General features: G+C 39.6%; 4 protein-coding genes across 9 annotated transcripts; 2 read left to right on the top strand and 2 right to left on the bottom strand.

Moving 5' to 3' along the window:
• The first annotated feature begins 10,347 nt into the window (after nt 1–10,347).
• On the top strand, nt 10,348–11,224 carry LOC137007128 (protein FAM181A-like). The gene has a single exon (XM_067368441.1). The coding sequence runs from the start codon at nt 10,405–10,407 to the stop codon at nt 11,134–11,136; it is 732 nt and encodes a 243-aa protein (XP_067224542.1). The 5' UTR covers nt 10,348–10,404; the 3' UTR covers nt 11,137–11,224.
• A 1,593-nt stretch (nt 11,225–12,817) lies between these two features.
• Nucleotides 12,818–23,385, bottom strand: asb2b (ankyrin repeat and SOCS box containing 2b). Its single transcript, XM_067366874.1, has 8 exons — nt 23,106–23,385; nt 22,184–22,320; nt 21,785–21,940; nt 20,008–20,253; nt 18,640–18,811; nt 15,880–16,411; nt 13,743–13,896; nt 12,818–13,083 (listed from the first exon to the last, which is right to left on the bottom strand). The coding sequence occupies exons 1-8, from the start codon at nt 23,228–23,230 to the stop codon at nt 12,887–12,889; spliced, it is 1,719 nt and encodes a 572-aa protein (XP_067222975.1). The 5' UTR covers nt 23,231–23,385; the 3' UTR covers nt 12,818–12,886.
• Nucleotides 23,386–23,387: 2 nt separating this feature from the next.
• On the top strand, nt 23,388–40,653 carry si:ch1073-416d2.4 (coiled-coil domain-containing protein 42 homolog). Of its 6 annotated transcripts, none has more exons than XM_067366876.1 (12): nt 23,388–23,622; nt 28,135–28,389; nt 32,928–33,036; nt 33,106–33,181; nt 34,547–34,723; nt 36,455–36,612; nt 36,732–36,814; nt 37,149–37,308; nt 37,405–37,519; nt 39,493–39,567; nt 39,689–39,805; nt 39,891–40,653. In XM_067366876.1, exons 2-12 carry the CDS (start codon nt 28,335–28,337, stop codon nt 40,035–40,037), a joined length of 1,272 nt encoding a protein of 423 aa, XP_067222977.1. In that variant the 5' UTR covers nt 23,388–23,622; nt 28,135–28,334; the 3' UTR covers nt 40,038–40,653. The 6 variants fall into 6 exon arrangements, with proteins under 6 accessions (XP_067222977.1, XP_067222976.1, XP_067222978.1 ...); XM_067366875.1 differs by having other exon boundaries at nt 23,391–23,622; nt 37,149–37,318; nt 37,409–37,519; XM_067366877.1 differs by having other exon boundaries at nt 23,393–23,622; nt 33,136–33,181; nt 37,149–37,318; nt 37,409–37,519.
• Nucleotides 40,654–40,846: 193 nt separating this feature from the next.
• Nucleotides 40,847–53,990, bottom strand: ddx24 (DEAD (Asp-Glu-Ala-Asp) box helicase 24). The gene is made up of 9 exons (XM_067366873.1): nt 53,857–53,990; nt 52,346–53,081; nt 49,743–50,147; nt 47,499–47,652; nt 46,378–46,890; nt 45,362–45,437; nt 45,101–45,289; nt 42,204–42,333; nt 40,847–42,117 (listed from the first exon to the last, which is right to left on the bottom strand). The coding sequence occupies exons 1-9, from the start codon at nt 53,899–53,901 to the stop codon at nt 41,891–41,893; spliced, it is 2,475 nt and encodes an 824-aa protein (XP_067222974.1). The 5' UTR covers nt 53,902–53,990; the 3' UTR covers nt 40,847–41,890.
• Nucleotides 53,991–56,148: the final 2,158 nt, after the last annotated feature.

The following is a 56,148-nucleotide window of genomic DNA, read 5'->3' as shown; positions in this document are numbered from 1 at the left end:
GAATTTTCGAATAAAACAGTTTAAGCAAAAAATAAATAAATAAGGTCTAGGTTTACTAAAACAGGGCAAATCTCAAAAAGTGCAGATGGCTGTGAAACTTTCTGCGGGTGATTTACTGACACATAGAACACAACACAGAAATCAACTTTCCTTTGAGCTTTTGATATATAATGGTTCATCGCACTATAAGAATATCCTGTAAGTTTCAGAACTGAAAACTTCCTTGTTAGTCTAATAAAATTTTATTGACTCCAGAACCAGAGAACGACTGATCCTGGAATGTGTCTATAGATGGTGAAACTCCGCCTCCACAGAAGAAATCAACGCCCACTTCATCATTGCAGCGTTAGCCCCGCCCACTGGTGTGTTAGTGAGATGAGGAGGAGAGAAGAGCGATACAGGACTAAAATAACATCACCTTTCAAAGGATCCTAATGCAGGAATATGGTTATTTATTTTCAACAATATGAATGTCTCAGTTGAGCTTTATTTATTTGTATTCGGTTCATTTCACTGTGGATTCTTTGGTAAATCAATCACATTTCAGCGCAAACAGACTTTTACGATATGGACTCGACAGTAATGCAACAACATGTCAGTAACTGTGTTCATTCTAATGCCTGATCTGATATTAATGATTCATGTACAGTCACATGATCTTTGTCTGAGTGTCAGTAAATCAAACCAGTGACTAAACGCTCAACTTCACCTCGATTCTCTTAGTAGGATGAAAATAATCTGTTATTTAAACTGTGATTAAATTATATAAAGAAGTTATCAAAGAATGCTCCCTTTACAATCTCTGGAGCTGTCAATCAAACAGAGTGAGTTTATCAGTGACTGAGTTCTGGACTCATGCCAAAAAACTCCCGTTTTATTCAACAAATCTCTTAGTTACATTGAGTTTGCACTGTTAGTTATGATGAAAGCATTCGTTAGTGTGCAGAAATTGAGTTGCAGTGACTACAATGACCATCAATGACTACAATGTTCATCACTGCAACCTTTCATGCCATTATCTAAATATAATACCATAGATCTAAATGTAATGCAACACTTTTCATAATTAGTCAACCTTGAGAGCTATAATAGTAAAATCATGCTAAAGGTTTTTGAGAGAGTAATAATTAGGTATTTCATATGCAAAGATGTCAGCCAATCACAGCAGTGGGCATTTACACTGAAGTTTCACAGGAGACACGCCCCTTAAAACAGAGCGTTTAAATCAGAGGATAAAATCGACACACAAAATCACACAAAAACACGCCATAAAGTCAGTATCATATGCACGCGAAAACTCATTTTGGCGTATATATTCTACGAGATTACAAACTCGTACTATTGATGCGTATTCTCATGTGATCGTGTTGATAAAATCAGGGTTGAAAAATGTCTTTTATTTCTAACTTATAACCATTTTGGATGTAAAAAGCATTCTAACATTATAAGTGCATCCCAGGAAACATTATAAAACAATGAAGTTCATGACCCCTTTAAGACATGCTTTTTCTGGGCATTAAATAATGGTGCAAATCTGACCCCAAGACTCCATGCATGGACACATTAACCATACGGACAACTGCGCATCACACAAGGTATGTAATGCGTTCTCAAATATCTTTCTAGCGACAATCTGATATCAGTGGATGTTCACTCTATCTTTCCACACAATATGAATAACACATTATTTTTTTTCCCTTTTACACTAACAGAGAGCTAACCCTTACCCCAAAAGAGCCACAGAGTTTAGTTCCAACCCTGCTCCAAAACACATACCTGCCATTTTCAAATAAGCCTGAAGGACTTGATTAGTTGGGTCAGGTGTGTTTAATTAGAGTTGATGTTGATCTCTGCAGGACTGTGGATCTCCATTAACAGAGTTTCACTGAGGTGAAAATGCTTCGCTCATGAATGTGTAAGAACTGCACTTTCATGTACTTTGCAGCAGGTGGCACACACAAACAGGGCAGTGTGTGGACGAGTGAGGTCTGCTTTACATTCAAAACCCTTACAAAATTATGTAGACAATAATAGTGTTTATTGGAAAAAAGTGTAACACTTTAGTTTATGGTCCAATTCTTACTATTTTACATCAGCTATTTATTAATAATTGTAAATACCATAGTAATGTCTTATTCTGTATCTCCTAATACCCAATACCTAACCTAACCCCTTAACAACTACCTACTAACCATTAATAAACAGTAATTAGGAGTTTGAGGCAAAGTCATACTTAATAATGAGGATTGGACCCTATTCTAAAGTGTGACCTCTTGTTGTCCTGTATCAAATAAATAAATGAATAAATAAGACGAGTGAATAAAGTGAAAATACGAGTGAAGCAGCTGAAAATAACAACTCAAAAAAAAAAAAAAAAAGGACCCACTTTATATTAAGTGGCCTTAACTACTATGTAATTACATTTAAATGTATAATTTGATACAATGCACTTATTGTGTACATGCATGTTTTTACATTGTACTTATATTTTAAAAACAACTGCATGTAATTAAATATGTAATTAATTTCTGTAATTACATTTATAGTTACACTGTTGAACCATCCCTTAACCCTTACCCCTTAATCCTAACCATACCACCAAACCTGTCCCTAACCTTACCCGTACCCCACCTCAATAGCAGCAAATGTGTTTTGCAATTCAATATGAACCCAATAAGTACATTGTACTTATTTTTTGATGCAAGTACATAGTAGTTAAGGCCACTTAATATAAAGTGGGACCATAAAATTTTCTGACTTTGAAGTTGTTAATGGTTTGGATTTATAGGATGTCAATAATCTGATAGCATTGCAATATCAAACTTGATGAAAGAAACCTATTAGTGGATAGTTATTTGTGATTGGCTATTTTAGTGAATTGCAAGTGCCAACAGAGGCATTACATACAAAAAAAAAAAAAAAAAAAAACGTTTTTGACCAGTCATATTTCAGGACAGTCATTGTTGAAGCATTTCAGTCAGTTGAAAATCTTTGGTGTTTTAAGCTCAAAACACTGTTTGGCTTTACAGTACATGACTATGTCATACATGATTTGTATGCATTGTAACATATGTCATTTTCACAGATTACAATGAAGAGGATTGATGCACAGACCTCAAAACCTAGTATGTTTGTTGACACTTCAGCATGGGGAAAACATATTCACTATTAATTATGACTTTTGCCTCAAGAAACTGCTCATTACTGCTTATTAATAGTTAGTAAGGTAGTAAAGTTTAGGTATGGGTTAGGATTAAGAGATGTAGAATAAGGCATTATTGTGTGCTTTTTGCTTTATATGTACTAATAAACAGACAATATGCAAGCTAATAAACAATTAGTTAAAAGTATGAGAATCTTCGAAGAAGTGTGCTATTTTGAGAACCCATGAATGTGGTGCTCTTGAACCTATCTAGTGTGTTCAAGTGGTAACTAAATACTTTTTTTTAAATACAAAAATAGTATATTAAAAGCACATTTTAGTTCATATTCATGGGGTCTCAAAATAGCACAGTTGAGTACACTTAGATGTTCTTAAGATTGTCTTAAGAAGTACTAAAAAAGAATTTTAGTATATTAAGTACAAAATTAGTGTGTGAAAAGAGAGCACTTTAAGTACATTATGGAAGCATACTTTTTTTTTCATCTCCAGGCTGCATTGGTCCTGCTTTATATGTTCTATTAACTTTAGATATTGAATACATTTAAATCTGTCTTGTAACAAAAAACGGAAAAAAAGGAAAATGTTTGTGGTTAGCACTGGTAGACTTCACACACATTTGATTAAATCCTAATGAATCTACACATTGTAAAGCATTCAACACTGATGTAATCATTAAACCATCATATTGTTTTATGTCCAATCCTGTGATAAGACCTGCTTTCACATCTATAAAAGTCCATAACCACTGTAGTCTCCAAATATCTGTCTGTTCTGCTGTTCTTACTGCAGTGTGCTGTTCTCAGTTTTAAAACACTTGATTTCAAATAGGATAAAAATTAACTCAAATGCTATAAAGTAAATTTGTTCTTGCCTACCTGTTTTTATTTTCAAGGTCTAAGTTTGTCTGAGGTGATTGTGATGTCTGCTGGAGGAAGATCCTTTAGCTGCAGCTGCTTTACTGAACAGAAAGAAGCTGCTGCAAAGCTTTTATATTGCAACATTTTCAATATCACTTTCAGGATGACTGTTAATTAGAAACTGAAACTGATTTAGTTCACAAGAAGAAATTTGATTTTGCACATTCCTGCCCCTTACTGTTCATGACAAGAACTGTATATAAATAGATATCCAGTATAAAAGATGACGCTTCCAGCACAGCTCATGCACATTCTTACTCGCTGATAAACTGTAACTGGCCTGTGCAGGGGCAAAGAAGTGCAAACACCTGTTACAAGAACATACAGAGTTTTTCAGTAACTGAAAGTGAAAGTAAGTAAACATCTTCTGTAATTCTAGGGGGAGCGGGGACCAAGATCGTCCTCATGACCCAAAAACATACCTGATATTTCTGCAGCAAAACTCTAAACTGACCCTGCTCTGAACTGGACAAAACCAGTAAATCAAGGGACTCCCTCCACACTATGGGACTGGACTGTGGAAACTACTGACTTATCTTCAACGACTCCTGCCGGCAAACTGACTATATGAACCTTCTTTAAATTACCCACCATAGTTGTAGGGTGAACGTCACATCCACTGTGCCAACGTTCACCACAAGAACATAAATTACCTAGAATTACACTTACCAAAGCACAACTTTGAAGATGATCCTGACACCATGATTCAAAATGTTGAAAGCAACTGCTGACACCACTGAACCTGTATCCACTAAGCAGGACAACCACGTGGACATGAGGAGATCAAAAGGGAAACTGAGCTATGTGCGCCTACCTTACTTGAGTCAATTTCTTCCCCACTCAGGCTGTGACTCCACAACCTGGTGGGAACTAGTTTTCTGATGGAACTTTTGTTGATGTCACAGCATTTCTCTCAATTCGCCCAACTCTGACTGCTGTGACGACCTAGCAATTCCCTAGTACTTAATATTAAATGCCATATGCTAGTGGATCTGACTGACTATGTCCACCCCCATCCCCCCCAGGCATCCCCTCTTGTTCTCATCAAACTGCTTCACCATGAACCTCTAATAATGTAGCAGTAGGCTGGCCACAAACCAACTGCACTCAAGGCACTATCAGCATGATGCTCGACAAATTGGTCCCGGAACAAGGTTTCTGCATTAGGGTTAACATACGGTGCCCAGTTCATAACCATTTCCAAAAGGCCCAGAAGTGCAAGAGAGTCTCAGGTGGCACCTTGAAGCGACCTTGAATAACATGATATTTAGCCCCTGGAATGCGAATTTTACCAGGGAAAACCAAAAACACAGATTTTACTGCCCGGAACACAATTTTTACTGGGGGACCCCTCTGAAATGTGATTGGGTTAGTTTTGAGAAGCAATTGGGTGGGTTTTGTTGTGAAAACCTGGCAACCCTTACTATAACGTTACAAGCCCTTGTAAAATCTATAGATGAAATTCAAACATAATCTTTATACAGTAATTACACTATATTGCCAAAAGTATTGGGACACTCCTCCAAATCATTGAATTCAGGTGTTTCAATCACTTCCATGGCCACAGGTGTATAAAATCAAGCACGTAGGCATGCAGACTGCTTCTACAAACATTTGTGAACTAATGGGACACTCTCAGAAGCTCAGTGAATTCAAACTTACTGCAAAGTCAATAGCTACAGACCTCCAAACTTTGTGTGGCTTTCAGATTAGCTCAAGAACATTACGTAGAGAGCTTCATGGAATGGGTTTCCATTCCCGAGCAGCTGCATCCAAGCCTTACATCATCAAGTGCAATGCAAAGCGTCGGATGCAGTGGTGTAAAGCACACTGACACTGGACTCTAGAGAGGAGACGTGTTCTCTGGAGTGACGAATCACGCTTCTCTGTCTGGCAATCTGATGGATGAGTCTGGATTTGGCGGTTGCCTGACTGCATTGTGCCAAGTGTAAAGTTTGGTGGAGGGGGATTATGGTGTGGGGTTGTTTTTCGGGGGTTGGGCTTGACCCCTTATTTCCAATGAAAGGAACTCTTAATGCTTCAGCATACCAAGACATTTTGGACAATTTCATGCTCTCAACTTTATGGGAACAGTTTGGGGATGGCCCCTTCCTGTTCCAACATGACTGCGCACCAGTGCACAAAGCAAGGTCCATAAAGACATGAATGAGTGAGTTTGGTGTAATAATAATAATAATTCCTTACATTTATATAGCACTTTTCTGGGCACTCAAAGCGCTTTACATATCGAAAGGGGAATCTCCTCAACCACCACCAATGTGCAGCATCCACCTGGATAATGCGACAGCAGCCATATTGCGCCAGAACGCCCACCACACCCCAGATTATTGCTGGAGAGGAGACAGAGTGATGAAGCCAATCAGTAAATGGGGATGATTAGGAGGCCATGATGGACAGAGGCCAGTGGGCAAATTGGGCCAGGATGTCAGGGTTACACCCCTACTCTTTTCGAAGGACATCCTGGGATTTTTAACGACCACAGAGAGTCAGGACCTCGGTTTAACGTCTCATCCGAAGGACGGTGCTTTTTGACAGTATAGTGTCCCCATCAGTATACTGGGGCGTTAGGACCCACACAGACCACAGGGTGAGCACCCCCTGCTGGCCTCACTAACACCTCTTCCAGCAGCAACCTAGGTTTTCCCAGGTCTCCCATCCAGGTACTAACCAGGCTTAGCCCTGCTTAGCTTCAGTGGGCAACCGGTCTTGGGCTACAGGGTGATATGGCTGCTGTGGAGGAACTTGACTGTCCTGCACAGAGTCCTGACCTCAACCCGATAGAAAACCTTTGGGATGAATTAGAGCGGAGACTGTGAGCCAGGCCTTCTCACCAACATCACTGCCTGATCTCACAAATGTGCTTCTAGAAGAATGGTCAAAAATTCCCATAAACACACTCCTAAACCTTGTGGAAAGCCTTCCCAGAAGAGTTGAAGCTGTTATAGCTGCAAGGGGTGGGCCAACTCCATATTAAACCCTACGGATTAAGAATGGGATGTCATTAAAGTTCATGTGCACGTAAAGGCAGGCGTCCCAAAACTTTTGGCAATATAGTATAAATGTACACAACTTACGGCATATAAGAAAACAGATATTTAGCTATAATGAAAACATAATACAGAAATCCTATCTTCTGATCTATTGTGAAAGATTGTAATTTGTAAATGCTGTTTTTTTCCACCACAAGCAGATGACACTTTACATATTTGTTTGTTTGTTTTTGTACAGTTTTAGATGAAGACTGCTCTGTGAGTGTGGCCAAACATGCAGCACTCATAGGAATTAATAAAAAACCTAGACAAATATATCATAAAAGAATTAAACTCCTTCTACATGACAGTGTTTAAAGTAAGCGTATCCATGCAGTAGCACAATATCTTAAAGCAGTGTTTCCTGTAAAATGAGCTCATGTGCCTGTTGTCAGTCCATCAGTTCAGTCATCCATCTTTTTCAGGCTGTCAGAGAGACGTTTGTGAGGCCGTGCTCTTCATCTCTCCTTTCACAGGCACTTCAAAAGAACACAGCTATTGTTTCACTGGGCTTTTCAGATGGACCTTAGAGAAATAGAAGAAAAGCAGCGTTCGAGGAAGAGGAGCAGACAAAACTAACAGCAGGTCCTGACTTCATTCTCCACAACAATGGACTTTTCCAGTCATTCCTGATCTACTTCAATCTAAGGATTAAAGACCGGGATTTTACTCACAATTTCTAACTTATAAAAAATGAATTCATTATAAAATGACCATGGGGCTTCAGTAAAGGGTCTGTTCAGCCAAAAAGTAATCATGAAAAAATTATTTCATTCCAAACCTCTATGATTTTCGTTCATCTGCTGAACATAAGCGAAGATATTTTGATGAATGTTGGTAAACAAACAGTTTTGGATCCCATTGACTCCCATTATGTGGACAAAAAAGTATAATGGATATCAAATGGGAAATGAAACTGTTTTATTACCAACATTCTTCAAAATATCTTTTATGTTAAAAAGAAAGTCAAACAGGTTTGGAACGACAGGGGAGTAAATGATGACAGAATGATCAGTTTTGGGTGAACAGACCCTTTAATTTACATGACAATTAGGCTTCCTCATTTACCCAAGGGTCTTCCAGTCAGTGATGAACAATGACACTATTGTCTTTCTAGAGCTGCTTTACAGCAGAACTGAATTCTGTTTACAGCATTGATCATTATTTTCCTGTTTATTACTGTGAATCTCCTTTGAAACAATCTGTACTGAATAAAGTGATCCTGAGACCCCGGTTATAAAAGGCACAAATTATCAGATTTAATCCTAAATTCAATGGAGTTCATCCTACATCAAAAGTGAGGAACAAATTGGGATTCATAAAGGCAAAAACTAGCATGAAAATGAAATGTTTTTATGTCTATGGCAACTGAAGAGAATGCGTACAAACTTTTTTGCGCTTATATATACCAATAATGAATGAATTTATTTGTTGAATGATCTGAATGATGAATAATTTGATTATTATTGTTGTCTCTAGTAATTATGTGTTTGATTTTTAATTTCCAACATATTTTGGGTTCATTTTAAGCCAATTTAAATAAAACTTTTTACAAACATTTAACCCAACTGCTGGGTTAAAACTTGGTTTGTTTTTAACGCAGCATTTTTTTAGAGTGTATATATATATATATATATATATATATATATTATATATATATATATATATATACTTCTACCTCTGAACCATAAGGTATTTGTATTTGTAGGTTTAGTTGGTGCACTTGTTAACATTGTGCTTGAATCTAAGATGAACTGTGAGTTATAAAGTTATAAAGTGGGATGCATTTTAAAATGTTTAATTTGTTCATAGAAACATTACGGAAATTGTTATACGTTCACATTTACGATCATTCTATGCATGTCTTTATAAATCAGGCCATGGTTTCTTAAAAAAAAAATACAAAGTAAGACTTTTAAGTTGTTTTATATCTTAATGCTTGTTTTGTCTTATTTTAAATCATGTAAAATGCCTTAAGTTGGCTGGGAAACCACTGATCCACAGGTTTTGAGGATTGTTGTCATGACAGTTACTCTCGGCCTGACAGATGTTGAAGTGCACACTTATGACCGTCATAGGATCTAATCATCATAGCCCTGCACAGGACAGATGTCATTCTCAGGCCGTGGCTGACATGGGAATGTTTGGCGGATGCCACTCAATCCCTGCGACCAGAGCGAGATTTGGGTTCGACGGCTCTCCCGTCTGAAGGTCCTCTGACGGGACAGGACGTGTCTCGACAGGACAGGATAGGTAGCCTTGCTCTCTTTCCCCCTCTCAATGAGGGACGGAGCTCAATTAGCATTTCACAAGCCCCTTTTTCCTTTTCTATTGCGGCCTTCCCCGCGGTGCCCGTGCTTTTTGCGGGGATTGTCCTGTTTCTGGCCCTTGTTGCCGTTGGCAGGGTGACAGTATTCGAGTGTGCAAACTTGTGCTATTGTCCCCGAGCCAGAAGGAGCCATGGAGACCCCACTAATATGACACAGGAAAATGTTTGCTGATGGCAATTCTATGGGCTTTGTCTACCTCTTTCTCTTTCATGACGACTCGATTTAAGTCTCCGAATGTTTGACTACAAATGCGAGAGTGCTATCCGGCTCCTCTGCCTTTGTCCCGTGAGGTTTGAATGAGTAATTCAGCTTTTGTGTGGCTCGATTGAGGGGGCAAACAGAAAGACAAGATTCTTGAGCGCTCAAGCCCCCTTTCCATGGTTATGCGCACATCTCTTTAGTGCTGCTCCCCCGAGCCCGCGGCTCCCGACATCAGTCTAAGGTAAAGACGGCGGCTTCGGATCAGGACGGTTAAAAGTGAGCCGAGCCGAGCTTCAGCGGCGGAGCGTGGCGCGACACCCTCGCTTGACCGTCTCTTTAGAAACTCTGTCAAATCAAAAACAGATTGCGCCTGAGGGGAATCCACTGACCGTTTCTACGGCGAAATATTGCATCTGCTTGCTATTTTCCCTTGGGGATTTCCATGACAACAATTTGGGGTGGCAAAGAATCCGACACCGGGGATCTCGGTGGCTCATTGTGAGGAAAGTGAGGTCGCTGATTGGCTCGAGGGAAGCACCATAACTACACCGAGTCTATAGTCATTGAGCTTCTTTGAGTGCTCGGGCTATTATAGAGGCCAGGCGAGCTGGACATCACTTCAGCAGCTTTTGTGTGCAAGCATGGAAAAGGGTTGATGCAAAACACCTTGGATTCATTATTTGGACTGTTTCCCTCTAGGAATGTAACAGGAGTGAGGATGTAGAGCGCTGAGGTCCTGCTGAATGAGCGCGATGGCGAACTCTGACAGCGAGGTGAAGACGCTTCTGAACTTTGTCAACCTGGCGTCGAGCGACATCAAGGCGGCGCTGGACAGATCTGCGCCCTGCAGACGCTCCGTGGACCACCGCAAATACCTGCAGAAGCAGCTGAAGCGCTTCTCGCACAGATACTCCAAGGTTCCCCGCTGCCATTCGCACAGAACAAGCGACCCCACGTGTGCTAAAGCAGGCATGTTCGCGCGCGACGGCCCGAGCGGAAACGGGACAGAAGCGCGTCTAGCGACGGATCTGAGCCCGAATTCCGAGGACGACGCGCGGGCGGGCCACGTGCCCATGCGCAAGCGGCAGCTTCCGGCGTCCTTCTGGAAGGAGCCGCAGTGCTCCTCGGGCAGCCGAGAGTGTCTGGAGCACTTCCTTAAAAACAACGCGAACGGGAATGTAAATGTCAGATCTCATGGCGAGAGAAGGAAGATGATTCATGATAACCCGCTGGTCTCGAGTAACGCGGAGCCGCCGAGGAGGAGCGCAGCGTGCGCGTGCTGCCCTCTTCAGTATCACGCGCTGCACAGCCGCTTCCTGCTCCCGCACGCGGACGCGGCGTACAGGAACAAAACGACTGAGACGCACAACTTCATCGACGGACTTCACAGTAACAGCTCACATGTGGTTATCAAGCCGATTCCCACGAAGCCAGCGATCTCCTCCTCCATTTTCAGCGTGTTCGGCTTTATTTAGTGTAGAGGACTACTAACCTTCAGGACTACTTCACTTCAGGTTCATGTTTTAACCGATTAATGACACGTTATGCACATGAACGAGCAGTTTTAAGCACTTAAAAGTACAGATGTAGCAAGAATAACACACACATGCATCTTTTATTGGCTTTTGTGAAGGACATCGAGATGGACAGTTTCTGTATGATCTCAGCATTTCAACAAATCATTCTGTTCTCTTGACAGCAGGTGACTTTATTTTGTGTTTTCATTTAACAGTCTAAATCACGCCATTTCTCTGTTCCACAGCATGATTTCACTGTGATGTAGAGATCAGTATTTATTATTATCTTTTAGTTGAGATGTTGTTCTGTCACACTAATTAATTAAGCCTGGTCATAATCCAGGTCTTGTGCTAAATTAGCTCATTAAAGCTCTCGACTGCTTTACTCTCTGCTCATTAAAGACACTGACTCACATGAAGTACGGAGAGCACTTTATTCTGTGCTCATACTCTGTTTTTAGATAGTAAAACTGCATAAAAATGTGTATCAAACACACACACTTATAAAATAAAACATAAAATTGTGTATCAAACACACACTTCAAGATCATAAATTAAAAGTTATAAATAATCAACCTGAAGACAAAACACTCAATCCACAATAGAACAATTAATCTCACATCACTTGTCATTAAAGGGTTAGTTCACCTAAAAATGAAATTTCTGTCATTTATTACTCACCCTCATGTCATTCCACACCCGTAAGACCTTCGTTCATCTTCAGAACACAAAGATATTTTTGATGAAATCCGAGAGGTAGCTATCCCAGCAAACATTGGTGCGACGACAATAGTCTGGCCAAAAATAGTCACGGTAGGACAACATAAATTGGTAAAAAATATGTAACATTTCCTAAAAATGCATTCAGATATAGCAGGTTAGCATTTATAATTGTTACTTTGACTTTTAGCTACATCTAGTTCAATATATAATTTATTAATTAATAAGATAACGTCAAACACGTCCTTTCAAATTTAATTTTGGAAGTATTTTTCAACCATGACGGGACATGTCAGAGGTTCGTCTTTTCAACATCCAAATGTTTATAATCAACTTTCAAGGTCCAGAAAGGTACTAAATACATAATTAAAACAGTCATGTGACTGCAGCGGTTCAACCTTAATGTTATGAAGAGACGAGAACACTTTCTGTGTGCAAAAACAAAAATAACGTCTTTATTCAACAATCTCTTCTGTGTCATTCTCATACATTGTTTACGTTCAGCCCTTCCAAGTTCTGTGTCAGACTCATTGTTGGCTGGCTCCTGCGTCACTATCACATGCAAGCATCGTGCTGATCACATGATCAGTTTTGGCCAGTACTGAGCCGGCATTCGGATGTAAACATGGAAGCCTTCACTATGCTTACTGTGTAAGGATAAGGACAGGGAAGAGAAGATATTGATGAATAAAGTTATTTTTGAGCATTCTCATCTCTTCATAACATTAAGGTTGATCCACTGCAGTCACATGACTGTTTTAATGATGTCTTTAGTACCTTTCTGGACCTTGAAAGTGTTGATTATATTGCTGTGTATGGACGAGTCATATACCTCTCGCATTTCATCAAAAATATCTTAATTTGTGTTCTGAAGATTAATGAAGGTCTTACGGGTGTGGAACGACATGAGGGTGAGTAATTATTGACTGAAATTTAATTTTGGGATGAACTAACCCTTTAAATACCCAGCAGAAATCTTATTTCATCATTAATGATTGGCAGAAAGCAGTGTGTGTGCGTGAGAGCACAGGTGAGGTGTTGTGTTGTGGTCGGAGCCGGTTCTGGAGCTCAGGTATCGCAGCATCGGCGCTGGCAGCGGCAGGGAGTCCACAGACCGCGGTCTCCGCGTCCGAAGCTGCTCTCGCACCTTCAGCCGGCACAGGTGCATCAGGGACCGAGGAGACGCTGGAAAGAAAGTGATTAGTTCAGAAACAGCCTTGTGCAACTCAACATCGTTCACACTATAACTGACCGTGTCAGATCACCAAAAGCCAAATAGATCAGATGAAAACTTGAACTCATGATTCCTAACTGAAATTGTCTTCTATGTAAGGAAAGCATGAAAGACAAACATAATTTATCCTATAGATAACACTTTAATGTTTAACAAATGAGACCTTATTGTAATGTATTAACTAGCATGAACTAACCATGAGCAATACATGTGTTACTGTATTAATTAATCTTTGTTAACATTAAAGGAAAATACAGTTGTTCATTGTTTGTTCATGTTAGTTCACAGTGCATTAACTAATGTTAACAAGATTTTAATAATGTATTAGTAAATGTTGAAATTAACATTAACAAAGAATAATAAATGCTGCGTAAGTGCAGTTCATTATTAGTTCATGTTAACTAATGAACCTTATTGTAAAGTGTTACCGATATTATAAAAGTGTCACTGTCTCTTTAAATATTTGTGGTTGAACTGCTCCCTCAGGCAAATAGTTACAGGTGAGAGAAAGAAATATGTGTGCATGTGTGTCATTCTACTGCTTGTAGTTTTACTGGCAAATGTGTTGAGGTTCAAAATGCAAATCAATCTGAAGTCGCGCTGCACTCACATGTTTTCTCCTTGATGCTCGGCCACTCCGGTGTGTCCCGGAGGAGCTCCGTGATTCTGCTGCACAGCTGAACGTTTCCCACACGGTCCAGCAGCAAATCAATGACACGAGCGGCTGAATGTCTCCAGCAGGAGGACGAGATCCAGTCGCAGAACTGACAATGAACAGAAGTTAGAAGCTTAAACACAATATTTCATAGAAGACTGACAGGAATAAACAGGAAAATAACCGAATCAATAGGACTGTCATGACTGATTAATCGTCTTTTGTGTGGTTATTCGTTCAAAACACTTTTAGATTTTAGATAACTGCATTTATTGTGCCTTTCAGTCACATTTTGCCATCCAAATCAGGGAAATTTAAGTGCTTAAAGAAATGCCATCAAACACGCAATATTTCGTGTCTCCATTTCCAGTGTGGGAGAAGCAGGAGTCATAATCTGACGTGGAGTAAAGAATATTACAAAAATTATTATAAAAATATAAATTTTCACAGCAATAACGTAAATCTTGTAAATTTCTATAATTATTTTACTCTTTTTTTATTAGTATATACGATTCCAAATTATTTGTATGACAATTAATAGTCAGCATAAAATTCATGATGGCAGGCCTAAGAAGTTTTGTTCTCATCTGATGACAAACTATAATCAGGTGTAAAGATAATGATTATTGCCAATAATTGGTCTACAATATCTATGGAAGTTTGTTTCCGCCACAAAATAAAAAAGTTAATTGCGACTTTTTATCTGACTTTATAACTCATAATTGCGAATTTAACGTTACTCTGAGAAAAAAAGTCATAAGTGTGAGATTTAAACTCGCAATTGCGAGACATACAGTCAGAATTGTGTTATATAATATAACACCGATCAGGCAGTACATTATGAGCACCTTCTTAATATTGGTCCGCTTTTGCTGCCAAAACAGCCCTGACCCGTCGAGGCATGGACTCCTCTAGACCCCTGAAGGTGTGCTGTGGGATCTGCACCAAGATGTTAGCAGCAGATCCTTTAAGTGCTGTAAGTTGTGAGGTGGATCCTCCATGGATTGGACTTGTTTGTTCAGCACATCCCACAGATACTCGATTGGATTGAGATCTGGGGAATTTGGAAGCCAAGTCAACACCTCAAACTCGTTGTTGTTCTCCTCAAACCATTTCTGAACCATTTGTGCTTTGTGTCAGGAGCATTATCCTGCTGAAAGAGCCCACAGCCACCAGGGTAACATGCACATGGATGGCAGGACCCATAGTGCATCCTGGTGCCATGTGTTCCCCAGGTAAGAGACGCACACGCACCCGGCCATCCACGTGATGTAAAAGAAAACGTGATTCATCAGACCAGGCCACCTTCTTCCATTGCTCCGTGGTCCAGTTCTGATGCTCACGTGTCACTGTTGGCTCTTTCGGTGGACAGGGGTCTGCATGGGCACCCTGACTGATCTGAAGCTCCATACACAACAAACTGTGATGCTCTGTGTATTCTGACACCTTTCTATCAGAACCAGCATTAACTTCTTGAGCAATCTGAGCTACAGGAGCTCGTCTGTTGGATCGGACCACATGGACCAGCCTTCACTCCCCATGTGCATCAATGAGTCTTGACCGCCCATGACCCTGTCACCGGTTCTCCACTGTTCCTTCCCTGGAGCACTTTTAATAGATACTGACCACTGCAGACCAGGAACACCCCACAAGAGCTGCAGTTTTGGAGATGCTCTGACCCAGTCGTCTAGCCATCACAATCTGGTCCTTGTCAAACTCACTCAAATCCTTATGCTTGCCCATTTTTCCTGCTTCTAAATCAACTTTGAGGACAAAATGTTCACTTGCTGCCTAATATATCCACCCACTAACAGGTGCCGTGATGAAGAGATGATCAGCGTTATTCACTTCACCTGTCAGTGCTCATAATGTCATGCCTGATTGGTGTATGTATATATGTGTGTGTGTGTAATTCTGAGTTTTTAATCACAAAATTCTGACTTACGAGAATTGCAAGATAAAAAGTCAGAAATGCGAGATATAAACTGACTTTTTTTTTCCGCAGAATTGTGAGTTTATATCTCAAAAAAGTTTTTTTATTTTTATTCAGTGGCGGAAACAAGCGTCCATATACCTGAGACTGGAGCAGTACCTGTAAATCTGGTTTGGCGAGGCTCGTGTTGAAGTGTGTGTCCTCTTCACACTGATGTCTGTGGCATGTGAAGCAGGCCTGAGCGTCACAGCCGTGGTCCAGCAGACACCGCAGGATGTCCAAGTGATGTGTGTACATCAGCACTGCGGGGAAGCCGACGGTGAGGCCCGGTGGGCGAGCGTCCACACGGGCTCCGTGCTCCAGCAGCAGCACCACGCTCTTCACACAGCCCTGATGCGCCGCCAACAGCAGCGGGGCGAACGGGTCTATGTTGGGATCGGCTCCGGCGTTCAGCAGGACCTCAACAGCCTGTGCGTTCCTGGCAGCGACGGCGCAGTACAGAGCCGTGACGCGGCGGTCCTGGAACGCGGACGAGCGCTGCTGCGAGAGTCTGCTGTTGACGTCACACCCGGCCTCGATCAGCAGACGCATGATGTTCTGATGGTTGTGCTCCGCGGCCAGATGGAGCGGTGAGATGCCGCTCTGCCGTAACCGCATCCGGCTGCTGATCGGCAGCAATAGGGAAACAATCCTATAGAAAAGACATGGAACACACTGATTTTAAAGCTTAATCCAACAAACAGTCATTCTTTAAATCATCAAGACTAGACATGTGCCGATATTCAGTAATACGATATATCACGATAATAAATATGCACAATATTGTAACCATGGGCACCTCAAAATACCGTGAATAATTATTTATTAAGGATTTAATATATTACTAATTCATTTATTATTTTAAAATTTTTATATTACATTTTAAGAATACCAACCGTATAAAATCCACAACACCGTGCCCAATGTGCACAAACCCAACGTGCACTAGAAGCATATGGTGGAACGAGTTAAGCAGACGCGCTGAATGAAAGTGTGCGTTCACTCTCTGACAGCAGAGGGCGCTGATGGAACTGCAGAAATGCAGCGGTTACCCCGGAAACCCGTAAACAGCTGCAGTACTGCAGTATTTAAAATGCCTCAAACAGCTATTCAGGTTTTTTTTTTTTGTATTTGCAATGTTGTTCATCACAGCACCAAATACTTAATACTTAAAGACTTAATAGGCTATTTATTTTCAAACTTAAACATTTTTATATTTTAATCTGGACTACAACATGCCCTAATGATTAGAAATGTTCTAATTATTGTTCAGTCATACTTGATGACCTTCATTAACTTCATTACTTAACATGTTAATTCATTATTACCAAACTGACAATGAAAAAAATACTTTTATTATAGCATTTATTAGCATTTAAAACAGCATTTATTAATCTTAGTTAATGTTAATTTCTAGTTAATGTGTATTAACATTACTAAAATCAAAAGGTGTAATTATTATTTAATGGACCAAAAACTAACAATGGTCAGTTGTATTTTTAACTAATATTAACAACAACAAAAAATACCTTCTGTAACAAATGTAACAAATTCTTAATCTTAGTTAATGCAAATAATAAGACCATATATAGTGTAACCTGTTGTTCTTTATAATTCTTTTACACATTAATCTGTTTGAAACATTTTACTTTATAATTTGTGTACTGCGTTATTGTATTTAAATGTTCAGAGTTATTTTTGTTATAAGAAAAATAATTCTTAAACCTACAACAAAACTTTTTCAATATCGTGATAATACCGTATACCGTGATAAAAGCTTAAGCAATTATCGCAACATGAAAACTTTATATTGTCACATGCCTAAGACACTATTAAGCTTCTTAATTTTGTGTTCTGGTCATTTTGATTTTCTTTTTACTGAAAATGCTAGTTGAAGTTAGGATACTTCACCCAAAAATGAAAATTATCCCAAGATTTACTCACCCTCAAGCCACCCTATGACTTTCTTTTTTTAGCCAAACACAATCAGAGTTATATTAAATATATCCTGGCTCGTTTAAGATTTGAAGCCCAAAAAAAGTGCATCATCCATCATAAAAATAATCCATGTCTCCGGGGGATTAATAAAGGCCTTCTGAAGCGAATCGATGCATTTGTGTAAGACAAATATCCATTTTTAAAACTTTATAATGTCATTGTGCACTAGGTCACGGAAGTTAACGCTTTTTGGACGTACGTCAAATGTGTATGGCTATCACACCGGAAGCTCCTTATTTTACTTAAAATAAGGATATTTGTCTTAAACAAAAGCATTGATTTGCTTCAGAAGGCCTTTATTAACCCCCCGGAGCTGTGTAGAGTATGTTTATGATCGATGGATGCACTTTTTTGGATTTCAAAACCGCATCCTCCATTCACTCCCATTATAAAGCTTGGAAGAGCCAGGATATTTTTAACATAACTCTGATTGTGTTTGGCTGAAAGAAGAAAGTCATATACACCTAGGATGGCTTGAGGGTGAGTAAATCATGGGATAATTTTTGGGTGAACTATCCCTTTTAAGGTTAAAACTCACAGACTTTGCTCACACTGGGTAATTACTTCCCAAATTTTCCCCACCTTGTTACACTTGTGGTGTTTCTCAGTCAAAAATGACCAGCCTACAAAAAAACTGACTATAACTCTGAAAAAAAAAAAGCTGGTCATTTTTGATCCAGGAACACCAAATTAGGTGAAGGATTTTGAGTGCAAAGCTGTGATGAATGACAGTAAGCGGGTGGTTCGCTGTGTTTGTCTCAGCTGTTGTCAGCCGCAGCTGTTGAGCAGCACATGAGGCAGCTGTTGAGGCGTTTGCTGCAGGACACTGATCATTTGTGTAGTTTTCTAGGCCTGTATCTGTTGATTAGACTGAATTCTCACTCCTCGTGTCCATGCTGGCTGGCGATGTGCAGTGGCAGAAGGCCGGCGTTAGAGGCTTTGTTGGCATCGGCGTGATGTTGGAGCAGAAGCTTCACGGTTTCTCCGTGACCGTGTCTGCTGGCTTCGGTTAGAGCCGTGTTTCCATCACACGTCTGGAGGTTCACACCAGCACCTGACGGGACACAACCCAGAAGCCATGCTTTAATATCTTGAAATAAATGTCTTATGAACATGAATGATTTTCTGTGAATCAGTTTACCCTGGCGATAATTAAAGTACTATCCTGTCCTGTTATTATTTTGTGATTATTCTGAGTTTTTGTTTTAGTTAGCTATCATATTCATTCGTTAATTCATGTCATGGTAGAATATTAATTTTAAAATCTTCAGGCATATTCACAGATCAGATGGATCAGAACCACAGCAATCCTCACATCTGAAGAAATCACACTCACGACTCTATCTGGCATATTTGATGGAGTATTTTGAGATTTATTAAATGTTTGCTCTCTGCTTATAAAATTTCACTTTTTATGAAGAGATTATAAAACAGCCAAAATAATCTTAAACTTCATGAGGTCAAAATAATTATTATATAAGCTGTTATAAATATATAATTTTATCGTGTTTGCCATTTTTGGGATACGCCAAAAAGTATGGTGAATATTTAGCCTATATTAAGCTGTAATTAAGTAAGTGTGAACTGTGATGTTATTGATAAATTTACAATTACCTTAAATTAAAGAAAAATATTAGTTGGATATTAACTAACTGTCTACTACTATTCTCTTTAACAGATGATTTTTATAGGGTTAGTTCACCCAAAAAATAAAATCCTGTCATTAATTACTCACCCTCATGTCATTCTACACCCTTAAGACCTTCGTTCATCAAATTAAGATATTTTAATTAAATCCAATGGCTCAGTGAGGCCTCCATTGACAGCAGTGACATTTCCTCTCTCAAGATCCATAAAGGTACTAAAAAATATTTAAATCAGTTCATGTGAGTACATTGGTTCAATATTAATATTATAAAGTGACGAGAATATTTTTTGTTCGCCAAAAAAACAAAAAATTCATAAAGCTCCGAAGCAGTGTTTTGAAATCGGCCATCACTATATTGTTGAAAATACAAAAGTATTCTCATTGATTTAAATATGTTTTTAGTACATTAATGGATCTTGAGAGAGGAAATGTCAGTGCAGGCTATGCAGGCCTCACTGAGCCATTGGATTTCATCAAAAATATCTTAATTTGTGTTCTAAAGATGAACGAAGGTCTTACGGGTGTGGAACGGCATTTTTGGGTGAACTAACCCTTTAAGTCACTGGATTTTAGAGAGAATCCAAACACATAACGTTCAGTACCGTTCTGGATCAGGAAAGCAAGCGCTTCTGTCCTTCCGTGTCGTGCGGCTTCTATTGTGGGTGTGACGTCGTCAGTGTTACGGGCGTCTATGGCGGCTCTGGCCTTCAGGAGCATCTGGCAGAGCTGGACGTTGTCCCGTCTCGCGGCTTCATGCAGTGCGGTCCAGCCGCGGTGACAGCGCTGATTCACTGCCGCTCCAGACGCCAGCAGCAGCTTCACCGCGCCGATGCTCTCCTGCTCACACGCTGAACATGACCACACATGACGGACAAACATTCAGACACATTTACACCAGTGCTGGTCTGACAGGAGGAAAATCCCACATTTGTTTCTATTGTTTTTAATGTGAAGTTCAAAAACATGTTCCAGTTACACTTAATGTTGACATTTTTCAGGTTAAATAATGAGGAAATGAGGAAAGTGAACAAAGAAAGGAAGAGAGGAAGGAAGAATGAGGAAAGAAAAGGAGGAAAGGAAGGAAGAAAAGAAAGCATGCAAAGGAAGACAAGAAAGGAAGAAAGGAAAGGAAGCAAGGAAAAGAAGCATGGAAAGGAAAAGAGGAGAGGAAGCAAAGGAAGACTGGAAAGGAAACGAGGAAAGGAAGAGAAGAAAGAAAGTGATGAAAAGAAGAGAAGAAAAGAAGTGAGGAAAGAAAGAGAAGAAATGAAGCAAGGAAAGGAAACAAAAGGAAGAGAGGAAAGAAAGCAATAAAAGAAAGAAAGGAAAGGAAGTGAGGTAAGGAAGTGAGGAAAAAAGAGTAAAGGAAGAGAGGAAGAGAAATGAAAGGAAGCAAGAAAACAAAATTCAGCAAAACAAAAGCAAGCGAGGAAAGAAAGGAAAGGAAGCAAGGAAAGGAAGCGAGGAAAGAAAGGAAAGGAAGCAAGGAAAGGAAGCGAGGAAAGAAAGGATATAAAGTGATGAAAAGAAGAGATGAAAGGAAGTGAGAAAAGGAAGAGAGGAAAGAAAGTGAGGAAAGGAAACAATAGGAAAAGGAAAGGAAAGGAAGTGAGTAAAGGAAGACAGGAAAGAAAGTGAGGAAAGGAAACAATAGGAAAAGGAAATGAAAGGAAGTGAGTAAAGGAAGAGAGGAAAGGAAGCAAAGAAAGAAAGTGCAAAGGAAGACAGGTAAGGAAACAAGGAAAGGAAGAGAAGATAAAAAAGTGATAAAAACAAGAGAAGAAAAGAAGTGTGGAAAGGAAGAGAGGAAAGAAAAAGGGGAAAGAAAGAAAAAAGGAAGCGAGGGAAAAAAGAGGATAAAAAGCAATGAAAAGAAGAGAGGAAAGGAAGTAAGAAAATGAAGAGAGGAAAGGAAGGAAGGAAGCAAGGAAAGGAAAGGAAAGGAAGAGAGAAAGAAAGTGAGGAAAGGAAATGAAAGGAAGTGGAAAAAGAAAGAGGAAATTAAGAGAGAAAAGGAAATGAAAGGAAGTGAGGAAAGGAAACAAGGAAAGAAAACAAAAGGAAATAAAATGAAAGGAAGTGAGGAAAGGAAGATAGAAAAGAAAGAGAGGAAAGGAAAAGAAAAGAAAAAAGCGAGAAAAGGAAGAGAGGAAAGGAAATGAAAGGAAGCAAGGAAACAAAACAAAAGGAAACAAAATGAAGCAAGCAAAAAAAGAGGGAAGGAAGTGAGTAAAGGAAGAGAGGAAAGGAAGCAAAGAAAGGAAACTTGGAAAGGAATAGAGGAAAGGAAGCAAGGATGGACAAATAAGAAACAAGATTTACACTGGATTATCCCTAAGGAACAGCGACACACAGATAAAATTATGTGAATGAACGCACCTTTATAAAGAGGCGTCTCTTTGTTTTTGTTGCAGATATCCGGGTCGGCACCTGCTTCCAGAAGAATCCTCACACAGTCCAGGTGTCGTCCTTGAACTGCGAGCATCAGAGCCGTCTGTTCCTGAAGCGTGCGTTTGTCCACACACACACCACGAGCTGCACACACACACACTTCATTAACCAGAGCATGAAAGACCAACACAAAACTCCCAAGATTACTGACCAATAATGACTAGCACAATAAAACACTTAAGAGCCGAGCCAAAACACTACAGTGACTCAACCTGTTCAACAAGTGCATGGGTTTGTTTTGTGAAAGATTCCTCAGAAAGATTTGTGACAAAACAAGCCCTTCAAGCCCGTCTGTGCGACACTGATTGAGTTTGACTTCACTCTGACCTTTCAGCAGCGCCTGAACACAGAGCGTCTGTCCGCAGAGAGCGGCTTCATGCAGAGCTGTCCAGTCGTCTGCGTCACTCGCCGATGCCAGTTCACTCACACGCTGCACATCTCCTCTCCTCACCGCAGAGATCACTCTGAGGAGCAGCACCAGGAAGAGACAGATGTGCATCAACAATCAGCCATGTGATGGGGCAGACCGGGGCTAGTTGTCACACATAAATGTTTGTTTTCTCCAGCAGTGCTTTTTAGAAATGTCTTACATTTAAATATTGAATTCTATCCTCCAATATGTGTATATGTTCATTCTGTCCTCCAAACTAAATTTACAGTATAATCATAGTTTTATAATATCTGGTAAGCATCAAGTAAACAAAATTAACACTCAATGACATCCATTAAGCCTCCGTATAATGAAGGCAGATTTGAATGCTTTATCTGTGTTGGTTTTGGCCAAAACAAGTTTTTGTATCTTTTTCCATTTTGCATGTTTCATTTCTTGTATTTCCTAGTCGTTTTACTGTTCACATTTGGCCAGAAAACCCTGGATATGGATTTTAATAGCAGATTCCATTGTGACAACTTACCCCATGGGGAAAAATGACTCGCTAAAGCAATCTCTATGTGAACGTGTCTGAAGAAAAATATCAAAAATCAACACCTTTTGAGAAATACTGACGGGAATGAGTGTGACAACTAGCCCCGGTCTCTCCAAAAGGTCAATACAGTGAGATTTAAAAGCAGAAGTAACAAAACCCCCGATTTAAAATTGACAGCTGAAGATCATGCAGATACAAACCTGTCACACATGTCTGTCATATTGTGATGTGACACATGAACTGAACCATTTGAGCCTTTTCTGTTCATGCACAAACTGCCATGGTAAACAAACACACACACACACACGGACTGAAGGACTCACTCTGACGGCTCGATGTCTCGGTCAGCTGCGCGTCCACATGATGAGCTTTTCTGCGGCGATGAGTTTCGTTTGGTGCCGTTTGTTCGAAATAAGGAGATATATTCAGCATAAGTGAATCGTGTCATTGTGCTGTCGTGTTATTGTCACACAGCGCGCGTGGACAGACAAAGGCGCGCGCGTGTGTGCGTGAGTGGACGCGAGTGAACACACATTCGAGCGCTCAGCTGTGTGTGTGTGCGCGCGCTCAGCTGTTCATTCGCTGGTTTAATTTTAGGTTCGTCTTGACACGTGATGACTAGAGTTTACCTTATTTGACTACTCACTCAACCAGCTCAGATAATGACAGATAATAGCAGAGCTGGCTTACAGTGGAATTACTGAGAAATGAGGGAAAATTGGTTGATCAGATGTCGAGCTGCTCTGGAGTGAAATGCTCGCGGTCTTTTGTTTAGATTCCTCTGAAAGAAAAGGAGAAGGAAATGCTACATGAGAACTGACACTTCCAGTTCAGCAGACGGTCAGATTCAGGGTTCCACATTAATGACTCTCACGGTTATGATAAGACTATACCTGTTTGATGTCTCACTATCTGTCGCTGTCATGCATCAGATGATGGCACTATTGCACGTGAACCTGTTTGTTTGTTACATATTTAGGCAAACAGGTTTTCTGCATATTATGCATACGTAACATATCTATTATTAGGATGGATAGGCCTATGCATGTTTCAGAAAATCATAATGTCATAATAATGAGAAAATTATCCAGAAACTGTGGGTTTATATCATGCATAGGTTTGCACACTTCTCAACATCTCATGTGTGTGTCTGATGTTCATATCTGCAGCTCAAGCACTGATGCCTTTTATGGACACGATGGACTCTGTTTAGCTTCACTTCCACTCACACTCATTACAGCAGTGTTTATAAAGTGCCAGGACATTATTCATCGCTGTCACTGATCACATTCCCACTACAGACACACGGGTATTTGTTAATCTAATACTGAATATGATACAGCTCTTTATCTGACTTCAGTCTATATCAGTTTGTCAAACGCTTTCTGAGTACTTCAGAGTTACGTATTAAAGAACTTTTAACTTTTTTTTATTGTTTGGCTGATGAATATCAGACATTTTGTTATATGTAAGCAGCACGAATCTTACAGGACAATTCTTTAAAGAAATATATGTCAAGCATGCTCAGTATTCAGCAGAAGTGAGTTCACAATATCACTACAGTGTCAAATGATTCAAAACTCTCACTATTTATATGTTTATGACAGAGGTGTAAAGAGAAAACCATACTTGAGTAAAAGTACAGATTCCTTACAGCAAAAATGTAACAAGTTACAAGTAACCAATTCCAATACGACTTAAAGTCTTAAAGTATCTGATTTTAACAGTACTTCAGTATTTTACTCATGCTGAATGTAGGCTCAGAGATGCAATAGTCCTCGACACCTGAGAGATGTGCCAGTGAAAATAAGAAACAGCTCATTTGTGCTCATTAAGTGCTCAAAAAGGTCATAAATACACTAATATCCTTCAGAAAGCTCTTGTTAATATAGCGGATCAATAAAATAATGTAAGTAAAATTCAATAGTCAAAGTCTACTGCATGTGCTGGTTTGAGCCTCATCACCGGCTGCAGTCATTTCCTCATCTCAAAAATCAAACTCCTGCAATTGGACTTGTATTCACATAAAGTATCCTTGTTGACAAGTTTGGGTGAGTAGATGCCCTTAGATGGTGATATATCACTTCTTTATACCAGAAACAAACTGCTGCAGAATAAGTTAGGTGTCATGTGAAATGTATGTGATTGCATTACTCATCACAAATGTAGTGGAGTAAAAAGTAAATTTACTTGTTCAAATATGTAGTCAAGTAAAGAGTAAAAGTTGCACAATGCATAATTCAAAATACAACAGAAAAATCAATACGAAAATTCTTTCATATTAAAGAGGCACTTTTTCAAGAGCTCACGTTAGACAAGTCCATGGTTTTCCCGCAGAATTGGGCTACTTTCACTGTTGCCGTGAGTTGTTTTTCATGTCTGCGGTTTGAATCGACCCCACATAACATGATATTTAGCCTCTGGAATGCGAATTTTACTAGGAAAACCCCACCAAAAATGTAGATTTTACATCCCGGAACGTGATTTTTTATCGGGAGAGCCCCCCTGAAACGCAGTGGGGCTAGTTTTGAGTAACAATTGGGTGGGTTTTGTTGTGAAACCTGGCAAACCAAGTGTTAGCAGTGCCGATTACCTCACGCAGAAATGTCAGAAACTGTTCAGCCTTTTATGTTCAAACCGGAGTCGACACTGAATAGAGAATAGATGCCGCATGAAGACAGAACAGGTATAGTTTAGTTCAATTTCGGTTATAATTTGTCATGTTGTCATCTTGCTTTTATGACATGCTATTGCATTTGTGTTACATACTGTATTGCAATAACATGGCCTCACCCCCTTTGTTGTGTGTTCTCGGGGGCGGGGTTTATGTAAATATTGGGGTTTGTGATGTCACCAACCTACACTCTTAGAAAAAAAGGTTCTTTGGGGTTCTATATAGAACCCTAGGGTTCTTTAACCAACTTTATAGAATCCTTTCTGCCAAAAAGGTTCTATATAAGGAGAAAGAACCAAAGGGTTCTTTGGGCTAAATGTGCTTTATATACATTATTAGTGCTTTATTTAAATTATTACACTATTGAACATTATATTTGTGTTTTTACTTCAATTTTACTTAGGCACACCTTTCATTCTGAAGAAAACAAATTATATACATTTTCAAGTTTAATAGGTTTATTAGAAAATAATAATTGCCGCATTATCCTGTAAAGAAAAAAAATCTAATTGTTTCTGGATCTAGGCGCTAGGGGTATAATTCTGCCATCTGCTGGTTAAAGAAAATCCTGTAGGAATGACTTAGATTCTGAAAGTCAATTCTTACAACTCAACCCTCCAAACAGATGCATTAAATGATCTTCGACATAAACAGCAAATAACTTGCATGTGTATGCGCTGATCAGTTCTGAACTGTCTGCACGCGCAGTGTCGGATTTCAGCCGCGCGAGTCGTGCGCGAGTAATTAGAATACGCGTGAACGCAGCATTTTAAACTTCAACCGTTACGGACGTCCGTTTGAGCTCAGCGCTCGAGAGGACGACGATTAAATTGGTAAGTGAGAAAATAATATCTCTTACGTTATTTTAATGACATTTGCCTAAATCCCTGATATTTTTACACACCTTACATGTTTTGTTTTTTTCAAGAATCAAAAAGAAGAAATGTGGTAACGTTATACGGTGCTGTCCGGGCCTGCGCTATTCTCCGCCAGGAGGTTTGTCATTTCTTACATGAATTCCTAAAATCTCTGTTAAAAACGGTTGTGGACTGTTCAATAAAGGTGGCGAGAGTTCATGTTATATCCTAATACACTTTTCTTTGTACTGTAGATTGTATTAGAAAACACATAAGAAAACGATGTTTCAGGAGCAGTCAAATCACTGTACACCCAGACTGTTATAAACATGAATTCAAGAGAAACCCCGAAGAACAAAGAGAGGAGCTGATGAAGATGTTTCTTCTGTGGATATAGCTGTGAGTAAGTTATTTGCAGTTATAGCACACTTTTTTCTGAATTAATTGAAGGCCTAATTTATGCTAAACACTGTATTTGGTTCTTGAAGATGCATTAGAAAAATGAAGAAAAGACCTTCAACTGCAAACCAATGACACAAAAATGTACATTATTTTTACTCACAGTACCAACTTTGGGAAACCTGTAAATCTGCTAAACTGAAGTGGCTTATATTTGTTTTCTATTTTCCATGTTTAATGCAATAATTAATAATAATAAATATATATAATAAATATTTCTGTTTGCACTCTCACTGCAGAAATGGACTCTGGAGTGCAGCGTTACTTCAATAAGATGAAAATAACACACCTGTATGATTCAAGTAAGTTTTAAGATGTAATTGTGAGAGATTCCTTTCTGTTTTCTGTTGTACTGTACTCTCCATAAGTCTAATAAATGTTTTTCTGACCTGCATCTCCATCTTAGGATGTCAAGCCCCCTGAACGCAAAGAGAGTCTGCATCAAAATGGACGTGCCCCTAATTGAAAACACAGAGATGTCAAAAGTATCTGTTGGCTGTCTACTTTTTGTTCAATATGGAGCATCCAAATGCCAGTTTCTTTCATTCAGCACTATTTAGCCCTTCTCAGTACTGAATTTGCTGCAATGGGTCATTTGTTTTTATTGTTTAAATGCTTATCTGAATGTTAAATTATCGTTTAACGCTCATGAATTAAAAAAAAAAAATTCTACTAGCTAGTCTTTTAGTTAATGTTTTTAGAAACATTTATTTATGTTAACTCTTCTAACTATTGCTCTATGAATTGCAGTGTTTTATATTGCTTGTGTCATTGTAAATGCTAATAAAAATGTCTTAAATTATTACATATTATTTTGTTGTGTTATGCCTATAGGTATTTAAGTTTTTCTAGCGATAAAGTAATATATAATAAATTATATAATTCATAAAATTTTATTAAATTAAAAGCTAAATCAAGAAAATGAACCCATAAAAGGTTCTATATAGAACCTTTTTTCCTGGCAATAAAGAACCCTAAAGGGTTCTTTTGATTGAACCCTTAAAAAGGGTTCTGTATAGAACCTTTTAGGGGTACCAAATACGTAGCGCCTGATAGAACCTTTTAAGGTTCTATATAGAACCTTTTCTTCTAAGAGTGTAAGAAGAAGCTCGTTGTAGTCCCTACCAGCCGTTTGTTGTAGTCCCTAAACAGTGAATTCTGTAAAAGAAAATATCTCCCTTTGCATTGAACTTTGAGCGTCGTAACTTTGTAGATGCTGTTATGCTCAAACAGCAACATTACACACTAACTAAAGTTAAAAAAAGTGAAATCATAATCAAGCACCACTTTAACATGATGCTTTGGACCCAAGCTCAATGCAATCACTGAAACTGAACTGGGGGCATCTGTGAATTCCAACAGAAAATAATATCAGGAGCTGTGAAGATCAGAAGATCAGTGAGAGTGAAGCTTGAAAACAGACAGTTCGGAGTGTCAGATCAATGCATAACATCAGCCTTTGGCACAAAACTGCAGATTTAAACTTTGCTAAAGAGCATGAAAAGAAGAGCATGTAATATTGGGATCACATTCCAAGAGTGATCCAAGAATGATAAGCAGAGATGACATCTATGAACAGGGTTGATCATCCAAAATGTTTAGACGGCATTGTGAAAGGTAGTATTTGTGCACACAAAGCAGATTTACATTTACAATATAACTATCATTAATTTGAGCTGTTAATTTTAACCTTTCATAATAATACCAACTGACAGGGCTCCCTGTATGTTTATAGCATTAGTTTCTAATGCTATTTTTCCAATCTAGAGCAAGTGTTAGTTCAGGCTGGTCACGTAGGCATAGCTCAGCTGTTCAATCTCTCCAATCACAGTGATTCTCCTATCAAGGTGCGTGTATATACAAGCCACTATTTTTCACTGTAAGCTTAGCCACCCTCCTACATATTCCATATAGCTGCATGTTCTGCACCTTTGCTGTTTGTTGTTTTTCTTCTCAGTCTGTTTCAGATCACTGCATCAAGATAAGACTTCCAAGCAGTCCACGAATATCATCTCTTTCACCGCCTCCACGCATATCTTTACGCTAATCTAATCTTTATTGTAAAGCTGAACCCCCATACGGAACCATACAGGCAAACCAAAAGTTGTAAATTATAACAGTTAAAAACATTGTAACATTTTGTCACTAAACTTAATGAAATTCTGTTTATTACCAAATCTTATATTGTGATGTATTTTTTTGTTTGTTTTTTGCCTTTTTACATAAAATGGCTGACAAGATAACTTTCAATCAGAAGCTTGACACAAGAAGAATATTCCAGCAATGATCCAAATCACACAAGTTTCTGAAGAAGAAGAAAGTATGTCTCCCGACTTCAATCTGACTTTTAGTCTCACATAGCCAGACATTCAGAGTGACGGCAGAAGGTCTGTGCCCGGTTGCATAAAGCACCTTAAGTTTTTCCCTTAAGTATGACACTTAAAACTGCAGTCCGCAACTTTTTTTGTGTAAAAAAATTATATAATGAGAATATACAACATGAATCCATTTTCCAAACCGTGTTTTTGTCTTATCCTGAATCATTATGGTACACTTATAATAAGTGTTTATATTCGGACTATTTCAGACTGGACTGGTAGGACCCGCCACACAGTATCACAGTAACTGCGTGACTCGCCATAGACATACATGGAGAAAAGTAGCTCCGGCTACAATGTTCCTCCGCAAGATGCATGCAGTTCTGTTTATTAACCGCTAGAGGGCCAAAAATCGCAGACAGCAGCTTTAAGGCGTGATTTTCCCTTAACTAAGGGAATGATTTAAGGGTGTTGCATATAATCTCTTCAACTGTTCTCTTAGGTTTAGGGAAACCGTTAAGTGTTTAAGGACAGCATCCCAGGTTTTGCCGTTATAAAATTCTTCTGTTGCCATGGACACATTATTTGTTAATACATATCGTGGTAAGTTTTCACAGAAACCAACATAAGATGGATAAGGAAAACAACAAAAAAAAACACATATGAAAGAGAACGACCAGACGAGAAACTCAAATTGATAGTTTACTCAAAATTGAGATTTCTGCCGTCACTCACTCCCTCATGTTGTTCCAAACCCATCCGTTCATCTTCGGAACACAGTTTAAGATATTTTACATTTAGTCCGAGAGCTTTCTGTCCCTCCATTGAAAATGTATGTACGGTATACTGTCCATGTGCTGAAAGGTAATAAAAACATCAACAAAGTAGTCCATGTGACATCAGTGGGTTAGTTAGAAGTTTTTGAAGCATCTAAAATACATTTTGGTCCAAAAATAACAAAAACTACGACTTTGTTCAGCATTGTCTTCTCTTCCGGGTCTGTTGTCAATCCGCGTAAGGCCTAAGGCCTTGTGTCCACCAAAGCATTTTTTCCAGCTGCTAGCATACGTTTTCAATTGTTTTCAATGGGAACGCTGTGTTTTTTAAACGCCAGGAGCGTAACGAGGTGCTGAGCGTCTTTTTCACGCTCAAGCGCTGAGAGCTCTGCGTTTTTTACCGGTCGCCTCGAATTGAAAATGTTCAACTTTGAGTAAAACGCTGCGCTCATCACTGTCACTTTTTAGCCAGCCGTCCAATCAGAGTGGATGAGGGGCGGGACAAATGCAACACCGGCCAACTGTCACAACATTCTTGCTGTACAATGACATCAACAAGCAGAGAACGAAACAAAATGGATGAGAAATTAATATTGCTGCTCTCATACATAGAATAGCAAGTAATTCCAAATTGTGTGAACATTTTTAGCCTGAAACAAATTACCTGCAAAATCAAGTAACAGTGACACGGATATTCCGTATCATAGCAACAAAGCGTCTCAACGTAAAAAAACGCTGCGCAGCCAGGGCCGTACGGAGGGTTTACCGAGGTCACAAAATTTGCTAGGGGGGTTCTGGGGCATGCTCCCCCGAGAAAATGTAGATTTCCTTGCTGTACATATATGCATTTTAAGACGTTTTAAGGCCAACAAAGTGGATAACAATAGCTTTAAAACTATGTCAACAAATACATACATGCATGCACAGTTTTGAGGCAGCTTAATCGCATGTTTGGTAATTCCATGACTGAATTTACCTCAGAATAATGATGGTGCATGCCCGTAGCTTCTTTAGCGCTTTAGTTAAACTATAATGCAGTAATATGCAGCACGCGCCGCGCATTTGCGCGAGCAATTCTTGAGTAGGCTATAATAGCTGATTGGAGTTTTACTGACATAGCCTGACAACATCTCATCTGACCACAGTTCACTGTTGTTCAAATGAAGCTACATTTTCCGCGCTCGTTTGACTTGCGCCTGGCGCTGAGCCGAAGGTGGAATGCGCGTCTGAAATTGTCCCGTTTGTTGTGGTCGTGAGACATTTCTTTATAAACGCAGCGTTTTACTTGGCGATGTTTTAAAAAAGATTTTTATTTTTGGTATTTTTTATGCTCTGTTGGTGGTTTGTGGAGTAGCAACACCTGGGGGGGGATTAGAGATGGTAAAAGTGAGTGGGTCCAATATCATTGGTCTTAAAAAGTTGGTGGGTCTTGTCCCACCCACATACAATGGTTCCGACGCCCATGGAAAATAGACGACATATGGATTCGGACACGGACCGGGTTCTGTGTTTGGCATTGATCATCACTGTTGGATTTCAGCATTGACTAATTTGAAATTTAGGGAAAAAATACCGAGGACATGACCTCGGTGTCCTCAATGGTAGATACGGCCATGTGCGCAGCTGAAGCGCTCTCAAGCGCTCACAGACGGGCGTTTTAAGCAGAGCACTTGGCGTTTTCAGCTGGCTAAAAACTCTTAGGTGGACACACAGCCTTAAGGTGCTTTATGCAACCAGGCACTGGACTCTATCACAGCTTTCATTGGCCAAGGACCGCCCAAGAGGACGTTTGACTGACATGTAACACAGCCAATCACAGTTCATTTTGTCTCGTGTCATGTTTATGTAAAGTCGATGTCCCTACAATAACAGACGGGTGTGCATCTAGTTAATTATTCATTCAAGAACATTGTGCAAGTTTACTGCAACAATGGAGCCTCAAACTTCACATACTTTTGGTATGGTGACCGCTCATTGTCACAGTTGTAAACAACGGCGTTCTTTTTCCATGAGGGGGTTTGGCATCATGGCATTTGTTTCCATGCGGACCGTTAAAGAACACAACACATTCTGTAGAATTCAACCAACCAGATAACGACTTTGAAACTCCTGAAGTGTTTCCAGTTAAGTGTGTTGTTGTGGTTTTCCCGCGGAATTGGGCTACTTTTCCACTGTTGCCGCAGGTTGTTTTTCATGTCTGCTGGTTGAAGCAACCCCAAATAACATGATATTTAACCTCTGGAAGGCAAATTTTACCAGAGGAACCCCACCAAATACACAGATTTTATCACCTGGACCCCCACATGGGATAGTTTTGGGTTAGTTTTGACTAGCAATTGGGCAGGTTTTGTTGTGAACACCCGGCAAACCTGTTCAAGTGTGCCATATGCATCAGACATTCAGCCAGCGGTCTGTGGGCGTGAGGTCTGAGGCTGAGACTATCCGACCTTTGACCTCTTTTAAAGCGAGATGTGGAGCAGCTGAAAGCAGCAGCAGAGAACTGAGATACAGCTGGAGGAACAACAGATCTGAGTAATCTCAGTTCCTGTATGTTTAACATAGTAAATCTAAACTCTTCATGTTTTTCTTTACATAAGCAGATGTTCTACTGTTCAGCATTGAAGTAAGGTTTGTGAATCATGAGTCCTTTTCACTTTTGCTAAATACTGATGATCTGAAAGTTTAGTCACTCACGAACTAAAAGCCACAACTTTGATTTGAATTCAAGCGAGTTGCATTTTATTTTCTGTGAAGCAAATAAATACTTTGAAAAAGATACATGTTTATTTCCAATTGTTTGGTCTGTGTTGATATGTAGTTCACTTGATTTTAATCACTGACACGAGTGTCTCAGCAGCGCCTCGCTGTGGACGCGGCAGGATCTGTAACTACACCGAGTGAGAACAAACACTTCCGCTCAGTTACCATGACACCAGCGGAGCGTCTTGTTGTGTTTTTGAGCAACAGGAGAAGCGATTTCATCGGAACAAACACTCGCTATCAATACGGCTCTAACACGGCTTATTCCCGTCTCTCTTTTTGTCTGCATTTCTCTATAAAGCACTCATGGATTCCGCGTCTCTACCTGCTCTGAAAACAGACGCAGATCTAAAGCTGAAAGTAGAAAACAGAAAGAAGAACGTGTTTGTTACGCAGTTAGAGGAGCACAGGTACAGATGCTTGTATACTTCATTGTGTTTTTGCTACTGTAACCAAGTTATAAAGCTAATTCACTGCAGCGCTTTGTCTGTTAATGTTGTTTTTGACAGAGAGCAGAAGGATGAGCATATAAAACACATCCCTGTAATAACTCAGGTGTGTATCAGAGCCACAGATACAGATACAGCATACTATATTCACACGGGGAATAACTTTACTCTGAAATCACTTTCACTCAGAAATAGCTCACACATAATTACAAACAAACGTTAAAGGATTAGTTCACTTTCAAATAAAATTTTCCTGATAATTTACTCACCCCCATGTTAACCAAGATGTTCATGTCCTTCTTTCTTCAGTGGAAAAGAAATTAAGGTTTTTGATGAAAACGTTCCAGGATTTTTCTCCTTATAGTGGACTTCACTGGAGCCAAACGGTTGAAGGTCCAAATGTCAGTTTCAGTGCAGCTTCAAAGAGCTCTACATGATCCCAGACGAGGAATAAGAGTCTGATCTAGAGAAACCATCTGTCATTTTCTAAAAAATTTTTTTAAATTTGTATACGTTTTAACCATAAATGCTCATCTTGAACTAGCTCTCTTCTTCTTCTCTATTAGAATTCCAGCAGTGTGGATGCTGCTAAGTGTATTACTGCCCTCCTCAGGTCAAAGTTTGAACGAATTGTTATATACTTGCACTGGCATGTATATGACAATTTAGTTCAAACTTTAGTTCAAACTAGTTCAAAGCTAGTTCAAGATGAGCATTTATGGTGAAACCGTATACATTTTCATTAATTTTTTTAGAAAATGAGCGATGGTTTCTCTAGATAAGACTCTTATTCCTCATCTGGGATCGTTTAAAGCTCTTTGAAGCTGCACTGAAACTGTAATTTTGACCTTCAACCGTTTGGGCTCCAGTGAAGTCCACTATATGGAGAAAAATCCTGAAATGTTTTCATCAAAAACCTTCATTTTTTTTCCACTGAAGAAAGAAGGACATGAACATCTTGGATGACATGGGGGTGAGTAAATTATCAGGAAATTTTAATTTGAAAGTGGACTAATCCTTTAAGTAACACATTGGCTTACACTGCATTTTAAGGTGTGTTACAGTGTAATTATACATGTAAGCAGTGAGTAATATTAATTAACTACATGCACTTACTATATGGTTAGGGTTAGTTTCTTGTAATTATGCATACTTTACTGAAATTACTACGGTAATGTAAAATGTGACAACAACACTGTACAATAGTGTAAACATTACATTTTTAAGTAGAAAGACTAAAATAGTGTTTTCTTGTAAATCATACTCTATTTACAGTGTAGTGTGTGAAATGAATGTGCTAGTCCAGGGGTGTCCAACAGAGTTCAGCTCATAGCCTCATCACATCTGCCTGGAAGTTTCTAGTCTGCGGAGTAAGAGCTTGTTCAGCTGGATCAGGTGTGTTTAAATGGAGCTGAACTCTGCAGGACAGACTCCTCGAGACGGTGTGTGTGATTGATGTGATGTGATGCAGGGCTCCAGCGGGCTCCTCGAGACGGGTGTGAACACACTGCAGTCCACACTGGTCCTGAAGAAGCGCGTGGAGGTGGACGAGCTGAACGCACAGCTGATGGAAAAACGGCAGCAGGTTCACGACTGTATGAAGATCCTGCGGGAGAGACGAGCTCAGCTACAGCAGAGACAGATGGAGGTGAGCGGAGATCCACCTCTGACAGCTCAGGGTTCCCCAAACTTCTTCACATACATGTTTAGTACAGTAGGGTTCAGCAGACGTTTGCAGTATAGAGTGCACTGGTGCTGCCCACTTGGTTCTGGAAGTATTTTTTTCCATTAAAGGTACAAGAAATTTTGCAGTAAAATATCCAAAAACCACTAGGTCAGTGTTATATATTTTGTTCACTTGAGTACTTACAATATCCCAAATGTTTGCAACTATTTGTAAACCGTGAGAAAATTGCAATTTTACCCAAGGCTCCGGGACGTGTGAGGAGTCGCCTGTCAATTGCGTCATATGTTACCCTTGGTTTCCGGTTTGATTTTATAGAAACCATGGAAACACCAAAGACGCTTTAATATTTACATGCTTTAATAGACCAGGGAACATCTGTTTTGATATATTTATAGACAGAAAACTAATTATTGTTATAAAGCTCAACACGTCTCATGCTTTACCATGCCTCAGAGAAAAAACAGTTTTGTGAAGTAGCTTACATAGCATAATCAGATGCAGCTTTATTTTTAGTAACAGTAATACAGCATTTTCTCCATCATACAATATGTTTTAAAACGAATTGCATGTCATTTATCAACACAATCATCCAGCATTTAATCTGATATTGTAAAATGGATCTATCTTACTGCAGTGTGCAACAGTGTCTCAAAGCAGCCGCCGAGCGAACGCACAGAGTAACGTTATAACATCATTTTCAACACTCTCAAATGTATCTAATATGATAAACAGAGCTGCGTTTCCTCATACTCATGACCGGAAAAGCGGAAGCGGTGCCGGCGACTGTGTCATAATAAAAGTCCCGCTGCTCGTGAGGCGTGTGTTGATCAATCGCTCCAGCTCCTCGTTCAGCTCCACAACACTCGCTCCTGCTCTGCTTCATACTACAGTAATAGTTATAGTTAGTTAAACAGTTAATAATCGCATCCATGAACATGATTTCTTCCCGAGTCCTATCCCAATTATTTTCCACCGGATGTGAGGTGGAGACCACGTTCATAAGGTTCTGCGCTCAAACGTGGCGTCATCAAACTACGCCTTTGTTTTGAATAGACCTCTAGCGGACAAAAAATATTACATACTGCACCTTTAATTTCTCCCTTGGAGATTTTAAAATAGTCTTTGTTAACGCGTTATAAGCCATGAACCAAACCAAGCAGCTACAAGGAGAATCAACAATACAAACTTTGATTTGAAGCAAAATAGTAGGTCTGTTACAATGGAGAAATATAAAACTGACCATTTAAAAATGTTGAATATATAAAAACTATATATTTTAAGTTTATTGCAATATATTATATATACAGTATACACACACACACACACACACACACACACACACACACACACACACACACACACACACACATTTTTAGTACTTTGAGGCCCCATTTACACTAGTACATTTTTGTTTTAAAATGCATAAATACAGTTACACCTGTCATTTACACTACTCTGGCATTTTCGACCCTCGAAAATTACTTTTGAAAACGCTGCAGACCCCATTTAGTTTGAAAACGGCGGAGTTGCGTTTCAGTGTAAACGGACCAAAACAGAGACCATGATGGGATGGCTGCCCACATTTCCTCTGTGTGTACCTTTACGACCGTGTAAACAATAACATATATGGCACATTAGTGGATGAAACTGCTGTTCGATCATGTTTGTTTGAGAGTATGTTTCCTCACACAGACAAAACAAAGGGCAGCAAAATTTGACAAATTTGTGGAGGAGAACGAGGTGAAACGTCGCCGTGCGCTGAAGAAATTCCAGATGGAGAAACAGCAGAATGAACTGAAGGAAAAGGAGAAAACTGAACTGTCCACACAACTCCAGGACTTACAGGCAAGGTAACATATAAAGACTTTACAGCTGTACCAGAACCAGCACAAACACAAAACCCTCATGTACTGAAAACCAGAACAAAGAGACTGTTCTGATCTGATCATCTGTTTTCTCTATTCAACAGGCGACTGTATTTAAAAGAGCGAGTGAACAAGTACAAGATATTCGAGGAGTTTCTGATGAAGACTCTTGATTTACTTCCAGACAGTAAGAACATTTGGACAGAAAACAATGAGGCTTTTATTTAGTTTATAGCCCCCTTTACACCAAGAACAATAACTATAACAATAAAGATAGAGTTTTAAAAATCGTTCTAAATACAATAGCCACACCACAACTATAACGATAACGAAACAGAGAAATGATATTATCAGAATCACTTTCAGAGTGATGTTATTCCACGATAAAAAGAGCTCAAGCATTTAAAGCTACAAACTGCAACACTTATAATAAACAGAATGATATTGTGCGCTGGTGAGGATGCTAATATAGCTGTCGTTCTTGGTGTGAACGGGTCTTTAGTCTCATCTTCCCTGTGCAGACTATCTAGGGTACAGGACGGACCTGGTGATGCCGATCATCAGACGCTACGAGACGCTGAGCATCAGCCGACAGGATCTCCTGCAGCAGTTAAACAGCCTGACGGACGAGCTGAAGACGAGCCAGAACCAGCTGGAAGCCCTCAAACACCAGCACAACACGTATAAACTGGTACAGTCAGAACATCACGGGCTCGCTACAGCGGCTCACTGGAGCCTTACACACGCGTGACGTATTGATGTGTTTTTGTCTTTGAGGAAGACGACCAACCAGGAGCTATCCGAACGACAGACGCAGCTGGATCAGATGAATGAGAAGAACAAGCAGCTGGAAATGACGCTTCAGATGCACATGGCCCAGTCCAGAGACCAGGTCTGAACCCTCACAGCAAAACGTCTGTTTGAACACTAGAGCAGCGGCTCCCAACGCTGGTCCTGGAGCCCAATGCCGTCTCTCTGGAGTCTTCACTAACGAGCTGATGAGTTTGATTAGGGAAACGTGCTGGAGCTCCAGGACCAGGATTAGAGCCGCTGCTCTAGAAGCGTGTGAAGATCCGTTTGCATGACGTTTACATGCACACCAACACACTGATAACTCACAAACATCCGCTTACTGGATTAACCCATCGTCCAGATTTACACACAATCCTAGAATTTACTAATAATCAGGTTATTTCCTGGTAATGACGTCAGAACCTAATCATTTGTGTATCTGACTCCATTTGTTATGTGAGATGTGATATTAAATAAGCAGTATTTTGTCTGAAGTGAGCACATTTTTATAATTTTTGGGTCCAGAAAGAGTACATTTCCTACTACTAGCTTCAATCAACAGTAAAGCCACAGAATGCTGGTTAAAGGTTTAGTTCACTTCAGAATTAACATTTCCTGATAATTTACTCACTCCCATGTCATCTAAGATGTTTGTCTTTCTTTCTTCAGTCGAAAAGAAATGAAGGTGTTTGAGGAAAACATTCCAGGATTTTTCTCCATATAGTGGACTTCACTGGGGTTCAACGGGTCCAAATGTCAGTTTCAGTGCAGCTTCAAAGAGCTCTACATAATCCCAGACGAGGAATAAGAGTCTGATCTAGAGAAACCATCAGTCGTTTTCTAAAGAAAATAAAAATTATTTACTTTTTAACCACAAATGCTCGTCTTGCACTGCTCTGTGATGCTCCACGCATGACGTAATCATGTTGGAAAGGTCACGCCTAGTCTGCTGTATTTTCTCCTCCAACTTCAAAATCGTCCGACATCGTTTATTTTTTTTGTAAAGGCCATTTGATTTAGTCTTTGCACGTTTGCTTTGTAAACACTGGATCGGTACTTCCACCTACATCACGCGTGACCTTTCCAACATGATTACATAATGCGTGGAGCATTTGTGCTTCAAAAGTATATAATTTTTCTTTTTATTTAGAAAATGTCCGATACTTTCTCTATATGAGACTCTTATTCCTCGTCTGGGATCATGTAGAGCTCTTTGAAGCTGCACTGAAACTGACATTTGGACCCGTTGAACCCCAGTGAAGTCCACTATATGGAGAAAAATCCTGGAATGTTTTCCTCAAAAACCTTAATTTCTTTTCCACTGAAGAAAGAAAGACATGAACAACTTGGATGACATGATGGAGGTGAGGAAATTATCAGGAAATTTTAATTCTGAAGTGAACTAATCCTTTAATGTGTTTACATGAACGAAAAATCCAGCCTAGTCCATCGGTTTATGCGGAAGCCCTTTATAAAGAAAAAAGGGTTAACGCGTTTACATGATCACATGCATTGTTGGTTTTTTAATCATAATGGGGTTAAGAACATGCATGTAAATGTAATCAATGACTGTATATCCTGCAGAATGAAAACCTGCAGCAGTTAAATCTGTCAATCATCACATCACTTCATGAAGCAGGTTGTTCTGCGAAACTCGTGTAGCTGTCCTGACTCATGAAAGATCCCATGCTTTCCTGCTAAACACGCTTGTAACCAATGACAGGACAGTTTACTGACCTGTGTTAACACTAGTGTTCTCTTGTGAAAGCAAGAATGAATTCAGTTCATTGTCAGTAGTGCAGTGATGAATGAAGAACCGCTCACACAGACGTCACTTTCACACCCATCAGCTTCTGTTGTTCAGCACAGCAAATTCACATTGACATGAACACAAGAGAAATCTGCATGGTGAACATTTCCACCCTCATGTGAAACTCATGATGATCGTGTGGATTCTGACTGGAATGACTGGATTTCACCCACAAAATTTTACTGAGCAACAGTAAATGTGACCAGTCACAGTGAAGTTTGGTCCTGAGTTACGGATTCTGAACAGTTTTAACATGTTTCAAGTTTCAGCTCGAGTCTGCATCCCATCGGTCTCGCTCCCACTTCAGTTTAACTACAGTCACATATAAATGCAAGCAGGTGAAAGTGAATATAGAAATACAGTAAACTGAATTAAATGAGTTGTTTACATGCTTCTAGCCATCTTAAGCAGGGCTGGTTTTGTCTGTTTGCATCGTTCATGTCAGTGATTGTTTTGTAGGTGGAGGAAGCAGGGAACATCCTGATAGCTGTGAGAAACCTTGGAGAGCAGTGTTACCTGAGCCACTACGGCCCTCTGGACAGCATGGACACGGTCACCATGATGGACATGATAAAGGTGCCGGTGCTTCAGTGACATTTAACCCACGGCACATAATCAGAAACTCACAAACATGCGTTTCTTTCTTCACATGCTTTCAAAGGAGTTTATCGTGGAGAAAGCAGATCTGGAGAGAAGAGCCACGAGACTCACAGACAACAGCGCTGCCACAGCCAAGAAAAACCTTTCCGGAAGAATCCAGCCAAAGAGCCGCAGCAGCAGATCCACTGCCAGGAAGACGCCGCAGTAGATCCATGCTGTCGCAACGAGAATGTGTGTCTGAGTTCAGTACCAATATTTGGGTTTATATATGATTGACATTGCTTAACTCTTTTCCCGTCATTGAATTTTTCCAGCAATTAAATTATACAGTAGGGGGACGCCATTATGCATCTTCTAGTACAAACTTTCTAGATCAAAACACAGGTGAAGAAGCAGAAACAAACGATAGATGCATTGCTGACACACATGTAAAATAACACAATCATCAAACATTAAGCAGCATATAAATCAAAACTGCCTGATGTTACTGAATGAAATGTTGACACATGAAGAGGAAACGACTGTGAAGCTTTGAGGTGTTGATGGACGCCTCGATTTGTTCGATCATCGCTCTGAATACCATCCGGTGAAGACTAAAGGTGCGTTCACGTGGCCTCGTAATTCCTGTGGTTACGAGATTCTAGCTTGTAAAAAGCGTTCACGTCCTCGTAGAGCTCGTAATTACAGTTTGTAAGCTGGGAGTTTTCTGAAAGCTCCCAGATATACCACGTGGCAGCTGTACCACCTGACAGCTGTAGATTCATTTAGGCGTTGACAGTGCTGCCATGGAAACGCATAATTCCCAGTTCAAGGACCAAAAGGACGTGAACAGCTCCGAATATAACGTCATGTGTTGTAATTTCAAGATTCCGGTAAATACGAGGTGACGTGAACGCAGCTTAAAACTTGATTTTCTCAGCTTTTTGTTCAAAATGTTGCTTTTTATGAAGCTTACTCACATTCAAGTGTTGATAAAAAAGGCATGAAGTTAGAATAAAACGTGGTTTTGTTTAAAAGCAGAGGGTCTGTTTTTTTTATTGCACGTTCAGATATTCATACATCAAAATATTCTGGGGGTCATGAAACTTCTGTGAAAATGAGCAAAAATGTTGTCAAATTTTTAAAAATGTAAGCAGGGAAAGAGTTAACAGAGTCAACGTGAAACAGTTAAATGTTTCTGATTGGTCCTGCTGTTTGTGAACTTTGAAACTAAACTTTTGCTGAATAAATAAGAGACTGTTAGAGACGCTGTGCATTAAACTCAAAATGTGCATTAAAGAGATTATCAAATGATCCCGTTCACGTTTTTATTATGCAACATAAACTGCTTTATCAGTAATTCATTGTAATCATTTCAGTAGTTATTGTGAAAGGACAGTGTGACGGTTCAGCTGAAACACTGCGTCATTATCAAGGTTTAGTTTGACTAAATACTGAAGCACAAGTTTATGAGCCTCTTCAGCCTTTAACCATCACAGAACAAAGTCAATCAAATGGGTTGGAAATGACATGAGAGTAAAAGACAAAAATGTTTTGAGTGAAACACTTCATCTATTAGTATTGAAGTCTGGATAGGTGAAATGCCCAAAATGAGAAAATCTGTTAGATTTAACAAAACAAAATAGTTAAAACAGAGAAATATTAAGGGAAATAAATGAACAATTTCCCTCAAAGGATCAATAAACTCCATCCATCCAATGATTTAAACTTTGCTTCCCTTTTAAACTGGTCTTACAGGTCAGGAAAGATCTCTAGTTCATCATCATTTATAAACACAATTAGTTCTGTTCACAATATATTTTTAACGGCAGTCATTTACAGATGAACGGATCAGGATCAGTCCACTGAGGTTAGAAACCACTAGACATAAAACACTGACGTTACATCCATTAAATGTGTGCCATAAACAGTGTTTAGACATGGTGTCGTCTCAGACCGTCACTGGAGCGCTGTGTTGTTCACTGCCTGCTTTCTGAAAGTGTTAAGATGTTTTAAATGTCCCATCCTTTGATAACAGTCCATTTCCTCTTTCTTTACAAACGGACCAGCAGGAATCTGGTGTCACCGCTGTTGCGTGCCAGTCTGTCTGCCGCGGCTCACGCTGGCCAGCGCCGTGTCCGCTGTGGAGATGGGCAGCTGAGGCAGGTGTAGTTTACCCATCTGTGTCGGGTACTTGGTCTTCATCTGGTTTCTGAAGACCGGCTGAGAGATCAGGTGCTTCAGCTGCTTCTTCAGGCCTTTCATCAGCCTCTGCTGCTCTCGGTCCTCATCCTCACCTTTACCGCCTCCTGTAATGAACAGACCAAAGGTCACAGGGTGAAAGGTCAAACTGTAAAAACTGCTCATGACACTTCAAAAGCCATAAAGCTCGTACCCATCAGCAGGTCATCGTCCACGTCGATCTCCATGGCCTCGGACGCTTGTCTGACCCAGGAGTTGTGCTGCTGCTCTCGGCTGTGGAAGAACTCCATCTTCTCGATCTTCCTGGCCAGATTCACTCGCTCCTGACGGAGATAAATCAGCTTGTGAAGCCTTGCACTACAACAGCACAAGTGCTCTAAGAATGCTAGAGGTCACATGGGAATTAAAGTCAACATGAAACAGAAATTTTAATCTTTTTCTTCCATATTGTGTAACAGCTTTTGGAACAAGAACAAATGTAGGGTGGAGCTTGATTTTGTCTGTGGGGAATTGAATGGATGGTGATGGAATAAGAGAAGAGAAGAGAAGAGAAGAGAAGAGAAGAGAAGAGAAGAGAAGAGAAGAGAAGAGAAGAGAAGAGAAGAGAAGAGAAGAGAAGAGAAGAGAAGAGAAGAGAAGGTTATTCTGATTCAAGATTACAAGATTAAGCAATACTCCATAAAAAAAATAAATTAAAAAAAAGTCACTTTTGATCTCATGGTGACTTTAAGAATTAAAATGCAAAATACTAGATTGTCTTTGTTAATTATTGTGAAACGGTGCTATTGGACTTCAGATATGCAACTTAGTCACCATGAAATGAAAATGAATAATTCATATTATGGAATATTGCGTTTGTTTCTACACGATTTATCGGTGCACAACATTGTTGTTTAAAATTCATGTTCCTGGGTAATCTTGAATCAGAATATCTTCCTCTCCCTTTTGCAGCATCTCTTCTCTTCTCTAATGATGAGGGCGGGGCAACCTGTCACTCACATAAGATCCACCAATAGCAAACCACAACCATCCAATCAATTCCCCACAGACAAAATCAAGCCCCGCCCCACATTTGTTCTTGTTCCAGAAGCAGGCAAATGGGAACAAAGATGATATTTGGTACAATGGCGGATGCAGAAAGTGGAAGATGGGTGGGCCTCTAAAAGTGTGGGTAGGCTGGAATAATTCACATCACTCCATGTTTTCCAACCGGCTTAATTTAGAAGAAGAAAAGAATAGGGGGTCTCTTCTCAAGCCCCCGCACAAGCTGTGTTTGTGATGTTGAGTTGGGAGAGGCTCAGGCGTGACGTGCGAAAGGGCCGTTTGGAAGGTTGCTTTATTTCTGAAATTCTGCTAGGTGCCACTAGTGTCACAGAAACAACATACTTCAACTTTAAGCACTAAAGCACCGGCTCTAATTGCACAATGCATTCAAATGTGAGCAGCCACCAACAAAACAGGAGAGGGAAAGGGAGGCGCAGGCGCGATTACTTGCAATTTTACAAGACAAAAGCAGAAACAAGTGTCATTTTTGGTCATAGAGATAAGAGTAATGCATCATTTGAAATCTCTACTTTTATATGTGTAAACTCACAATAACAACAAAATGTTGTGCTTTTGTAAAATAATGAAAACAAACATGATGCGCTTTCTGCAGTCTCTGTGCACTTGAATGAGTCATAAAAAAATGAACCGAAACTCAATGTACACTTGCCACACATGAGAAATATATCTATAGAAAGCTGGAAATATCTACTTTTAAAAAAAAAATTAAAATTGAAAAATACTCTCTGCTTGTGTAATCTGTGTGAAAGGTGCATTTCTCTGAATAGGCACGTCCACTATACCGTGGAGTCCGCATCATCACCATCTTTGCAGCAAACACTGTCTCAGAAAACACTAGTTTATTAATAAACAATTAAAATGTCTCCTTGCTAATTTTTCATATCATTATCATTACATAATGCGTGTGCTTGAGCGTGGAAAAGGCTATATTACGCCTACATATATATATATATATATATTAAATGCTCGTTATGGTTTAATATTCTCCTCAGTATATAATTAAGTAATTACATAAATGTAAACGTGCGATTAATTGACTAATGGCTTAAATGAATAACTAACAGTCGACTAGGAAAATCTTTAGTCGGGGGCAGCCCTATGTATGTCCCTGGATCTGACAGGGTGGCCAAGCTGTCAATCTGGGGTGTGTTTCTCAAAAGCATCGTTACCCAACTAACACCGCAAGTTCCGTCGTTACTTACACAGTTCAACGATTTGGTGTTTCTCGAAACCATAGTTCAAATGAACATTGCACCGTAAACTTGTGTGGTTGGAGCGACAGCTCGAGCTGTGGTTAGAAGCATAGTGTCCTGTTTTTATGATGTGGACTTAATAAATCATTATCTTCAGCAAAATAAGCAAAATGACTAAGTACAATGTTTTGTTTAGAATATATACAAATATTTATATATTTTAGTTTGTCAAGATATTTTAAGCATAGTTTTTGAAGATTGCGCATGTGCGTACGTGCTCTAGAACGTCAGTACAAGCATTTGATTTAATCTGGAAATAAAGCAAAATAACTGAGGAAAATGAAAATAAGTCCTCAGATGCCAGGTCAGTAATTTATAGCAAAATTTATTAGCATTAATTTGATATACAAACAGATTCATTTAAAGATGTTGTTAGTCCAACACCTGCGTGACATCATTCACCAACATGGCTGAATGACAAGTTTGCAACAATACGGTTTCGGGAAACAGTCGTGACGAGCTAGCTGATTTGTACAACGATGCATCATATTATGGTAGTGTAGCAGCGAGTTACATCATTGTACAGGAAACCACCCCTAGGTGTGGCCCGGGCCCATCCTTAGATCCGCCCCTGATTTGGTATAATCTCATTCTGCAGACATTTGGCCTGCTCTAGTTTACTTCACTGCAGAAACACCCTGAAGACTGACACGTGTCAAAGCAAGTGTACAATGAGATGTTTTAATTGAGACTCTATTTGCTCCCATGATGACCTCACACGTGTTGCTTTTGTGCATGAGTGTGTGTGTGAGATAACTGCAGCCCAGCGTACTTTAATGGCTGCCATGCACTTCTCCTGCACTGGAAACACGGGCAGATCTTCACTCTTGTCCAGGGTTCTGCAGATCTTCTTGTAGTTCATCAGGTCATCCGGGCCAATCAAGAGCAGACTGAGACCCTCTTTAGTGGCTCGGGCCGTCCGGCCGCTGCGGTGGACGTACGTCTCAGACGTGCGAGGAACCTAAAGGGGTGACAGAAAGATTACGAGACGCTCTGTGATATCAGAGCTCCACAGACGCTGACTGCGCCGTACCTGATAGTGAATCACATGCTGAACGTTGGGAATGTCCAGCCCTCGAGCGGCGACGTCAGTGGTGAGCAGGACACAACTGAGAGAGGAGAAAGAGTTAGTCACACACCCAAACACAAGAGCTGAGTCCCAAACCACACACTGTACACTGTGCACTCAACCATCTAGTGTATGAGGTGTAGAGGTTATTTTGTCTGACTAAAGCTGTGTCCAAAACGCTGGTTTACCAGTTTATTAAAGGGATAGTTCAGCCAAAAATGAAAATGTTGTCATCATTTACACCGTTTTCATAACCATTCAGCCGATCTCCATGTCTCGCGGTACCACTTTTAGCATAGCTTAGCATAGTTCATTGAATCTGATTAGACCGTTAGCATCTCTTTTTGACCAAAGAGTTTTAATATTTCTCCTATTTAAAACTCGACTCTTCTGTAGTTACATCGTGTACTAAGGCTGACGGAAAATGAAAAGTTGGGATTTTCTAGGCTGATATGGCTAGGAGCTATACTCTCATTCCTGTGTAATAATCAAGGATCTTTGCTGCCATACCATGGGTGCAGCAGGCGCAATGATATTACGTAGCGCCTCTCACAAATGTCTCTATGGTTGCAAGGCACGCTCCCTGTGCAAGCAGGGGGTCACAGGTGCTGCGTAATATCATTGCACATGGAACTCTTTGGTCATTTTTGAGCAAAAAATGGAACTCATTGGAACTTATTGGAATCCATTGGAATGGATATCATTGGAACTCTTTGGTCATTTTTGAGCAAGATGCTAACGGTCTAATCAGATTCAATGAAGTATGCTAAACTATGCTAAAAGAGGTACTGCCAGACCCGGAGATTGGCTGAATGGATTTAAAAACGGTAAAACTCAACTGTTTAACTCTAAAACATCAGTGCATCATCTGTGTATTTAAAGTGCAGTATTTCTTGATGGCATGAACACTGTTAACACTCCAGAATGGCAGTAAACGGTGCACAAACAGGTGAAGTGGGACGCTGGGTAATTTCTCTCACCTGTCCTTCTCGGCGAAGCGCTCCAGGTTCTTCAGCCGCTGTTTCTGGTGCATGTTAGCATGCAGAGGCAAAGGACTGCAGTCCAGGATCTGCAGCAGCGCGTTCAGCCTCTTGATGCAGTCGATGCTGTTGGCGAACACCATGCTGCGGCCCGGGTACTGCAGCAGGAAGTAGTACAGGAACAGGTCCTTGTCCTCCTTGGTGCAGTTGATCCGGGTCTCCGTCAGCGTCTCCACCGTGGCTTCCTTGCGTGTCAGGTCGATGACTTTGGGTTTGTCTTTAATGCCCACCTTCTCCATCAGGAGCTGCAGTTTGCTGCGCTGCTCTATCTTCGTGCGCTTCTTCTGCTGTATGCGCAGCGGCAGGCTGTGCACCATGGTCAGCGTGGCCGAGAACACGAACGTCTGCCGCTTGGGGTTGAACTGGGATGTGTTGAGCATCTCCAGCAGATTCTCCAGCTCTGCAAAGTGGCCCTTCTCCACCATGCGGTCGGCCTCGTCGATCACCAGACACCTGATGATGAGGATGAAAGCAACAACAGCTCAGCAATACATCGAATATAAGCCATATTATCTTTGCTGACCATATAAAATACTGTGTATGTCACATTAATGATAAAAGTTTCACTTATGAAGACAGTAAGCCAATCTCACGAGTAGAGGAGCGTCAAAGGTTTCTATTTACAATGACTTTAGAAGGATTGTAACCAATCACAGACATGTCTGTTGAGAACTGAATTTCAGATTAGTCAAAACACACTCACTGATTCTGTTCTACATGCTTAAAATCATTTCTAATAACAATTATAACAATAACAATGTGTAAACAATGTGAATAGGAGATTCATTGAGCAGTATAGACAACTTCACTGATGATAGGCAGTGTTTTGTCAGTGTGAACTCATGCTGAAGTGATTGACAGCTTACTGCTTGCTTTGTTTAGAATGGTTTTATTTCTCATGCTGCTCGATACACACTGCTATGTCTCTGGATTGACAATCTTATTTAACTGCAGGATTAAATCTGTAAATGTTATGATTGATATCTAGAGCAATAATAGTGATATATACATTGAATCTTGTCCAAATGTGTAGTCATATAGTGATATTTGTCTGTTAGTACCGCAGCTGTCGCAGGTTCTGCAGGTGTGCTTGTTTCTCTCTAATCATCTCCCACAGGCGTCCCGGTGTGGCGATGACGATCTCGGGCCGCCGCATCAACATCCGCTGCTGCTTCTGCGCCGCCATCCCACCAACCACGATCGCCGTCTTAATACCTGCTCCACATCATAACACATTATCACATCACATCCAATCATCACATCACAACATTCCATCATCACATCACCTCATCACACCACATCCAGTGGTTCGCACACATAGACTTTACTTGGACGGGCCACCCAGGTATATTAACGGCCGCCCAAGTATATTTGAAGACACATTTTTGCTTTTACCATTTTTATTATCTTATACTTTTGTATCCGTCCGAGATAATGAAACGATCACATAACTAGTGGAAAATCTCCCCTCGCCCTATGCATTTCAGACCTGTTTTGTTCACGTGAGAACTGTCTATTTAGTGTAAAGCGCACTCAGGGCGTTTACAAATCCACTTTTGCTATTTTAACAACGGAAACCCGGTCCGTGCGCCTGGGCGCATTTTTGAAATGGGTTGTCCCTATTCTCTAAATGAGTAATGAGCATAACGTTCAATAAACCAATCAGAGTGTCATCTCCCATTCCCTTTAAGAGCGAGATGCACTCGTGCCATGGTGGATTGCCATGTACATGGCGGAATTTGTTGGCGGAAAAGCTGAACGCTTTTCAAGCAAATAAACCGATCTGCTCGTGCGCAAAGTTAAAGCGGGCTTGCAAATGCAGGCTTTCAAATAGCTCCGCGCGATGAGTCAGTTAATACATATGTGTGTGTATTGGCACGATTATTCAATTAATTAGCCAGTTTCGTTCATCATTATAAGTAGTAATAGGCTGAATTGAAAATAGGTAGCCTAATTCTAATACACGCAATAACTATTCATCATTACATTTTTATATTTATGTAGCCTACACAATAATATTCTTTTACACTGTAATCCTTTTGTTATTAATATTTGGCATGTTTGTGTGATGCGCATCCCTGTGTGTAATAAGCAAAGTCAACGCGCACTGTGGACACGCCCAGAGGCGCAGTTTCTACCAACGCGCTCTAACCAAAAAATATTGCGCCATTGACTTTAGACTTTAGACCAGGTTTGAGTTGGTCTATGGCGCAGTTTATTTTCAGCTCCTTAAAATATCAATGCGCCGGCAATGCGCCTGAACACACCTCTTTTTTAGACATGAGCGCCATAACTGGCGCAAATGCATGTACTAATTTAAGGACGTGGCGCTGAACGGGAAAACGCGAACGGCGCCGGACGCAAACTGGCAAACACACTTGCGCTGCGCCTTGCGTCGGGTGTATTATAGGGCCCATTAAATGGTACAACAAACGTCTTTTAAAATGAAGACTTCTTATATTTTGAAGATGGATAAACATAAATTGCGATACAGCCCACTGATTATTGAACTTCTTTTAAATGTCTTTTCTACCTTTATGGCCATCTGAAAGTGTTAATTATCATGCTGTCAATGCAGACCTTACATCGGATTTCATCAAAAATATCTTAATTTGTGTTCTGAAGATGAACAAAGGTCTTACGGGTATGAAACGAGAGTAATTAATTTTGGGTGAACTAAAATATGTAATGGTAACATATGTAATTAAAGTTAATTTCAATTTAAAAAATAAATAAATAAATAAAAAATCACATAAGTTGTTTGTCACATGTAGTAGAACATTTTTGTGCCGTGGACAGGGGGAGCATTTTCCACCGGGCTACCACGGCAAGTATATTTCAAACCTGTGGGAAGCACTGACATCCCATGCCCACATCATCCCATCCCATCCCATCACCACCACACCACATCCCATCTCCACATCATCACCATATCCCATTACATCACATCACATCCAATCCAATCCAATCCAATCCAATCCATAACATCACCTCCCACCCCTACATCATCACATCCCATCCATCATCACATCGCAGCCCATCCCATCCCAGACACTTTCACCCAAAGCCTGCAAGGTAATTCTGACATTATAGCTGCTTTTATTGCAAATGCTGTGGATATTTCAGCAGTTTGCGTCGTACGTTCAGTTTAACAGAATTAGATCAAAGAGGATTACCTTCATCATTCAACTGAACCGTACAGATGCATTTTGGACACTTTCATTATGTTCATGCTCCTTTAATGCACATCTTTGACTGAATGAGTTTTCTAGCATATAAATATATATAAATGAAGTCACACTGACCTGTGAAGCGAGCCACGGCATCGATGTGGTGTTTGACCTGAACGGCCAGCTCTCTGGTAGGGGTCAGGATCAGGCCGAGCAGCGGCTGCTTCTGCGGTTCATTTTCTGCACAGGCATCCGGTCCAGCTTCATCAGGAGCGTCGCAGTCCTCTCCGTCATCATCCCGCGGCTCATCATCCTCACCGTCATCGTCCCGCAGCTCATCATCCTCACCTTCATCGTCCCGCGGCTCATCGCTGGTCTCTTGCTCAGGACTCGTGTCCTTTGGCAGGTACAGACTCTCCACATGCGGCTCCGCATCATCAGGACTCCTGAGTTCATCCGTCTGCTTGTGACTCGACGCTTCCCTCCATTCCAGAATCATGTGGATCATCGGAATACCGAAACACAAGGTCTTCCCGCTGCCTGCAGTCAGTAAGGACATGAACTGAGAATCAGTGACTGTGAACGACATGATGAACTGCTACGGACTGTGACACGGGTGTGTGGTTGCCTTGTGCTGCCATGTTTGACTTCCAACAAATATGAAAACATGAGAATCGAGATTAAATTTTGCTTTATGATTAGCTGAATTAGACATAGACCTACATGACAAACATAAAGCACTGTTTATCTCATGTCTGTTTTCTGCTGTATTTGCCTTATTGTTTATAATTTGCATGTTTTTTATTGAATGACTTTACTTGTCTACAGTAAATGTTAGAAGGTTTTTTTTTAATTTACATAAATTAGCCCAGTGTCCTGCTATCAACACTGGTATCAAAAATTGTGAAATTTCACTGCCATCTACAATTTTTATAATCGCAGCAACCTTATTTCCAGCAAAATATACTTGATATATAATATCGATACTGTGAAATATAAACATAAAAGGTTTTGGTCATATGTGAAACAAAAAACCAATTTATACTTTACATAAACTCTTGATTCTGTAGTCTTATTAAGGTATTTTTGTTAAGTCAGTAAACTAATGAAGAATAAGAGCTCATGTTGTGCTCAGCTCTGTCAAAATAAAAGTGACACTCAGCAGCACAATGTCCTAATACACACATGAACACATTAAAATCATGCTTTTGTAAATGCTCATTTTGACATAAAAGTAAAAATCGTGCCATACCAAATCATAAATGGGTCATTGACAAAGCTTCAAAAAGTGTTAAAAATCTTTTCAGAAGTAATGTAATGCATTTTTTGAGTCATGAACAGTGTGTTTAAACTTGTTTCAGTTGTTAAATAACATTTCAAAGTGTCTGGCGGTAGCTGCAGCACAAACAAATAGTTGTTGTAACACCTGACATGGAAAGTGTACCAGCCTACCCATACTTGATTAGCAGTTTTTAACCAGTATTTGAGAGAGATCTACAAACCTTTTCACTCTGCCACAAGCATCATTGTCAGCTCATAATAAAAGAGTCATTTTTGCAGATGTGACACTCTGACATTTAAGAATATACAAATTGCTGGACAAATGTTTTTTGTTTAATTATCTCAACAGCTTTAAAACAACTGATATTTATAAAAAGTGTTTATATGAAAGGTTTCAAACCTAAAATAACACCATCATATTTAGTTTTAAATTTTAAAGGGTTAGTTCACCCAAAAATGAAATTTCTGTCATTTATTACTCACCCTCATGTCGTTTCACACTCGTAAGACCTTCATTCATCTTCAGAACACAAATTAAGATATTTTGATTAAATCCGAAACGAGAATACTTTTTTTTGCGACAAAATAAAGACTTTTCAGCAATATAGTGATTGGTGATTTTAAAACACTCTAATCAGTGAATCAGAGCACCAAAGTCATGTGATTTCAGCAGTTTAGCCGTTTGATAGGAGATCCGAGTCGCTGATTCGAAACAAAAGATTCATAATACTCAGAAGCTTAGTGAAGCAGTGTTTTGAAATCGGCACCCATCACTATATCGTTGAAAAGTTATTTTGTTTTTTTGGCGCTCCAAAAATATTCTCGTTGCTTTATCATATTAATATTGAACCACTGTACTCACATGAACTGATTTAAATATGTTTTTAGTACCTTTATGGATCTTGATAGAGGAAATGTCAAATGCTGGCTATGGAGGCCTCACGGAGCAATCAGATTTCATCAACAATATCTTAATTTGTGTTCTGAAGATGAATGAAGGTCTTACGGGTGTGGAACGACATGAGGGTGAGTAATTAATGACATCATTTTCATTTTTGGATTAACAAACCCTTTAAAGAGTTCTCATCTGTTCATGTGCTCGGACAGTTGCACCACCTGACATTTTGGGGATTTAAGATAACAAAACAAAATAATATGTATTATTTAAGTGCATTAAAAACTAATTCAAACTAAATAGGTTTTATAGTATGAAGTGATATATGTCATGAATTTATCAGATTATTTTAACAGGAATTAATGCACTTGGACAGAAAAATATGCACGTCATGTCACTGACCCAATTATGAAATGTTTGACTTCTTTCCTAATTATGCAATAAAATGTCAAAATTATGGTGACATTCTGTGTCAATTTTGACTTTTTAGGTCATAATTAAGCTTTGCCAAGGCATATTTTTTTCCTGGTGTAGCAGGATCAGGATCAGGATGTGGACTCACCGGTCTCGGCCGCTCCCAGCACATCCAGTCGGTCTCTGATGGCCGGCGGGAGCGCCAGTGCCTGGATCGGAGTCGGCGCTGAGAACCCAAGTACACTGAGAGCTTTTAAAACCGGCGCAGGTACAAACAGGTCCTTCCACGCCGACACGTCTGTTCCCGAACCCTCTGGATCCACGACAGCCGCACTGCTCCAGTTCCGGCTCTTCTTCTTAGACTCAGCCGGAGCGTCTGCCTTGCCTGCAAGTGTCTTCTTCTTCTTCTGCTGCTGCTGCTTTTTATTCTTCTTCTTATTATTCTTCTTCTTCTTGGATGTTTTTTGTTGTGTTTCTGGAGTCACATCAGAAGACTCGTCCTGTGAGATCTGATCCTCCAAACCACTGTCTTCCACAGTCTCATCCTGGGATTCCTCACCTTGTTTGTTCTTCTTCTGCCTCTTGTTCTTCTTTTGATCAGGTATTTCTTCAGCGTCCGACTGCAGCTCCTCTTCAGCTTCTATCTCGCTGGCTTTTCTCTTCTTCTTCTTCTTGTCTTTTCGTGATGTTTCTCCCACAGCGACGGCCCTTTCGGGCTCCACCAGGGAATAATCGGTCAGTTCCTCGAAACACACCAGGCCGTCGAGACCCTCTTCCGAGAACAGACCGGGATCCATATTCACCGCCTTCCACTCTCCTCTCACCACGATCCCTCTCTTGGAGGAGATCAGGCGCCCACGGGACTTCTTCACCTTCATCTTCAGCTGGAGAGAGAGAGAGAGATGGAGACAGGAAGGACAGGGATGTAACACGGTACAGTCACGGTAATACCACAGTACCGCCATATGTGTGCATCCGTAGATTTTGTTTTAGTATCTTTATATTTACATGGTAATAAAAAGAGTTACACAAAAACAACATGGCACTATCATAAAATGTTCCACATCATTTTAAGGTGTCCTTGTTTACAGTTTAACTAAACATTTAAGGATTACACTTTATTTTAAGGTGTTCTTGTTACAGTGTACTGAGTAATAATTAATGACATGTAGGCTACTTACTATAGGGTTAGGATTAAGATTAGGGTTAGTTACATGCAATTAATGTATAACATGCCAATTACTATAGAAACCACATGTAACGTGTAACAAGGAGACATATAGTATTATTAATTTAAGCGCTGAGTAATGTTAATAAACAACATATACTTACAGAGTTAGGGTTATTGCAATAGTTGCTAATAATTATGCATAATTTACTGTTATTACTATAGTACGTTCACGTAAAATATGTAACAAGGACACTGTAAAAAAAGCGTTATAAAACTATGCAGAAAACAATGTAATATGATTGTATTTGTTCTTGTAGCGCATTAAGTGTCACTGAATGTTTTCTGACAATCTTCGACTTCAGCAAACTTCAACACTCACATTAGCGTTCACTTCGACACAAACTATTACATTAAACACACATTCTCTGATAAAATGCGATTTGAGTGTTTTACAGCATTCGTTGTAAAGGTAAACAGGTAAATCTTACGTGTATTTGTCTGTGTTTTGTTACGCATCCACTGCTCACACACATGCACAGCACGAGGGCGCCGCCATGATGGAGATGACGTCAGCACGAAACCGCCAATCAGCGAGACTCTCGTCAGCGCGTGTAGGAAGAACCTCAACAAAGTGAAAAAAATACATTTTATATATAATTAATTACATGTATACTTGTAAGATTTACCTGTTTACCTTTAAAACGAATATATATATATATATATATATATATATATATATATATATATATATATATATATATATATATATATATATATATATATCATTGTATTGCATTGCATTATAAATTTTAAAACTACATACTTTTCTGAGGTAAATGTGACATTATGTGAAATTGCTCTCAATCTGTTTTATTGTCCTCTTTCCGCGACTGAAGCAGTGATTGATCGATTATATGCACATCCATTTCAGTAAGTTGTTCTTTATCTTCTCATGTCCATTCATGTTTAGTTAGTGCTGTAACTGGTAAAAAGGAACTGATAGGAAGAGATCAGTTCACATGCTGATGAAATAATGGAGCCATACAAAAAAAAAAAAAAAAAAAAAAAAAAAAAAGATCAAACTGCACATGGTCTTCATCCTGTGTGAATTGACTCATTAACAAAAAAAGTTGTTAGTTCTCTCAGCTTTAAATATTAAGTTGGTTATACTAATCGATCTAAAATTTCACTTTATCCTCTTGTTTGAGTTATTGCAAACTTTTTAAAATCTTAAATAGTTTATATACTATAAAAACAGAGTTTCCCAAACCAAATGTTTATAGTGTTGGTTTTAATGAATCGTTTCCTGGCTATCATTTTTCAGAAAGCCTCACAACTGAGGTAAAAAAAAACTTTTCATGTTTGCAATAACTCTTGCAATAATTCGATATAATGCATGGTCTTCTCTTCACACAAAACTTTATATCAGAACAGGATTGCTCTATGTTATTTTGATTGTGGATTTTAGAGAGAAAAAACTGTCCCACAAAGGTTATTTCGGCGAGTGCTGTATATTGGTTTCATTTCTGTTCAAACGTTGTCTTGTGAAAAACCTCCTGTTGTTTGCTGACACTGTCTGTCCAGGACACAAAAACTGGAGTTTGTTTTGTCTTTTTGCCTTGTCTCACTCTGGGCATGACGGTTGATTGTTGACCACCACTAACTATTTAACGCTGCAGTCTGCGATTTTTCCTCTTTCTCGCCATCTCTTGTTTGAAACCTGCGATTGCAGTCATATGCGGAACAGTTATCTGTACGTGCGTTGTGCCTCGGTACAGCTCGTCAGCGCGGATGAATCTAATGCTTGCTGTCAGTCACCGCACCAGCTTTAAGTACTCAAACACTCCACCTACAAATCTGATACATTAAAAAAAAAAAAAAATGCTGTAAAATTTACAGTAACTTATTGGCAATTTTGGTCTCCAGCAAGCCTGTAAATTAACAAGAGTACTGTAAACACAGCTCAACTTGAAAAACTGCAAATGAAGAGCTGCTGTGAATTTACATGTAAAGTTTTAGTCCAGTGATGATGAAAATGATGAAGCGTTTCAATGACAAAAGGATTTATTAAACAAACAAAACTCAGATTAGTGTTTTCACTGAATACTTGAACAAATAAACTTTGTACAAATAAAGAGCAATAAATATATAGAATAGTATTATTATTGTGAATAATAACAATAATAATAATAATCTTCATTGTTCTTTAGTGTTTGATTCGAGGTTTTATAACATTATGTCTAAGGGGAAGTTTTAATGCAAGTTTTGTTACATAAAACTTTCCCCTGAAGAAATGTTCTTTGAACCACACGTGATCATAAACTTTAGCCTCTTCCAACACTTGAAGAGATTGGAAGAGATTGACTTATTATTTCTCTTTTTTTATTTATTTTTTTATTAATGCCATAAACCAACAATACAGATATATTCTTTCAAAGTAAAAATACACAGCAACTAAAATAAAATGAAATAACAACAATGCCAGAGGACAAGAACAAAATTATAACAAACAAAAGGAAAATGGTGCTACTTTATACATCATATCTGCTTACGATGTAATAAGCTTGAATTGCCTTTTTACTTTTACAATTACACAAAACAGAATAATAAAGCTTGAAATCATTTTTAAGCAAATAAATAAAAAAATGTCTTGGAGTCAGACCAAGGAGGCTTCGCAAAACCCTTAAGCAGTTGAAGCAAATGTGCCGTAAAGGCAGGAACACACCAAGCCGACGCCGACGAACTAGTGGCGAAAGCAGACTGTGGGGTTGGCTCACGTC

Source organism: Chanodichthys erythropterus, chromosome 18 (genome assembly GCF_024489055.1).
Source record: "Chanodichthys erythropterus isolate Z2021 chromosome 18, ASM2448905v1, whole genome shotgun sequence".
Lineage (NCBI taxonomy): Eukaryota > Metazoa > Chordata > Actinopteri > Cypriniformes > Xenocyprididae > Chanodichthys > Chanodichthys erythropterus.
Note: the sequence above shows the minus strand (reverse complement) of the source record. Positions and strands in the feature narration are given on the sequence as shown.

Excerpts from the sequence above, each read along its gene's own strand:
- si:ch1073-416d2.4 (XM_067366875.1), top strand. The coding sequence starts at position 28,335 with ATGACATCTATGAACAGGGTTGATCATCCAAAATGTTTAGACGGCATT. Across the intron at positions 34,724-36,454 it reads TACAGCAGAGACAGATGGAG|ACAAAACAAAGGGCAGCAAA; the intron begins GTGAGCGGAGAT and ends TTCCTCACACAG. Across the intron at positions 36,613-36,731 it reads CTCCAGGACTTACAGGCAAG|GCGACTGTATTTAAAAGAGC; the intron begins GTAACATATAAA and ends TCTATTCAACAG.
- LOC137007128 (XM_067368441.1), top strand. The coding sequence starts at position 10,405 with ATGAGCGCGATGGCGAACTCTGACAGCGAGGTGAAGACGCTTCTGAAC.
- asb2b (XM_067366874.1), bottom strand. The coding sequence starts at position 23,230 with ATGACACGATTCACTTATGCTGAATATATCTCCTTATTTCGAACAAAC. Across the intron at positions 18,812-20,007 it reads TGCTTTCCTGATCCAGAACG|GTGCTGGTGTGAACCTCCAG; the intron begins GTACTGAACGTT and ends GTGTCCCGTCAG. Across the intron at positions 13,897-15,879 it reads TCGCCAAACCAGATTTACAG|TTCTGCGACTGGATCTCGTC; the intron begins GTACTGCTCCAG and ends GTTCATTGTCAG.
- ddx24 (XM_067366873.1), bottom strand. The coding sequence starts at position 53,901 with ATGTGTGTGAGCAGTGGATGCGTAACAAAACACAGACAAATACAC. Across the intron at positions 50,148-52,345 it reads GCTGGGAGCGGCCGAGACCG|GCAGCGGGAAGACCTTGTGT; the intron begins GTGAGTCCACAT and ends TACTGACTGCAG. Across the intron at positions 46,891-47,498 it reads CAGAACCTGCGACAGCTGCG|GTGTCTGGTGATCGACGAGG; the intron begins GTACTAACAGAC and ends CCTCATCATCAG.